Raw genomic sequence first — 72,089 nt, 5'->3', positions numbered from 1 at the left:
ACAATTTTGCTTTAATAACCATACTCAAATTTTGTCTAAATTTAATAATACAAGTTTAAAATCAAAAGGGGACACTTTAAGAATTTATCCCCTTTTCAAATTACTTAAATTTTATATAACAACTTTGAAAACTCCAAAAACCAACTTTGTACACATTGACAAGCTCTACACTTCTTTTAGGATCAACCCCAAATTGTGCTTAGATTTTGAATTAGGTTTTTCCAAGGTGGAATTAATTGTTGGAAATTAGGGTTTTGGAATTCAAATTTCACACTAAGGTTTTGAACTTGATTCATCCCGTACAAGTCAACACATATAATCATAAAAGTAAACTTGTTTTAGTGAATGCATATCAAAGTTTTCACTAAGACAAGAATGATGTGCAATGCATATGATGACATGGCATATTTTAGTATTTAAAATACCAGAGGTGTTTCAAAAACCCTAGATACCGATTGGGCGGAATGATGCGCACAGGATGAGGGAGAATAAGGGAATACCTTGAGAAAGATGATCGAAACGTCGACGACAGTGAAACTCATGACGATGCCTCAAGATGACGGTGGCACTTGCTCAGGACGCTGGTTCCGTGCCAACAATGGCGAAGTTAGCAAGTGCATGGCGGAAATCCAAAAAATCACGTGCGGTGAAGTGGCGAAGAAAAACGGGAGCAGAGAGAAGACGAAGAGACGAAGAGAAGAACTAGAGGAAAAAAGAGGAACTGTTGCGGGAGTTGGTGGGGCACCGTCAAGACATGCTGATTAATTCGGACGCCGTTGGCTGTGCAAATGGCTCAGCGGCTCAGCCTGGCCCAGGCGCGCCGGTTGGCCTGGGTGCATTCTATACACAGAATGCACCCAGGTGCAAAATAGCAAAACAGTATATATATATATATACTAATTTACGATAATTTTATTCCGTAGCCATCTCCATTTATAATAATTTTATATACTAATTTATGATAATGTCAATACATATTAACGATAGTTGGGTTGCTATAATACATGGAGATATTTATCATAACGTTATAGTAACTACTTAGCAAGGAGTTACTGTAATCTCGTAAATTAACATAGTAATTATCGTAACTCAAAGTGACTATAGAATAAGTTATTTTTGTAGCCAGCTATAGGGTAGTAGTTATATATATATATAGTGAAACACACTGGCAGCCCTTTAACTTGTCGGCATGTGCCAGTCTGGTCCATGAACTTACAAACGCGGAAAATGAGCCCCTGAACTTATCAAGTTGTTCACCACAGGTCCATTTTCCATCCGGCGCAGCCTACAGGTGACGTGGCAGTGCCAGCATGGCGGACGAAGCACGTGAGCCGCACGTTTCAATGTAGGCCCCTCATGTTAGGGTCTCCCCCTACCTCCCGCTCCGCACGGGACGAACGCCATCACCGGTAGCGCTTGGACCACGCCTGGCCGCGCCCTTCTCCCACGCCCCTGCACGATCGAGCACCCCGCGTGGACCCTTTCTACACGTCGTAGCCTCTCGCCTCGAGCCACTCATCCCCCAGCGCCACGTCAGGCCGGTCAAGGAGCTCGGCTCCATGCCAACAATGGCGGATCTCTGAAATTATGGTAGAACCGCCTAATCTAATGCCTCCTAGGAGTGCTCGTCTTCCATTAGACACCAAGCACCCAAGGGAGAACACCAAATTACTCAGTTCCGTCGGGCGCACCTCAAGGGAGAACCCGAAAATCCACATTTTTCTATCAGGATCACAAATGAGAGAATAAAGCTTACAACATTCTTAACCATTTCTTACATCACTTTTAATACAACATTAGAGTATAATATTTATCATTATAACAGCGGAATGTAATCATGTGAACAGAGTTACAGCGGAAATGAACATCTATTCATGGCACGATAAAGCATTGATATATAAACTACGACAACAGATTATAAAACTTTCATTTATAAAAATATTTAGTGAGAGTTATAAATAACAACTATGATCATAGCGTAAAGGAATCCTCGCAGAGCCCACCAGGAGGTATCCACACATAAGGGTTAGCTCTAGCATCCACCTGTTACCTACAACAGGGGGAATAAAACCCTGAGTACTCAATTGTACTCAGCAAGACTTACCTGACAGGAGGAAAGAAAAGACTCTAAGGATATGTAAGGCTATCTAGCTTGTGGGTTTATTGCATTTGCAGAAAGCATTACTAAGTGTGCGTCATTATATTTGATTTTTATTAATAGCCGTATTGGTTCATTAACTAACCATTCTATGTAAGTACCTATACTACTTTTAAGCAGGTGGTGAGCAATCAGAGTTCCTTTTTCCATTCCATCTTTCATCTTTCAGTTCTTACTACGATGCTAGACACGAAACAAGCCGTACCGAATTGCCCGGCGATTTGTGAATCAATGCCCCCAGCTGGGTACCCCAAAAACACACGCCCCTCTTGTACCCTGGGCACAAGCAGGACCAACCCATCACCCTCCTGTCCTAGGGTCCTAGGTCCCTGTCCAAACTGGGACTCCAAGCCGCCGCCCCTGAGTCCCGAACTCAGTGCGGTGCAAGGACCTCCTCCACCAAAAAGAAACCCTAACGGTCGGTCTGGAAAGAGCCGGAACCCATGACAAGAGAGCAACAAGTTTTCCAAGCACCCATACACAAGTATGTGCTCAGGATAATAAATCTATGACTTGCCCACGATGCCTTATGCAATGACCGGTCCTTAACTGACACAAACATGGAAAGCAGTGTAACCAAGCCATGCCCCACGTCCACGGTGACACAACCTCTTACACCCACCAATACCCAAACCATATCCCTGCCCGATCACTATTTTCCTTTCCACCATTTATGTTTTTCCAAGTGATAATAATATAGTAACATATTTCCTATATCTCGCGAGTGACAGGCAATCACTCGACTTCTACCGGTTCCTATAGCATAGCAATCTACCCGATCCTGTCATACTAGTAATACTCATAGGATGAAGATATATATATATATGCAAGTGGGTTTCATTCAACTCCTTAAACTTAATGCACAAATATAATTTAAACTGCAGAAAAGTAGGGGTTATACACTGGGGCTTGCCTGGGTAAGATATATTAAAAAGTTAGTATATGCATCTTCAGATCATCCACCATCAGCTGAATAACAAGCCCATTGCATCCTCTCCTAGAGAGAATACCATTACACCACCTTCGGATTCCCAATCATCCTTCACTTGATCCGTTGATCCATCATCGTACCTATATGATATGCATTGATGCAAATGCACAGATGTAAATAACCAACGATAGCCGAAACGCTTAGAAATCCAATAACGCCTCACAAGCTAACACGATAGCTCTAACGTGGGTCTACATATCCATGTTGTCGAATAAGACGTCATTTCCCAACAATTATTTTAGTTATATAAATCTAAGTTATTTCTTTATTTCATTCTATCTATTTAATCTTTATTCGAAATAGGCCATCATTATCTATTTAGCAAACTAATTATTCTGGAGCTACAAAAATTATAGTGAGTACCTAATATTGCTAGGAGCCTACTATAAAAATTTCAGAGTCAACCATATTATCAATTTATCACAATAATTCCTACAAGTTTATATTCTTACAATATTAAGTACCTTAAATTAATTATATAGCTTCCAAGAATATTATCAAACTATGTGAACAAAATATACAAACAGGTAGATCATGATTTTAGGAACTCAACAAAACTCAGTTTTGGACACCTACAAAATTTTATATTGATTTTGCAAGTTTATTTCCAAAACTAATTAACAAATGCTTTGGAAAACTAAGAGGACCAGCGCTTGGCTTGGCCCACAGACACGCACTTGGCCTGTTGGCCAGACGCGGCCTAGCAGTGTGGTAATGGCGCGGCGACCTAGGCACGTAGGTGGACGGCCCACAGGCGCGGCGTTGGCAGGCAACGGCGTGGACGGCCCAACAAACGGCCCACGTGGCCAAGGTAGCCCAGGTGGGCGACCACAGGCCGGCCCAGCATGGGCAGGTGGCGCGGCACAATAGCGAATCGGCCTCTAAGCTTCTAGCAAATCACCCTGCAGTACATCAGCACTATTTACTCGGGTCATGTATTTTTGCGATAAGAACCCTGTACAAAAATTCAGGTTGAATTCGTACCCTTCACTCCCACTCCAAAAACAGAGCACATGTAGAGCAGCTCCGGCCGACGGCGAGCGGCAGCGGCGGCGGTGCCGCTATGGGGCGTGGTGACTGGCGCGGGCGGACTAGGCGTGCCCCTGGCTAGGCCCTACACGTGCCGGGCAGGGCGCAGCGGCCTGGCCGCATGCGTGGCACGGCGAAGGCCCGAGCATAGGCCGCGACGGCGCTGGGGCGTCGGCGGGCACAGGCCTCACGCATGGGTAGCCATGGCAGTGGTGTGGGGAGAGGTTGTGGTCGCTGCGTTGGCTTCGGACACGGTGAGGAGGTGGGGGTAAACTGGTGACAACGATGGGAGGCGCGGTACACGGTGGCTCCCTGCATAGACAAGAGTAGCAGCGCGGCACGGACGGGGCGCTAGAAGTAGGCCAAGGCAATAGACTATGGCTCAGCGCGCCGAGGAACCATAGGTCCCATGCGGAATCGGGGCATGCGCACTCAGGCGTGGAGCCAGCAACGGTGCAGCAGCGGGACAACACAGCTCGGCGCACGATAGAGCAGGCGAAGCGGCAGTGGCAGCTCGGCTCGGCGACGTCGACCCGCCCAAGGCCAGCAAAGGAAAGCGAGGTGAGGTCTGATGATGGCAGTACAGTCAACGAGGGAGCATGGGTGGAGCAGCGCGGGGAGTGATGGCGCCTAGAAAGGCAGCGCTGTGGCACCGGCGCGCGACGTGGGGAGGGAAATGAGGGGTGGTGGTGCTAGGCAAGCAGAGGGAGGGGGAGCGGACTGCCTGTGCGCTCATCTTCATCAACATAACGTGATGAGGGGAAGATAGGACCGGCGTAGCGTGACCGACAGGGCATGTTGATTGGCACAAACAGCTCCAAAAAGGTGCGCCTGCGTGTGGTCAACTGCAATAGCAACGCGGCCGGCAATGCGACGATGTCAAGAACAGGCGACGTAAGCAGGTCGAGTAGCAAGGATGAGTTCCACAGCGGCCGAGGTGACAAGATGGCAAGGGCGCTGACCACTGCCGATACGCAAGAGCAGCGCCACGGCCAGCTACAACATGCACACAGCAAGGAGCAGCTGCGACCATGCCAGGCCCGGTGTGCAGCCGATGGCCACAAGGCTAACCAGCGAGGCAGCGGGGCAAGGCATGGCAGGAGGGCGACCAAGCATTCAGTAACAGCAGCGTGACATCAGTGGCTAGGCGCGGCTAGACACGCCAGATGCGAGAGACGCGTGGTGACCGCGGCCACAGACTGAGCAGCCGAAACCCGTGCCGTGCATGCTATTTAAAGCAGACCAAAAAACACTTAAAAACCCGACTAAAGCTAAACCAATTTTACAAACCTACAGTCCACACCACCGGCTATCTAGTGAAGCAATCCGCACAACAAACGGGCCACCTGAGAGGAAGATACAAGCGCGCCAACTTGGGTTCATCACTCGAGCACCATTTCGCGAACTGAGGTCAGAACATGGGTTCCAGTACGTTACGAAAGGACTTCAGGATATTTTTGGAATAACCCCTCCACGTCAAACCAACCTACGAACTACACCAAGCCAAGGTACTCATCGAAAATCATCAAACTATACAAAAACATGGATAATTTGTTTTATCATTATATGTGAGTTTAAAACTTTAAAACACGAGAGCTTGGTTAATTAATTTCTTTTAGGCCTTAATCAAGGTGCTAAGTGAGATCGTAACACCAGGGGTGTTACAACCCAGACTGTTGCATGAGCACTCTGCACTCACTCTGCTTCTCCCCGTGCTCCCTCTCTCGCTCTACAGGCGCCGCCGCCTCGTCCCGAGCTAGTAGTGCCGCCATCGTCGATCTCCTCCTCTGCCACTTTCCAGTAGACACGAGCTTGTTGATGAGCTTCGAGGCATGCTAAGGCACCCTCTAGTGCTCCTGTGCTCTTCCTCTCCCTCTCTACGTGTCACTCTAGCTCACCGGAGCTGCACCGCCGTGGCCGAACCGCCTCGCCGTACGTACCATAGCCTGTAGACGTCCTTCGCCACGGGGAATGTCCTAGGCGAGTTCACCTCGTTGCGCTCTCCACCCCTGTGTAACCCGCACAGGCGCTACCGCTCCACAGCACCACCCCACTGAGCTCTCCATTACCAGCCATGGGTGCTGCCGCGTCTTGCGCCTCCCGGTCCAATAAACAGTGTGGACGCAGTGCAACCCCGCCGCGTTCGGTATTGAAACGTGCGGCTCACATGCTTCGTCTGCCATGCTAGCACTGCCACGTTGCCTGGAGGCCGCGCCATATGTGAAATAGACCTACGGTGAACAACTTGACAAGTTCAGGGGCCCATTTTTCGTGTTTGCAAGTTCATGGACCCAATTGACACAGGCCGACAAGTTAAAGGGTCGCTAGTGTATTTCACTCATATATATATATATAGGAGGAAACGATACTAGAGAGCGACGTGCTCTTGTGGTTGGTTGGCTGCACGACAGGCCGGGTCAATCTGATCCGTAGCCGCACTAGTAGAGAAATGACTTTTGATCCACTTCAAAATTTGGCTTTAGTCCCGGTATTTTTCGTGCCCGGGACTAGAGAAACCTTTAGTCCTGGTTGGTAGCTCCAACCAGGACTAAAGGCCCTTGCCCAATGGCTACTGCGGCAGGCTTTTGCTGTAGGGGACCTTTAGTCCCGTTAGAGCTACCAACCGGGACTAAAGGTTAACTTTTACTCCCGCTTGGTCCCTCCAACCGGGAGTAAAAGTCTACTCCCGGCTAGAGGCTCCATCCAGGACTAGAAAGGGACCTTTAGTCCCGGTTGCTGTCTCCAACCGGGACTAAAGGTCCCCTTCTATATACCCCTTCTTCCTCCCCGAGACCGAGCCACTTTGAGCTCAGTGTTCTTGCTTCATCGCCGGCCTCTCTTTCTTCTTCCTCATCGTCGGTAATCACAAGATTTCTTCGATTCCTCCATCGATTCTTTGGTTCTAAAGGTTATCAACTTTATACTCTCATGTTTCATCAATAGCATATCTCATTTTGTGGACTAGATATATGTGGTTTTTTATGGTGGATTTTTTTATTTGTAAGCCATTTAAGCTCAAAATCACTTTAAAGTTTGCATATTTGGATGTAGGAAGGTTAAAGTAGTTATTCAAAACTAGTATTCAACTTTCATTTCTAACATGCATAGCACACTTCATGGTTTAGAGATATAGAGAATTTTAGAGTTTTTTTAATTTATTTGTTTATAAAATAAGAAATTTATATTATATTAAAAATGAGTATAGACAGTAGATGGCAACTACTTCTGGGTCCTCGGCCTCTCATCAGGTTCCAAAGCGACTGAGGCCAGACCTCCCTCTCATTGCATGCGGCAAGTGTGAGGAGAAGATTGTGATGGAGTACCGGGTGAGGAAGGAGTGTCCCAACAAGGGTCGTATCTTCTACAAGTGTTCAGATCACAATGTGAGTTATTTTGTCACAATTGATGATTATGGTTAATTTATACTTATTTTCATAATGATTGTGATTAAAGTTCTAATTTTTTATTTTAATTTTAGTGGGATGGCACTAGATGTTCAGGCTAGTACTGGGAGGAAGAGTATGTTGAACACATGCAAAACTCTTTTGCACAGACGACTACGGCGGTTGATGAGGCAGTGATCCTACGGAAGAAGCCCATAGATGTTGAACAAATGCATGATCTGTCTGTTTTAGTTGGGATTGGTCGCGAAATCCTTATGCTAATGAAGTGCATTTTAGCTTTAGTTTTTAGTGGTAGTTGGGATTGTCTACATTGTAGCGAGACTTTCATAAATTAATACCTTGTGTGATGGCATGCATGTCATATAATTAACTAATTATGTTCTAGGTTTTAATATGGTATGTATGTCATGTAATGCATATGAGCCGGCAATGGATGTACAATGCTGATCGTCGCTCCCAAGAGTTCATTGAGGGCGTGCATTCTTTCTTACGTGTGGCCGAGGCAAACAAACGCGATGGTTTCATGTGCTGCCCATGTGCCATATGTAAGAATTTGAAGGAATATGCTAGCTCAAGGAGTCTTCATTCACACTTGTTGAAGTCGGGTTTCATGCCAAACTATATTTGTTGGACGAAGCATGGAGAAACCGGGGTTGTAATGGAAGAAGGTGAAGAAGAACAATGGGACGATAATGACATTATTTGTTGAATATGGTGCCTTCAATGATACTGCAATGGGGGAAGCTGAAGAAGAGGTAGGGGTAGAAGATGAGCCCACTGATGATCTTGGTCAGGCCATTCGTGATGCACAAAGAGAATGTGAAAGTGAAAAGGAGAAGATCAAGTTCGAGCGCATGCTAGAGGATCACAAGAAATAGCTATACCCAACTTGTGATGCGGGGCAGAAAAAGTTGGGTACCACACTGGAATTGCTGCAATGGAAGGTAAAGAATGGTGTATCTGACAAGGGATTTGGGGAGTTACTAAAAATCCAAAAGAAGATGCTTCCGAAGGATAATGAATTGCCCGCCACTATGTACGAAGCAAAATAGGTAGTCTGCCCTTTGGGATTAGAAATCTAGAAGATACATGCATGTCCTAATGATTGCATCCTCTACCATGGCGAGGAGTATGAGAAGTTAGATGCATGCCCAGTATATCATGCATCATGGTATAAGATCAGGCGAGATGACCCTGGTGATGTTGAGGGCGAACATCCCATGAAGAAAATCCCTGCCAAGATTATATGGTATGCTCCTCTAATACCACGCTTGAAACGTCTGTTCAGAAACAAAGACCATGCAAAGTTGTTGCGATGGCACAAAGAATACCGTAAGGTAGACAATATGTTGAGACACCCTGCTGATGGGTCCCAGTGGAGAGCAATCGATAGAGAATTCCCGGAGTTTGCAAATGACGCAAGAAACTTAAGGTTTGCTTTAAGTACGGATGGTATGAATCCTTTCAGGGAGCAGAGTAGTAGTCATAGCACTTGGCATGTTACTCTATGTATCTACAACCTTCCTCCCTGGTTATGCATGAAGCGTAAGTTTATTATGATGTCAGTGCTCATCCAAGGCTTAAGGCAACCTGGCAACGACATCGATGTGTACCTGAGGCCACTAGTTGAAGAACTTCTACTTTTGTGGAATAGACCAGGTGTACGTGTGTGGGATGAGCACAAACAGAAGCACTTTGACCTGCGAGCATTGTTGTTCGTAACAATCAATGATTGGCCTACTCTAAGTAATCTTTCAGGACAATCAAACAAGGGATATAATGCATGCACACACTGTTTCGATGACATTAAAGGTATATTCTTGAAAAAATGTTGAAAGGTCATGTACCTTGGCCATCGTCGATTTCTTCCTATGAATCACCCCCTAAGAAAGAAAGGCAATTATTTTAAAGGTAAGGCAGACCACCAGACCAAGTCGGGCAACCGAACTGGTGAAGATGTACTCAATATGGTCAAGGATGTGAAAGTAGTATTTGGAAAGGCACATGGCAGCGAACCTGTTCTGAACGACGTCGACGGTCATGCACCCATGTGGAAGAAGAAGTCCATATTTTGGGAGCTATCCTATTGGCAAGTCCTAGAGGTCCGTAGCGCGATCGACGTGATGCACCTGATGAAGAATCTTTGTGTGAACCTGCTAGGCTTCATGGGTGTGTATGGGAAGCCTAAGGACACACTTGAAGCACGATAGGACCTGCGGTGTTTGAAAGAACGAGACAACCTGCATCCAGAGAAGACAGATGATGGGCGCCATTACTTAAGTCCTGCCAGCTACACTCTTAGCAAAGAAGAGAAGGAAAACATGTTTGAATGCCTAGCAAGCATCAAGGTACCATCTGGATTCTCCTCGAATATAAAGGGTATAATAAATATGCCAGAGACGAAATTCCGAAACTTAAAGTCTCATGACTGCCACGTGCTCATGACGCAATTGCTTCCAGTTGCATTAAGAGGAATTATACCTCCAAATGTACGTCTAGCCACCGTGAAGCTATGTGCATTCCTCAATGCAATTTCTCAGAAGGCAATCGATCCAATGGATCTAGCTAAACTACAGAATGATGTGGTTCAATGTCTTGTTAGCTTTGAGTTGGTGTTCCCTCCTTCCTTATATGCTTCGGTTATCAAGCCTTCCCCTAGTCACAACATTGAGCTTGCCACAAAGATTTGCACAACCAAGGCAAATGATGCAAGCCACAAATGCTCATCACTTCCACCTGACTTTCCTGCTCACTCTGGCATCGTCCACTATGGAGCTTCTCCACAAAAAAAGAGGTCTCCTTGTCCTCTGCACACCAAGTCACCATCACTCCACACCAAGCTCAAAAAGTTGATGTCACCCAAAAAAACACCAAGACCTCAAGTGCTCCGACACACCGATCTTACAAGGGCACAACAACCGAAGCTATCAATCTCTAAGGCTTAACTCACACAAAGATGAACCCTAACTTCTGTCATGTGCCTTGGATAATCAATATGCACTTGAGAGGGTGGATGGAGTGTATAATTACTTAGTCTGGCTTCTAGCAGCCTTGGGCACTCCAAAAACATTAGATCAACTCTAGCAAGGATCCTAAACAGGCCCCTATTCACAATTTGAGGGATGAGAGGAAAACCATCAAGTCCCTATTCAAGCGCTCAAATTGGGCATCCTCAAAACTCCCATGGGAGCCCTCAATCCGCTGGTGTACACCTGGGCCCCAAATGGTCGTTGATTGGTTAGTCTCTCAGGATTGATTGTTGTTAGATTGCTAGGCTTTTTATTTTAGTTTGTGTTACTCGATATAAAGATCTTGAATTAATAAAATTCTTCCATCATCAAGGGAAAAAATCTCAACTATCACGGGAAAGAAAAGTGTGATTGCTCAATGCTTTCGGAGCAAGCCTCGCTCTGGTTGTTGAAAATTAGTTTTGCTATGGGGAAAATTGTTTTCTTGTAAGATTATATCTATCTTACCCTATAATATATCAGTTAGAATAAATCTACAGCCACACAATAAATATCTACTCCACAGTTATGACCTATGCTACATCCACACTCATAAATATACCAAAAAAAATATAACACCATCAAAACAAATGCGCCAGATTATGTCTTAGTCGTTACTCGTCTAAATCCGATCCGTCGCCCTCCCGCGGACCTCCCACGCGCATGCGCATCATCCCTCTCCTCTCCCATCCCCGTACCTATCCCTCTCTTCCAGATCGCCATCGTGAATTCACGATGGCAACTCCTCCTCCCCTCTCCTCTCCCCCACGGACGAACACCAGGCGACGCGCTCAACTCCACTCCCGCGGCCATCTGCATCGACGCCCTCGCTCGAGGAGAATCTAGCGGCGGCTCTTGGCCACAATTATCGCCGCACGTGGGGCTGCGGCGGCCCCCGGCCATGGCTCTCGGGGTGCGCGGGGCGGCGGAGGCACTCGGCCATGGTTCTCGGCGCACGCGGGGCTACGGCGGCGCCCGACCGTGGGGCTTGGGGTGCGTGGGGCGGCGGCGGCGGCGCCTGGCCGAAGACGCCGCTGCCCTGTCTGTCGGGGCCGCAAGTCCAGTCGCATCCACAACGAGCGCCCCTCCGAGATCCATGGCCGCGCCAGCGAGCTGCTCGTGGTCGTGCGGCACTCCGTGTTGGTGTGGAAAATCAGGTACTTGAGTGGAGCGCGATGCTGCTTGAGCTGGACAGCAAACGAGGGAAGAGGAGAACATCGCTACAGCAGTTGAGGAGCAGATCTGGGACACTGCAGCGGATAGGAGGATGCCGCGACGGTGCTTGAGGAGAAAATGATTTCTGTGATTTCTTCTGGATTATTACCTTGTTTATTCCTTTTTTGTCTCTTCTAATGGTCACTGCTTTCAACAAACATGTAGGACCATGATCCACCTCTCGAGAGCTAATTATTTTGGCTAGGGAGCAGATGGCCGGGCACTCGACCTAGGTGGATCCGGTGAGGAGACAGCGCAGCTGCGGGGTAGGCGGCCAGGCACTCACCTTGAGGCAGCATTACTGCGGCTGAGGTGAATGTGGCTGCAACGGTGGCGGTGGCTGGGAATTTGGAGAGGTTTCTCACATCCACGATGCCCATGGTGCATGCGCAGTACTTGCCCAAGGTATTCTCGGGCTTGCTCTTTCCTGATCCAGTAGACTGCTTTTGTGGTCTTACTTCTTGGAGGTATATGCTGTGATTGATGGGAAGGGGATCCAATACATATAATTGTTTTATGTAGCATTTGTACTACATCTGCAGAGCCAAGCAGATGAGTCTGGAGAAACACTGCAGTTAACATTAGAGATTGAATCCTGACTTTAGACTGAAGCAATCGTTCAGCTCTGGTTCATAGTTAGTATATTTGTTGAATTAACTAGCTATATTACCATGCCTAATAACACTACACCACAACACCAAAATTAACGATGGACGGTCTGACGCTAAAAACGGCTACAGCGACAGACAGTCTGACGCTAAAAAGTTATAGCAACAGACTTCTGCAGACGCTGTAAGTCCTATCGCTAAAAATCTTTAGCGTCAGACAGTACTTTTAGCGTCAGCCAGTCTGTTGCCCTGAATTTTTCCTGCTGCTACTCTTTAGCGACAGATAGCCTGCCAGTACTCTATAGCGACAGACAATTTGAAGTTACAAATGTTTTTAGCGACAGATGGTTTGACGAGATCATTTAAATGCATTTAAAAAAATAAAAGGCCATTTGGTTGCAAATTAATACAAAAGTAACATCATTGTGTACATTTCTCATACAAATAGATTCATTCATGAACCTAAAACATAGATCCATGATCAGATAAAGTTACTATGCTTCAATATGATGTATTATTACAAAAGTAGGAATCACTCCATTTTAGATGCATGTCACCAGCTCCTATCTCAAGTTTCTTATCACAGCTCCTATCTCAAGTTTCCAGAAAGCTTTTTTCTCACTGAAAAATATGCAATTGCAGCCCATCAGCATCAGGATGCATTAACGGTTATACCTAACGCTATGTGACAACAGTTATGCCCATGTCCTGCATCCGGTGGATTGGCTCCAACCTCCACTCTGAAATGGGCACATAAATCACACTTATGTGAGAGAACATGGCAGACGTTTAGTATTGAATTGGTGTCACCAAGCATGTAAGGTTATCTAGCAATAATGGCATGTCAACTGTCATATATGATGAGGGCAAGCAAAGCTCATTTATTTACATAGATTGTATAAAACAATAAGAGTTGCAAGCCGCTTGACTGACAAAATTTTTGGGTATGATCGGCAGTGATTGCTGCAGCAGCACTGCGGCTGTCGCTGCAGCAACCACACTCACCAATCACTGTAGAAAGCAAGCACAAAAAGCTACCTACAACTGCCAAACCTTCTCTAGTCAATCATGATGTGTGATGTAAGCTTCTGCTAACATTACCTAGCTATTTCACACATGCATATATGGCTATATGCTACTGTGTGGTATTCTCAAATGTAATGTCTAGTATCATATTTGACTACTGCAAAGGGATTGTAAATTCAAGGTTACAGCCTGCATACAGTAGGGGATGTAGTGTTAGGGACATAGAATATTATATTTAAGGGTGGTAGTTATACACAGTGAAGTGAGACAGAAATTGCCTGAAGGCTCCAGTTTAAGAAAGAATAACAGAATGGTGAATTGCTTGTTAGCTGGTCAAAAAGATATGCATGATACACAGAAAGTCCAATGGGCAGAGATAGTAATGAGAAAGATGAGGAAAGAGTTATGAAATTGTTACCGATCAAAAGTACAATAGTCATGTACGGTCATACTTATGTCCAAAATTTTGATGGCAGTTCTTGAATTCCCAGTTCTACTACCTTGGTCAGTATGCAGTGTGCACACCCGGTGATAATTTTCTAGATCCGCCACTAACAGTATGCATAAGAAACTTTTATCTTAGAAGAATAACCATAACAAGACAGGTAAGTTATTATACATCCAGCCTATTTGACTGCAATGGTTCTTGAAGACCAAAAGAACCAGACAGTTAGTGGCAGAGCTCGTTAGTTTTCACGCCTAGGGCCACTAGAAAAGCATGTGCACTATGGCAGCCGGGTCAAAATACCATCCACACGGGATCTAATATTGATAGATAACAAATATAGCTCATAAACTCATAAGTTAGAAGGGGTCCCATGTTAAAATAATAAAAGGTCACCCAAATTACCATCTATATCAATCCCTCCCCAATTGTGGCCACTAACAGAGCTGTTTTTCATCTGGTGTGACAGCCCATATTCTTTTGTATGAAATTGGTCAAGCTGCTCACATCCTATGCAAGAAAGGACAAGATCAAATATTTTCGTCAGGTAACAATAAGAGAAATATATTAACCTCGCCATTCATCTTTACTGAAAAGTCAAAGTATACTCTCAGAAATGACAGAAAAATAATTTTATATGTATTGTCTCATACATAAGCTGGTTGGCCTGTTGAGGCTTTAGAGAATAAGAATATAATTCATTATACAGATCGCTTACATCCAGTAGATCCAACCACCGGTTAGCAACAGAGGCAACAGCAGAATAGCACTCCTCCAAAGTTGAACCATGAAGAAATTTGTCAAATACCTCCGCCTGCAAGCAAAATATTTATGTTAAATCTAAGAAATTAAACTGGCCAACTAACAGAGAACTTGTCCACAAAGATCTACAATGCAAAAGGAAATTTTTAGCAGCACTTCTTTATGGAGATTTTCAACATTGCTTCATGGGAGATTTGGAAAGTATGGAATGGAAAACATCTTTAACTTCTGTCCTTTTTCTTCTTTTTATCTGTTTGTACATAACTAAACCATTTCTATAACAAAGGCACTGCGGCAAACTCCCCACAGTTTATTTGTCAAAAAATGGAGTTCTTATTCCCCTTTAGAGCACAAGCAGTACTCAGTTCTTTTTCTGATGTTTTTGGAACGAAAAAGTGTTCCCTTGCATATGATATCTGAGGATTTCAAGAGGCATGGCTATATGTTTACCAAGTGTCCCTACCTCAATTAGTTTATGCCTCCTTATATAAGACTCGGTCCCTTCTCTAAACAAAAAGGACTTGCCTGTCCTTGTTCATTGATCACTAAGATCAAACAAGGATGATTTAGGAGAGAAATCCAGGTCAGACAAAGAAAGTAAAAGAGGTCACAGGTCTATCCCCAGACTCCATAGTTTCAGCCATGGCTAAGGGGGTTAAAATGAAACAAAAAATGCCTTAAAGTAAGCATGACCAAATGAATAAAGTAATAGACTTAGTAGTCATGCTAAGTACAGCTTACACTACTGATGTGTTTTATGTGCTATCTCTACTTAATTTCACGAAACTTTTGTCCAAACGAAGTTAAACTCTCAAGTCACCATTTGCCAAGGCCTGAACCATCAACCATCCAACTTAGTTTGAGATAACTGATGAGCAAATAAGATTATGCCAGTTGCCAGATACACCTGGTTGGTCTGGGATCCATCGCTTTTGAATAATTATGTCCAGATTATATGTAAGAACTCAACTGGAATGCCACCTAGATATACTGAAAAGTGTTCCGATATACTGCAAGGATTGCAACGCTAATAGTTAGTAGTGTCACTAAAGTGACTCTGTCCTAGTAGAATGAAACAGCATCAGACCACGGGTACTGCTGTTTAGGAAGCAGATTAACCTTTTATTATCCAAATTCTTGTGTTGTTGCAGTAACCATAAAAAGTAGTCGAAATCTGTAGGAGAGAATTATATCAGATAAAAGTGTGACCTCTCTAGAGCTCTGACCTTGACCACAATTTTAATTGACTGTTAGGTTATCCATTTTGTAGAAATAGTTGAGTAATTCTGAAACCAAAAGATTTGTAGTCTACATACCATACCAGCTGGCACAAGTCCTGAAACTTGGTAAACTTAAACCTGATAATGAGCTGATATGGCAGGACGATAAAGCTAGCATGACCATCATGACTTACCACAACAACTATTCCATAAGCACATTGTAGAAGGTTCAGAACACTCCATCAGACCATCACACATGTAGTTAGAACCAGAAAGAACATTAACCTGTAGATTCCAGATACTATATAGCTGGGCTAAGCCTATGAGGAGACACTGCGTGCATTTTAATTAATTAGTGTGTTGACAGGTCCCCCTAAGACCTAGCATATGTTTTGAACACGATGAGGAGGCTGTTGGGCTATATATAATCTTTGCATGATTCAGTAACCAATAACGGCAATATATAATCTTTGCATGTGGAAAAATCATTCCCTTAGTTACCTTAGTGTAAGAATCCACTAATGCTAGGTCTTCCTTTCTTCTAAGGCATCATCAAATCTTGATTTGGCTTCCAAGTTCTTCAGATGACAGCTACATAGCATAGTAAAGATCTGAAAGTAGGCAGCTATGTAAGGGAGGCATAAACTTGCTATGAACAAAAATGATGAAGGTCAACAGACTAGTAATGTCTTGGTAGGTTTATAGGTGTGGGTAATCAGGAGCTTCTGAGTTCAGGTCAAGGTCGACAGCATTGGCAGCGAAAAACTCCATGCCACCTACATTGGAAAGCGGAAGCATAACTCAACATTAGCATAAACTGAAAACCATGTAAGGATAGCTCAAACAACATATAGGAAGAGAAAAGTCTCAGCAATGAAGGACAAAGTAACAAAACTCATGTCTGACTCTTGACTCTGGCTAACTTTATCCTTTTCAACAACTCAACATTCCGGAATCCTACAAGCCTACTAATTAATCATTTACTTAGCCTTTTCCTCCCCCATCTGCTGCCTTTACCTTTGGCCACCTAAAGCGAACGAAAACAACCGCCACCTGCTAAGATTCCTTAGCCATGTTGTTCTCAAGTTAACGACAAAATATTGAAGTTCAGTTTGACCTACCACTTACCAATCATGAACATCAGAAACAAAATGCTTACTGCAGCGACAGTTGCAACTTTTGTAATCAATAAAATAATGCTACTAGTTGACACAGGTCGTGAGTATTGTATTTGCACATTACACATAGCTTTAGAAAGGGGAAGTTTTACTTGTGGCTTGAAGAAAAAGGAAACAAAATCCAGGTAACCCCAAGTGAAACTGTCATGTACCACAGTCCTTGGGATTTATAAGATTATAAGATGTACTACTTGGGAACTAGTATGTCTGAGGCTTTCTATTCTACTTCTCTAAAAGCAGTAAAGTTTAAACCTCTGTGATTCAAGGATAAATTGAATGTGGATAACTTGGCAATGAAAGAAACAAGGTCGAAACTGCCAAGCATTGAACTGAGCACTAGGGTAGCCAACAGAAAAGCTAATTCATATTACCGCAAAAAGGCATTTTTCTCGATTATACACGGAAGGCGATAGTAGATTGTGATAAGCGTGCTTAATTGGAATTCTGTTGAAGCAGAATACATCTTATACTACTGCTGACAGCCGATTTAAAGCATTTCATAATCTCTGTGGCTACGAAACGAAGCTAAGCTTGCTCTGAAAGAGTCTTGCACGTAATATATCCATATCGACTATCGTCCCTGTGGCTGTGACCGTATCCAAAAGCTAGAGCATCACGGATCAAACAAAAGTTCAGTTTTCATACGTCTCTGTCACAGCTATGGGGTGAAGGCGTAAAGAGGAGAAGTCGTCTTATCTACTTGAAGGCGTAATCGGCCATATTATGTAATAGACACTCTATGACATGTGGGTCCTGCGGACCAGTAGCTTTTCAGTCTTATACGGTTTGGTGGCGTGTAAAGACAATCATCGAATATTCAGAAACAGAAACGTGAAACAGAGAGGTTCCTCTCGGTTCCGTCTTACCCCCGGCGATCCCTCCCGCTGCGCTCACGTCGTCGGCAATCGCCGTCGGTCACGGGTGTTACAGGTGGTATCAAAGGCAGTAGTTCCTCGGCTCGCTACCCCACCCTACCCATCCCCAATCCACTAGCCAAATACGCAAGGCGGCGGCGTGACGGGAGCTCGTATTCGTACCGAGCACAGGCGCACGGCGGTGGCGTGTCGGGAGCTCGCAGGATCGACGAGATCCGGCGAGCGCGGCGGCTTAAGGCGGCGGCAGCAAGGATCTGCGTCACCAGCGGATCCAAGCGTCGGCGGCGGCGCGACGGGGCGGGACGCGCACTCGGCGTCCACATCTACGGCATCTTCGACTGGGGTTCGGCATCGCCACGGGGTTCGGCGGTGGAACCATAGTGAGCACATCCTTATCGCTCACTCTATCCCTAGCTCGCGTCGATTCATAGCAGAGGGTTGCAGAGCGACTGTTTCTGTGTAAAATTCCGTACGCTGTGGTTGATTGCGGAGCGGTGGTGTACGGCGAGGAAGTGTCCTTCGACTTGGGTTGCGGAACAGCGTTTCCGTGTAAAATTCCTCGGTCGAGCCTCACTTCCAGGAGGCGGTGATCTGGTTCGGTGCTGCACGCGGTAGGGGAGGACACTGTCTGAACCTGTTGCATCACCACTTTTCCACGATTGATCTCTGTCGGTGATCCATCACGACACCCTCTAAGCCAGCGAAGCCGTCAGCCCAGACGCAGATCTTGCTAGGCCACATGGCGACTCATGCTACTGAAGAGCAGAGCCGGTGGCAGGACGTGATGGACCATCTGGATTTGCTGTCAGAGAGAATGAATTCAATGGGGGTCACTCAGCAGGAGGTGAAGAAGCACATCACGGAAACTAATTTGAAAGTTGATCTCTGTACTAATGAACAACGTGAGTTGGCTAAGCAGGTCAAGGCCAATGGGCAGGCGGTTGCCCATCTGACCCTCAGGCAATTTGACACTGAACAAGCGTACCTCAGCGACGAATCAGTGCTCGCCACAGCCGAGGAAGTAATGTTTGAGAATGTATTTGCTAAAGGCAAGAGGACAGCTGCACCATCCAAGCATTTCAAACAGCAAAAGCATCATTCTAGGGAGAGTTTGCCTCATCATACATTGCCTAAGATGCATTTCCCTGTTTTTGATGGATCCCAACCAAAAATTTGGATGGACAAGTGTCTTACTTATTTCTCTATCTATGCCATACCTGAAGAATTGTGGGTGGAGGCAGCTACTATGCACTTGCAAGAGAATGCAGCTAAGTGGTGGCAAGCTTACAAACGGACCCATACCAATGTTGCTTGGAAACAGTTCATCACCGACATGCAGGAGACATTTGGCTTGGATGATCATAGGTCTGCACTGAATGATTTGCTAGACCTCAAACAAACAGCAACTGTGGAGGACTACACCTCTCACTTCAAGTCTCTGCAGTTTGATGTCTCAATGCATGATGGCCACTACAGCCCCTTATTCTTTGCAACTCAGTATGTCAGAGGACTGCGAGATGATATTAGAGCTGTGGTGGAACCTCAAGTGCCAGCCACTGTTGAAACAGCTGCAGTAATTGCAAAGATCCAACAAAAGGTTGCAGACAGGCAAAAGCAAAAATTTCAGAACAAGAATGTTCAAACCAAGCATCCTCAGGTCAGGACAGACAACAAACCAACAAATCACTATGGGAATCTGTGGAGAGACAAACAACTTAGGGATTATAGGAAGGCTAACAACTTATGTTATGCATGTGGAGAAAAGTATGAGCCAGGACATGCAGCAATTTGTGGCCAGAAAAACAAACCACAGATCAATGCCTTAGCAGTGAATGACCTGGATAGGGAACTTAATGAAGATTTACTAAATGAAATGGCTATTGATGAAGCTTTCACTGAGACTTTTGGACAGCTTTCACTCAATGCATTGGCAGGCACTGAATCGACAGATTCTATCCAGTTGAAAGCCACTGTGAGAAACAAGACTATGCTTATTTTGGTAGACACAGGGAGCAGTCACTGCTTTGTTAGCTCTCATTTTGTCCAATTAAGCAATCTTCCAACTACACCAATGCAGTCACAGCGGATCAAGTTGGCTAATGGGCAATGGATGACCACAACAGCACAAGTGCAAGGCTTAGAATGGTATGTGCAGGGCCATACATTTCATACTGATATGATAGTCCTAGATCTGCTACCATATGATGCTATCCTGGGGTATGACTGGCTCAAGGCTCACAGTCCAATGCAATGTGACTGGAACCTGAAAACTATGCAGTTTCAGCACAGGAACAAAACAATTCTGCTGAAAGGTATACAGCCTCCACCATTGGCACTTAACACCATTTCAGCTAAGCAAGTGTATAAGTCTACACAAGGCAATGACATTTGGGCATATGTCATGGTGGAGCCTGCCTCACCTTATTCTGCTTCCTACCAACAACACAGTACCAAGGATGAAGCATTGCACTTGCTATTACATCAGTATGCTGATGTGTTCCAGGAACCTACTGGCTTACCCCCGCATAGAAGCTATGATCATGCTATCTCCTTGTTTCCAGATGCAGTACCAGTGAACTCAAGACCATACCATTATTCTCCTCAGCACAAAACTGAGATAGAGAAGCAAGTGCAACAACTCTTGCAAGCTGGTTTGATTACACACAGCCATAGCCCCTTTGCCTCCCCTGTGCTATTGGTGAAGAAAAAGGATGGGACCTGGCGATTTTGTGTAGATTACAGAAAGTTAAATGCCATCACCATCAAGAATAGGTTTCCAATGCCCATAGTGGAAGAGATTTTGGATGAGTTGACAGGTGCTAAGTACTTTACCAAATTGGATATGAGGTCAGGATATCACCAGATTAGAATGCTGCCAGTTGATGAGTACAAAACTGCTTTCAAGACTCATCAGGGTCACTACCAGTTCAAGGTCATGCCATTTGGCCTGACAAATGCACCTGCTACATTTCAGTGCATAATGAATCAGCTTCTCCAGCCATTCTTAAGACAGTTTGTTTTAGTGTTTCTGGATGACATCTTAATCTATAGTGCCAACAAACCAGACCATCTTCTTCACATCCAGCAAGTCTTGGAAACACTGAGAGCTCATAAATTCTATTTGAAAGCCTCCAAGTGTTCCTTTGCTCAAAGCAGTTTAGAGTACTTGGGCCACATCATCTTTGACAAAGGGGTTGCTACTGATCCAGCTAAGACAGCTGATATGTTGAATTGGCCAACCCCAAGGACTGCAACAGAACTTAGGGCTTTTCTAGGTTTGACAGGCTATTATAGGAAATTTGTGCAAAAGTATGGACTAATTGCCAAACCACTGACTCAAGTGTTGAGACACAAAGCCTTTCAGTGGACATCTCAAGCTCAGGAAGCTTTTGACAATTTGAAAGTAGCCATGGAAAATACACCAGTACTTGCATTACCAAATTTCCAAGAGCAGTTTACTGTTGAGACAGATGCATGTGGTGATGGAATTGGAGCTGTGTTAATGCAGAAGGGCCAGCCAATAGCTTATTTAAGCAAGGCCTTGGGTGACAAGCACACAAGATTGTCCATCTATGAGAAAGAATTTCTAGCATTGATCATGGCAGTTGAGAAATGGAGACCTTATCTTCAAAGGCAGGAATTCCTCATTCTCACTGACCACAAGTCTCTTTCCTACTTGCATGAGCAGAATCTGCATTCAGATATGCAAAGGAAAGCCATGACTAGATTGATGGGACTGCAATTCAAAATCATATATAGACAGGGCAAGGAAAATCATGCAGCTGATGCTCTTTCTAGAGTTGCTCATCTAATGGCAGTTCATGCAGTCTCTACCTTACAACCTCAATGGGTACAAGAGGTATGTAACACTTATGCTACTGATGCAAAGTCCCAACAGCTGTTAGCACAGCTGGCTGTCAACAGCCCTGATGAGCATGGCTTCAGTTTGCAAAATGGGGTGATCAAGAAACATAACTTGATTTGGGTAGGTCCAAACTCTGCTATGCAAACCAAGTTAATTGCAGCCTTCCACTCTAGTGCCCTGGGAGGCCACTCTGGGGTCAATGCAACATATCACAGATTGAAGAAGTTGTTCATTTGGCCTGGTATGAAAAGTGATGTTGATAGCTTTGTGAAACAGTGCCAAATCTGTCAACAATCTAAGCATTCACATTCACACCCATCAGGCCTCTTGCAACCACTACCTATTCCAGCTGGTGTATGGCAAGATTTGTCCATGGACTTTATAGAGGGGTTACCCAAATCTGAAGGGTATTCTGTAATTTTGGTAGTGGTCGACAGGTTGACAAAATTTGCCCATTTTCTTCCTGTCAAGCACCCATACACTGCTGCTAACATTGCACAGCTGTTTCTGGACAATATTGTGAAGTTGTATGGCCTACCAAAGAGCATTGTATCTGATAGAGACACCATCTTTGTTAGTCACTTCTGGAGGCAACTGTTTAAGCTATACAAGGTGGATCTCTCACTTTCTACTGCCTATCATCCTCAAAGTGATGGCCAAACAGAAAGAGTAAACCAATGCTTGGAGATGTATCTCAGATGCTCAGTTCAGGATTCACCTAGAACATGGAAGAGCTGGTTATCACTGGCCCAACTATGGTACAATTCTTGCTTTCATAGTTCCTTGGGGTGCTCTCCATTCAAAGCATTATATGGATTTGACCCCAACTTGGGCTTGGCTGTATCCACATCTGAGACTGCACCCACAGAGGTAGCTGAAGTGGTGGAATCCAGGGAAGCTCATCTCCAACTCTTGAAGCAAAGACTGGAGCAGGCCCAGAACAGAATGAAAATGCAGGCTGATCGAAACCGGACTGACAAACAATTCAGTGTTGGCGATCAAGTATTGTTAAAGCTTCAGCCCTACACACAGTCCTCCATAGCTAATAGGCCTTATCCCAAGCTTGCTTACAAGTTCTTTGGCCCATATAAAGTCACAGCAAGGGTTGGCAAGGTGGCTTATAGACTGGAATTGCCTGAGACTAGCAACATTCACCCAGTCTTTCACATATCCCAATTGAAACCATACAACCCCAACTATACACCTGTCTTTTCTACATTGCCCATGCTCACTGATCTGCAGGCTGCTGAAACTGAACCTGAGATGATTCAAGATCGCCGGTTGGTGAAAAAGGGGAACAATGCAATCCCTCAAGTCCTGGTGACATGGTCCGGTTTGCCCAAGTCGACAGCAACCTGGGAAGACTACCATGTGCTGCAAGCAAGGTTTCCAAATGCGCCTGCTTGGGGACAAGCAAGATCTCCAGGCGGGGGAGGTGTCACAGCTATGGGGTGAAGGCGTAAAGAGGAGAAGTCGTCTTATCTACTTGAAGGCGTAATCGGCCATATTATGTAATAGACACTCTATGACATGTGGGTCCTGCGGACCAGTAGCTTTTTAGTCTTATACGGTTTGGTGGCGTGTAAAGACAATCATCGAATATTCAGAAACAGAAACGTGAAACAGAGAGGTTCCTCTCGGTTCCGTCTTACCCCCGGCGATCCCTCCCGCTGCGCTCACGTCGTCGGCAATCGCCGTCGGTCACGGGTGTTACAGTCTCCTCCACAACCCAAACCCAAATCATTTGCCAAGAGCATAAGTGCATAACCCAACCGCTTCTAATTATTATTACGCGGGGGAAAAGAAACACCTGGGTTGACCACGGGCCTGGAGGCGCGGGGGCGCAGAGGAAGACGGCCGCCCTGCACCCACCGGCGCCCGCGCCGCGGGGGAAGCGGATCGAGGAGGCGGGGGAGGATGAGGAGACGGCGAGGTAGGGCCGCGCGGTGCCGGCGGGGCGACCCAGGAGGGGGCGGGACGTGCCGGAGGCGAGCGCCATGGCGGATTTTTGTGTTTGCTTGGGGGAAGAAGCAGGCGACGCGGGGAGGGACGACAGAACGGGACGGGAGAGGACAGAGCTGGGGCGGGGGATTTGGTGGTGCGCGAGGCGCTGTCGGGGCGGAGGGCTGGGCGGTGCTGTGAGGGCGGCGCGGGGAGCAGTGAGGGCGAGCGGCGTGGGGAGTGAAAAGATTGGGCGGCGGCCCGCCGGAGAGGGTAAAGAACAGGCGGCGGCGCTCTTGCATTTGGATCTTGGGAAGAGTCTAGGGTTTGTCACTGTGGATCAGGCAAAATTTTGCGCATGAACTGCTTATGGAGACAGGGCGCCTGAGTTGGGTGTGTGGCCCATTTTTTTAGCGTCAGACAGATCAACGCTATATCTGGTTTTAGCGACAGATGGGCTAACACTAAACATGAGCATCTATAGCGACAGACAACAAATCGCTAAATGAGGATTTAGCGTCAGATGGTCTCTGAGTTATCTTTAGCGTCAGATCATCCATCGCCAAATATAATTTTTAGCGTCAGATGTCTGACGGTGAAACGGTGTTGTGGTGTAGTGTAATTTGATAAGATAAGATAAAATTGTTGGGTCTATCATAACAATAATTAAATTATTTGTTCAACAAATGGTTCACATTTTGCCAAAATCGATGTAAACTGAGTTCACTATTGGGACTTGGCAAAACAAAATCAAATATTTCCTTTGATTTTGTGTTGTATATATAGTAACTATTTTCCTTTCTAATGGATGGCTTGCGTTTATTTTTTGCAAACACCGGTAGCAGAAATGCTATTTCATCAGGTGTGGATGTATGGTAAATCATAAATGTAAATTGAATTGAACTACAATTATTTTCAGGGTTCAAAACTATGTGAAGCATATATGGATGCATTCCTAAATGTATGCGTGCTTCCAGCAGGTCTATTACAATGATCTTTGAGCAGCATCTGACTACTTGTCTTTCGCTGAGCCTTAGAGTAGGATCTACACCATGATGTTATAACCCTTCCTACCATGTGGGGCTCTTTTCCTTGTAATTCCACTTCTCAGTTTATAGCTGGCAAGAGATCAAGCATTCTACCTGACTGAGTTCAAATCCTCCTAGGTATTCATATATTTAGGCAATTACGCATCCTTTCTTCTCATAGTATTTGAGACATTGATGTAATTCTAGGACCAGTGATTCGGACCATGAAAGAAGGATACCTATAGATATAACTTGCTGGTGACCTGGTGTAGCTGCAAATAAACATGTACAATGTCTTCAGTTTCAACTTTCAATCAATTTCACAACTGAATCGCCTTTCTGAAGCATAGTGAATATGTTGGTGACATAGTGAAAACTCTAGGAAATACACCAAATTAAAAAATAAAATAAAATATATTGGAAAAAAACGAGAACACACTTTGATTCAAGTATGGTGATCCTGTACCGTACATTGGAAAGATGGTGAAGATTTGGGAGCAAAATAATGCTAAAAGGGTACTGGGCTGTGATGGAAAAGGAGATTTTTCTTGCTTGTGGTGAAGGTACTGGGCTTGCAGATATCACATCCTTTACTGCTTTTGTTTAAAATCTATGTAATTTTGTCTTTCCAGCTTAATTCTTCACTTCTTTAGTGCAGTTCATGGTTTAGTTGCGCTATACTTCAGTTTTTGTTGAAGTCAAGAAGCAAGTTTGACTCCTGGCAAAAGGATAGGAAAGAGAAGAAAAAAGATCAAGTAATTTGATAATATTTACTGTATTTGTATAGAATTCAGGATCCATACTTTCTATCAACTTTTTGTTTAAAATTGGTGATGTAACAATAATGCAGAAAGGAAAAAGCTGATGTCATCAGTGATGTAAGAATAATGAATCTTATATGCTTCCATTTTATTCTTAATTATTCTAAACTATGGAAACACAATTGTCATTTGGTTAGTTTTTTCTCCAATACGCAGGGAAGCTGCTTATCATTTCATTGAAAGGAGTCATTTGGTTAGTTTTGTTGTGTATGTACGAAATGTTCCGTAGCGTTAGCACGGGCAATATACTAGTTTGTATAAGTTGAGTATAAACTATATATGACATATGCCGACAGAATCTTCCCTTATATTTCTTCATTTTACTATAACATAATAAAATATATGTAGGAGTGGGTAACAACATGGCAGTACTTGTAGCTATTTGCGTTAAAGAAAACCAGCAGATTCTCTTTCTACACAAGCTGGCCATCCGTGCATAATATTCCAATCATTGACGCGGCACTCACGCTAACCGAGATCAAACAATTCCCTCCGCTCTGCAAAGATCATGGCACTGAAATCACTGTCTGACAGTTGAAAGAATGGAACCTTCTGAGTTCTGAGCTCTGAGCAAGCCACGCTTTCATCATTTGCTACTGTGGTCGTAGTAGCTACCAGTAGATTACATTAGATTAATCACCGTTTTTTTTTTCTCTCGCAAGAGCATTGCGTATCTTTGTATTAAGAAAATAGAAGTTTGAAAATACAAAAGAGGTCGTTTCGAGCCTGACTGATATCTCCAGAGGCTACATTTTGGCTATGACATCCATGGGATCCATTGGGATCAACCTAAACTACGTGCAGGCCTATGGCGCCATGGCCGAAGACCAGCGAGCTGCTCTACCCGTCATCGTCCTGGATGTTGGGAACAACTCATCGAGAGCCTCGATGTCCGCTACCGAAAGGTTGCCCTTGAAGTAGGAGTCATACGAGCGCTTGGCCGCAGAGGAACTCGGCGCTGAAGGTGCCATGAATCCCATCTTCTTCATGAGCAGAACTTCGCCGCGTTTGGACGCCGGGATGTGGTCCATCTGCTGAGCAGCAATCCGTCTGCTCCTAAGGGGCAAGGTCCGCTTTGGCGTCGGCTTCTACTTGGGCGGGGTGTTGATGAGAGGTGGCAGCCTCGTTACCTAGACCTCCTCGGTGAACCTAGCCAGTCGCTTGGCGGCCTCCCTCGGTGTGGGCATGTCCTCGGCGCTGGGCTCAGTTGTTGCACCACCCGTTGCCGTGCCGTTGGCTGCCTCAGCTTGCAGTCCGGCCACCATGCAATCGGTCGAAAGCACAGCCATGGAGTGTGCCTTCGTTGGGGTGGAAGGTGGTACCTCCATCCCATCTTGGTCGACAGTTACGCCTGCATGATCGACCTGGTTGGAGGTCACCTCCACCGAATCGACGTCCACCTCCGCGATCATGGGATCACAGAGCAGCGCTGCCTCTAGAATCATGGGATCCGAGGCGGGGTGTCATCCAGCGTCCTGGCCGCAATCAGGAAGCGTTGCGGAGGTAGAGGCGAAGTTGTATGGGTCCCACAGGCCAGGGACCGTAGGAGGTGCTGTCGATTTGTCCGCCATGGTGACCGCTGCCACCGACGTTTGCACGGCGGCCGAAGGCAAAGAGGCTGGAGGGGTTGTGCCGCTCGCTTGTGAGCTCAGCTGCGTGGCAGGGTTGTTGGAGCCCGATTCACCCTGATAGAGAGACGTTGGCCAGAGTCCATAGCGTCGACCCCACCATTCCCCAGTGAGCGAGAGCACCTACAGTCCCTGGCTAGGTGCTCGAACCCTCGGCAATGAAAACATCGTCGCAGCAGGCGGCATGTGGCGATACGGTGGGTGAAGGACAAGTAGTTCAGGCAGCGGTCGCGCAATGGCTCCGGGATGCCGCGCTGGCGTGGCCACATGCTTCTGGTGACGTGAGTGGCTGCCGACGGGTCTGCTTGTTGGGGTAGCATCTCCCTCCATCCCTCAGAGTCCGGTGGTGAGTAGCGTCACCATCTTCATGGCGGCACACGTGCGCCCAAGCGTCGGTGGACCGGGATGTGTGTGGCAGCGTGGCCGCGTTCACCCAGTCGCTGGTGGGTTGGGATGCGTGTGGCGGCGCCATGGCCCACTGTGCCGCGGTCGCCCAGTCCAAGCACAACGGTGGCACGAGCATGCCCATCCCGCAGTGCTGCGTGTTGTGGTTTCCTCCTACGCCTGCGCCGTTGTCGGCCAGCGTGCGGTGCACCTTGGATCTCGCTAGAAGCCTTCGCCAGCAGCTCGACCTCAGCACGGGTGGCCGGTAGGGGGCGGACCACCCGTATTGGGGAACTCTGGCAGACGACGTCTGCATAGGAGCGTGGGGTGGTAGTGACGTCGAGGTCTGAGTCGGTGGCGGGCTCATGAGGAGGGGCATGCTCGCTGCTGCCCACATGGCGTCCCAAGTGCTACGACGCCAGAGCGCGCCTATGCTTTGAAGCCTGCTCGTCGTGGCGCACAGGTTGCCTAGGCCTCCGTCGGTGCTTCCCCCTCTTGCGCTTTGATGGGCGCTGAAGTTCACCCGCCTCCGCGGCCTCCGGCGATTGCTCCTCCATGACACAGGTGTGCGGCTAGGAACTAGTCCCTGCCTCTAGGCTTGCTTGTGCCGGAGAGCCCCGGCGGACGGCATCGAGGTAGGACCCCAGAGATGGCTGCGCGGACTCGGCGTCATCATCGGCGTCAGTGTTAGTGTCGTAGATGGAGATGTCAGACTCCTTGGCCCACCTCATGGCCTTGGTGCGCCCTGGGGTCCCGGTGGGGAAGAAAGGGGTGGCGTTGGGGGAGAAGTAGGTTGGCCCCTTACCAATGGAGGAGCCCGAGGGTGGCTAGGTGGCTGGAAGGTCCTAATATGGCTAGAGGGGGTGAATAGCCTATTTAAAATCTACAAATCAACTAGAGCAATTTGATTAGTATAACAAATAGCGAAATGCAAACTTGCTCTAGCTCTACAAGGGTTGCAAGCCACCTATCCAATAATTCTAGTTGTTATGATCACTAGGCACACAATCCACTAGGTCACTACTCACTAAGAGCTCACACAATTGCTACACTAAAGAGCTCCACTAGATGAACTTAATCCACAAAGTAAGCTCTCAATTCTAGCTACACTAAAGAGCTTGATATAGCTAGTTTGCAGGAATGTAAATGAGTAAGTGAGGTGATTATACCACCATGTAGAGGAGTGAACCAATCACAAGATGAATACTTTATCAATCACCGGGAGAATACCAAAGGGCAAGAGACAACCAATTTTCTCCCGAGGTTCACGTGCTTGCCAACACGCTATGTCCCCGTTGTGTCGACCAACACTTGGTGGTTCGGTGGCTAAGAGGTGTTGCACGAACCTTATCCACACAATTGGATACCGCAAGAACCTATCCACAAGTGAGGTAACTCAATGACACAAGCAATCCACTAGAGTTACCTTTTGGCACTCCGCCGGGGAAGGTACAAATCCCCTCACAATCGCCGGAGATGGCCACGAACAATCACCAACTCATGCCAATCCTCCTCCGCAGCTCCAAGCCGTCTATGTGGTGGCAACCACCAAGAGAAAAAAGTGAATCCCGCAGCGAAACACAAATACCAAGTGCCTCTAGATGCAATCAGTCAAGCAATGCACTTGGATTCTCTTCCAATCTCACAATGATGATGGATCAATGATGGAGATGAGTGGGAGGACTTTTGACAAGCTCACAAGGATGCTATGTCAATGCAAATGGCCAAGAGAGTGAGCTTGAGCCGGTCATAGGGCTTAAATAGAAGCCCCCACAAAATAGAGCCGTTGTACCCCGTCACTGGGCACAACATAGGGTGACTGGACGCTCCGGTCAAAACGACTGGACGCTGGACCTCAGCGTCCAGTCATGCGATGCGTGCCACATGTCCTCTCTCTTCAAATGTTGGTCGCCCGATCTCAACGGTCAAGAGATGACCGAACACAGCAGCTCAAAGTGACCGGACGCTGAACCCCAGTGTCCGGTCGTTTCCAGTAAGCATCCAGAGATGACTTTTTACGACCGGACGCGTCCGGTCATGCTCGACCGGACACACCCAGCGTCCGGTCACACCGCAACTCCCATGTGCGCTGCCACGTCAGTAGGACCGGACGTAACCTTCCAGCGTCCGATCACTAAGTGACCCAGCGTCCGGTCAGAGACCGACGCCAGCGTCTTCATGCTTCACCTGACCGGACGCGCCGGTCCAACCGAGGCCAGCGTCCGGTCACTTACAGTGACCTCCGTCTTTTCTGTCTAGGGCGCCGGTGGCACCGTCGGACTGTCCACACTCTACAGGCGGACACTCCGCCGGTGAAGTTCCTAACCCTTGCTCAAATGTGACAATCACCAAGTGTATCACCTTGTGCACATGTGTTAGCATATTTTCACAAATATTTTCAAGGGTGTTAGCACTCCACTAGATCCTAAATGCATATGCAATGAGTTAGAGCATCTAGTGGCACTTTGATAACCGCATTTCGATACGAGTTTCACCCCTCTTAATAGTACGGCTATCAATCCTAAATGTGATCACACTCGCTAAGTGTCTCGATCACTTAAAACTAAATGGCTCCTACTATTGATATCTTTGCCTTGAGCCTTTTGTTTTTCTCTTTCTTCTTTTCCAAGTTCAAGCATTTGATCATCACCATGCCATCACCACCATCATGATCTTCATCATTGCTTCATTACTTGGAGTAATGCTACCTATCTCATAATCACTTTGATATACTAGGTTAGCACTTAGGGTTTCATAAATTAACCAAAACTAAACTAGAGCTTTTAGTGGCCGCCGATGCCGGGGCGGTGGCTGGCGGGCTGGGGGAGGGCTGGGGGAGCAGAGTGCCTCCATCCCCCCGGAACCAGCGCCAGATCCCGCTTGGCCCTCGCTGGCGTCATCGTTGTCGGGATCCGACGCAGGAGAGGCAGCCGTCGGTGGAAGGGTGGCCGCCGCAGGTGGTGCCCGGGAGATCGACGTGGGCGGCAGCAGCGGCGGCGCACCTGCGCCCACGGGCGGCCGAGGAGTGGGAGGACGAGGTAGATCTAGGGTGGGGGAGAAGGGGGGCGAGGTGGAGGCGGCGCCGGCGTCGGCGTCGGCGTCGACTGATGCCGCCGGTGGTGCCGGTGGGGAGGAGGCCAGGGGCCGGTTCCCAACCGAGCCCGTGCTTGGCTGGTTGGAGGGGGTTCGCGGGGGGAGGTGGGAGAGGTTGCTGGAGGGGGTGCCGTTTGACAGCAGAGGATCGGAAGAGCAGCAGCACGATGACTCTGCTGTCTCCTCACCAAAAGCAGACCTCCGTTTGCACCACATTCCTGACCTCCTGTTGCATTATTGCATCCTTGAGATCTGTCCTGTAGAGTACATGCACCATGCTGGAGAACAAATGCACAGTTCCTCTAAGCTTATGGAGAGAGGATATGGATCACATGTTTGTTTGGGGTGATGCTGCAAAGCATGTGGCAACTGGCAACACATGTGCGCGCAGTCCTCTCTCAAGCTTTATAATTTTGCGGACCGGGGGAAATCGACAGAGCAGCTTTGCTTCGGGGTGCCTTGCTTCCAGGCGTGCTTCAGGGTCCACTACAGCCTGTGCGACACTGCCACAGCTTTTTATATTCTGATGAAAATCCAGCCTCAGAATAAGCGCGGATCGGATAAGTTTTTGGAGTTTGAGAATTCAGATCAGTACTGAACAACAGTGTGCATGGACTGTAAACCGTTATTTTGAGAAAACCTGCTTAGTTCATAGTGCAGGTTGAATGTCACCATCTTCCAAAGCAACATTATATATTGTATTACGGGACTAGTATTAAGAAGAGCGTATTATAGTAGCCCACACTCTGATGATTGAGGCTGAGGGTGGGAGCGAGAGAGGACTCGCGAGAAGGGCAAAGTGTCGGCCAGTCCTTCTTGTGAGAGAGCGTGTGGCTGTAGAGAGAACGGCTACTTGTCCGGTGAATACTACTCCAACTATGCCTCCTGTTCAGCGAGTCTTGACAGTCTAACTAACTGAAATAGAGCTTCAGGGCCAGAACTGGGACGACTGAACAATCTGAAATATTTAAAGAGGCTCTAAAACAGAAAGATGTGACCAAATATGCTTATAATTGGTGATGGTGAACAGATATGCGATTAGAAGTACCAGGCTGCACCGAAAACAGATTAAATTAAATTAAGGTCCCATTTGGCAGGGCTTCTTCACCGGCTTCAGGAGCTGTTTGGAGCCGTTTTCTACTAAACGGGGTAAAGTAAAATAGCTTCACTTGTGAAGCCCTAAAAACATGCTCTCACAGTGATTTGGGGTGGGATGGAGCCAAAAAAAAGTGGCTTCTCCCGGCTCCTCCTCCAGGCCCCTAAAAATATGCTCTCACAGGGAAGCTATTTTGCCAAACGGTTTATCAAAACCGCTTCAGCTCCACCGGTGGAACTGTTCGTGGAGCTGAAGCCAAAAAAAAAATGACTTCACTAGTGAAGTGAAGCCCTGCCAAACGGGGCCTAAGGGGGTGTTTGGGACTGCTCCGCTCCATGTTTTTCAGCTCCGCTCCACGTTTTTTAGTCAAATGGTTTCAGCTACACGCACTCTGCTCGAGGAAAAAGGGTGGAGTTGTGAGAGCACCTAAAAAGATACTCTACAAACTCTAGTTTTTTTGAGCTCGGTGAAGTTTATAGAGCAGAGTTTGTGGAGCAGTCCCAAACACCCTCTAAATATGCGATGGTACTAACGTAACAGAAACGATTATTATTTTCCGGTTTCCAGATGCTCATGCCATTATTATTATTCTATATATCAGCTGCAACTAGAAAACAAACAAGGCTAGCTAGCTCTAGCCGAACATGTACTTGAAGGCAGCGTGCGATATCATCAGTTAGTGCTGTTCGTTTATTGCACGAGCCAAGTGAAGCAGAGGGCAAAATAAAATCAGGGATTTTTTGGCCACCACCTGAACCCCCTCCATAATAATTCGTCGCAATAAATCCCCGACCAATCAAGCACTGTAGCAGCGTGCGATGTACACGTAACAGTTTGGCCCAGTCTAGTCTAGTTAGTCGGCCAGCCGGTTGGTGTGGGGATCACATCGTGCAAACATTTTTAAATTGCAAGCAAAACAGGCAATTACTAGCTCGGAGTATATCTCCAATAAGAGTGAACCCCACCCAAGACCCAACCCCGCCTGCCGTCCATATATAATCCCGTTTCCTCGGTCGCTCACGTCTCTGATATAGAGAGGGACACACTTTCATTATAACAACCGTTGAGTCTGTCGGACGTTCTGTCACAAGTCACACAACCCCTGCTCTGCTCACTTGTAGTTGTTGAACTTGAATTATAGGGCCTTCTCAGGATCTCTTGGCATAAATACCATTTTCTTCATCAGAAACCCAAAAAAAACAAAACAAAGGAGCTTTATCGGTCTTTAATTTTCCTCTCAGAAGAAGAAAAGAAGAAACCCAATGACATCAAACATCGTCAGAAAGAAAACGTGGCGCTCGCTGCCCACGAAAACGAAGAAGAGATCAACACGAGGGACCCGTCACCTACCGCCCGCGCTTTGTCATGATATATCAGGCTATCAGCTAGCCGGAGCCCGGAGGGGTCACCACCACCGCCCGTTGGTTCGTGCGTTCCTCTCATCGCACTCCTCCGTCATCATCATGGACGATGGATCCCGGGCGGCCTCGCTCGATCTCTACCTGCCGTCTGCTGATCGACTTGGGTCGCTCGATCCGCTCGTGAGACATCGATGGATCAACACGGCGGTTACGTTGCTAATTATTCCGGGTAACCACCACACACACACACACGCTTTTTTTTTTGGAGGGGGGTGTGCTGGTAGTGGGAGTGGGAGTGAGCTGCTAGCTTTTCTTTCTCTTGGCGTCTGATCCTCCTCGGGGTGTCGCTCGCGTGTGCAGCTGGGTTGCGTGGTGGTTACATGACCCACCGACTGACCGACCGACACTTCACGTATCTTTCCGCTTGTTTCTCAATTCTGCAGCCATGATTGGGCGCCAGCAGCCACTCTGGCCTATGTATGTATATCTATGCATGCATCTACCACTTGTTCTCCATATATAGGCCACCCAACTACTACTACTACCAATACCGATGCTAATACCAGTGTGGGTGGCTAAACAAATTTTATATTTCCTACTGCTGGCGCCCTCCTCATGCTTCCGCATTTGCCGTGAGGCATTCATTATCGCGTTACTATTTCCTGCTACCAAAGAAAATTAGCGCGCCGGAAAAAAAGGAGGATAAATCTGGAGCATGTTCGGCTGGGATTATTCCATCGTAAACTATCGTAAATTTCCAGCTGGAACAATATTTTTCTCTCACACCAAACCAGCCAGCAATACTTCTTCACGATCCAACGACGAACAAGCCCAGTCAAATAAACAGGCTGCTGAACGTGTCCTTATTGCGGATATTCTCTCCCTCCCTCCATAGGATACTGCACGTACTACTATTATGGTTTCCTGCAGGGAATGTAGGGTTGGGGTCAATCATGATGCATGAATGCTTGTATCACGAATCAACATTATTTTTTCAAAATATTCAATATAGTGCATTCTAAGGTTTCAAGACAACTTTAAAGAACACTCAAATAACGCATGTACCCATGGATTATATTCAATTAAAGAGTTTCTTCTCAAATTATGGTTTTCTTAAACAAATTTTGCCAAATCTAGGCATAGTCATTATATAAAATGCATTATATTCATAATAAAATAAAATGCACTTTGTTGCAGTAAAAATTTTAAAAGTCAAAATACACTCTACTTCAGGACGGAGGTTTTGAAAGTAAAACCGAGATTTTGAATGCATTAGGGTATATCCACTACTACAAGAAACTTAACCGAGGCGGGCAAAATGGCTTAACCGAGGCGGGCAAGCCAACCGCCTCCGTCGAAAGGTCACGGTTAATCGGGCCCTAACGGAGGCGATTGGCCAACCGCCTCGGTTAATCGATTAAAAAAAACACAAAAAATCCCCGAGTCCACTGGCGAGCCCGTTCCTGAGCCCGCCGGTGAGCCCGTTCCCAGCCCAGTAGTCGGATCTAGCCACGCCATCGCCCGTCGTGCCGCACGCAGGAGTAGGGATCCGCGCCGGAGAAGGTCGATCCTCACCGGATCCGCGCCGGAGGAGGTCGATCCGCGCTAGGGAAGGTCGACCCACGCCGGAGAAGGCCGGATCCACATCGGGGTCAGGGAAGGCTGGATCCACGCCGGGGAAGTTCGATCCGCACCAAGGAAGGCCGGATCCGCATCTGGGAAGGCTGGATCCACGTTGGGGAAGGTCGATCCACTCCGTAGGAGCTCCAAGGAGAGGGGCGCTGCTGCCGCCGGCGTGCGAACGCGAGGGCTGCCGCCGCCTCCTCCGGGCCCGCGCACGTGGCTCCTGCCGCCGCCGCCGCCACCGAGCCCGTGCGCGAGGCCACCGCCGCTGCCACATCTGGAGAGAGGGAGGAGCTGGCGTGGCCATGGGAGAGAGAGGGAGTAGCCGACCTTGCCGCACGCAGAGGGAGGAGTCGGGTGCGCTGAGAGGGAGGGAGGACTGAGAGAGATGGAAAAATGAGAATGAAACCCTAACCCTAACTCTCCATATATATAACGAGCGTGGTATTGGGCCGAGATGGACTGCCTATTGGGCCACTATTTCTGGAGGCGGTTGCCGGGCAACCTAACACGCCTGCCTCGGTATATAACGATTAACCGAGGCGGTTGTTTTAAGGTGACCGCCTCGATTGATGTATTAACCGAGGCGGTTCCATTACGTTGCCCGCCTTGGTTAAGCATTAACCGAGGCGTTTGCTGGGCCGGCTGCCCTGCCACGAATAACCGAGGCGGGCAGCCGGCCCTCCCGCCTCCGAGGCCAATTTGAAAACGCCTCGCAAAAGATTTTGTGTAGTAGTGATCACAAGCGTATTTATAACAACATTGAGTGAAAGTAATCAGTTTTTCCTGTAGTTGTCACTGTGCCCTAATAATATTTTTCTAGGTATATCACTAGGGTATAGCTACTGAATTCATCAATAACAATGAATGAAAGTAGTCAGAGTTTTTTACGCTTAACTACAACATGACAATGCAACACCTATATGGGAATGGGGGCCATGATTAGTAATGGTGAAACACTAAATGATACTCCTAGATAATAAGCAATGAAGATTTCAAAAGAAATAGAAACCATAGTAAATATGGGGTGCTATTGCCCCCCCCCCCCCCCCCCCCCCCCCTTGTTTCAAGTTGTCATGATATTAAGTGATGATGCCTACTATTTTGTCCTACATTAATCACACAGAGAAGTAATATTTTTGTAGCATATCACGGATAGATGTATAGAGTATGAATCAATAGGATGGAGCTAGTAGTTTTTAGTCTAGGTTAGTGGAGAAGTTTTAATATTTGACTATAGAATTATAATTTGACATCTATTTTCAGCAGAGTTACTAGTGGTGAAACATTAAATCTTGGATATATTAACATCAACATTTCGAAAGAAATAGAAAACTCAATGAACAATGACCCCTTAACTACCCCAGTTGTCATGATATTTTTCAAAACTAGTGTTAACTACTATTTTTCCCATGTTTGTCACTGCAAACAAGTAATATTTCTAGTATACCGATGACGTATAGGGCATGAATAATTAAGATTCAGTTATTACTACTCTATTCTGTTGTCAAAGTTTTTGACATTCTACAACATGGTAAGGTAACATATATTTGGTGCAAAGTGAGAAATGGTAAAACATTAAATTACAGATTAACAAAAATAAATATGCTAAAAAAAATATTAGCAAAAATAAATATTAAGGAATGGATATGTAAGCTCGTGTCCTCATTTTTCTGGATTTTTTTTATTTTTCTAGTGACTACTATTTTATCTCGCATTCGTCAGTACAGCCAAATGGTTATTTAATATGAGTCTTAGGTCAACTATGAACATTTCGAATGAAATAGATATGGGATGCTTCGCTATTGGTATTGTTCTACGTAGATATGGTGCCTATCTTGCTGCTAGCGCTGGCTACTATTTTGTCCAACATTTGTCATTGCGGCCTACTAATATCCCTCAAAATATGCCACAGGGCATAGGGCCAGAATAAAAAAAAAACCGAGTTAGTAGTTTATGGCCCAAGTCAATGGTAAGATTTTCAAATATTTGACTACAGCATTATAATGGCACATCTATATATATAAGGAGTAGAGTTAGTAGTGGTGAAACATTAAATCTTGGAGTAGCGCTCAACATTTCGAAAAATATATAAATTTCAATGAATAATGAGTGCCAATAATAACCTTAATTGCCCCAAGCTGTTATGGTATTTTCAACTTTGGTGCTTACTGCTTACTAGTATATTATCCCATATTGATTACTACGGGCTTGTTCGGATGAAAGCCTCCCAGGCAATACCGGCAACACACCCTAGCTCCAGGTGTCCAAAATTGGACGCCTGATGTCTGTGCTAGGAAAGTTTACGCTTCCATCCAAACAACCCACGAAACAAGTAATATTTTTTTATATCACTGAGGGGAATGAATTATTAAGATCGAGCTATTAGTTTCTACATTAGGTTGGTGGTCAAAGTTTTTGACAAATAAGTACAACATGGTAATTTGGTGCACAGCGAAAAGGCAAAATATGAGATGGTCATGTACTTATTCTTTTTTGTTCTTTTTTTTTGGATGACTGCTATTTTATATCGCATTCGTCACTACTTTATAATAACAAGATTTTCAGATAATCTTTAATTAACAATGAACATTTCAAAAGAGAGTGGTTTTGTTCTCCTCTCAGCTATCGCCATGTCGTGGACTCGTGGTGCTATAGCGCTGACAAATATTTTATCTAGCATTTTTCATCGCAACCTAGAATATCCCTCTAGATATACCACAAGGAATAGACACGAATCAATAAGATTGAGTTAGTATTTGTCGGGGGGCAATACTAGGGTACCCAAAGAGGAGAGGCTAATGATCGTCAACATTAATTCATCTGAGCAGTCAAGAGCCGCTGCCGAGAGACATGTAGGGAGCAGCAGGATACCCCACGTGGGTTAGGCTGACTCCATCACAAACGATGGACCCGGATTTCACTCGAACATATCCTGTAAGAGCTCCCCAAACCCATCAATCGAGCTGGCGAGGTAACTTTACCAACCCCCACTTTACTTTTCCAGTGCATGAGCATTCATTTATCCATTCTCATGTATGCATTCATACATTCATCCCATACATCCAAGCATCGCATATGCAATTATTGCATCACAACACTTTGCATCATGTCATGAAGCGGTAGTCGTCTCATTCGATATGAGTGGCGACCGATCGTGGTTCGAAGGTCGGCCCACAAAGGGCTCGAGACCGCCTCGCATCAAACAGAGCCAGGGGAGAAAATGCAGATAAGCCCCAGCGGCCCTTGCTTGACCTGCTCAGAAGCAGATAGGGTCATCTCAACCTTCTTGTTCGATCCTAACCCGAGCCAAGCCTATAGAATCTCCATCGAGGAGAGGCCAATGGGCCACCTGAGTCAGTCTCTGGAGCGACTCGGGCATCTCCCGGGTGGCGGGTTAAGGAGCAGTGGAATGCCATATGAGGGCTATGCCAAACCCATCATGAATGATGGACCTAGATTCCACTCGGACATGCCCGTTAGCGAGCTCGCCGACCACGACACTCAAGCCATCGAGGTAAGTATTGTTAGCTCAATCCCTTTGGTTGCGGAAACCGTGGATGGGGTGACGCATAAAACTCAGCCGACCTCTACCTAGCCCAATAGGGCTTAGGGGCTCGAGCCGCCTGACCCTAACTCAGGAATCCAACTGATCAGGGTTCAAAGGCCGGCCTACGAATGGCTCGAGGCCACCTCGTGTCAAACAGAGCTAGGGGAGAAAACGCAGATGAGCCCCAACGGCCTTCGCCTGACTCGCTTAGAAGCGGACAGGGTCATCTCAACCTTCTCATCCGATCCTAACCTTGAGCCAAGCCCATAGAATCTTCATCGAGGGGAGGCTAGCGGGCCACCTGAGTCGGTCTTCGGAATGACTCAGGCATCTGCCGGGAGGCGAGTTAAGGAGCAGTGGAATGCCACATGAGGGCTATGCTGACCCCATCACGAACGATGGACATGGATTCCACTCGGACATACCTGTTAATGAGCTCACCGAGCACGTCACTCAAGCCATCAAGGCAACTAACGTTAGCTCAACCTCTCCGGTTGAGAAAACCAGCGGACGGGGTGATGATCACAAAGATAAGCCGACCCTCGACTGGACCCTCGCTACGCGCGAGGGCTCGAGGAAAGTTGGACTCGCAAGGAAATCAAATGCGCAGTCATAGAACGATGGCTCAAATCCTAGGGAGGGGTACGTATGAAAACTAAGAATGACATTTCTAAAACAAGAGACGCTTTCTCCTACTAGTTTCACTATCCTCTCCTCGATCTTTAGTGACACCCAACCCCAGTAACGGTAAGGGGCTAGGTCTCACTCGGGGGCTAATAGGGGTATATATATACCCTTTCTGAAACAATCATCGTGCCCGACCCCTTCCTCATGTTAAAAAACCTAGTGGCAAGGTTTGCGGAAACGAACGACTGAGTAAGGCTGGTTGGACTGCAAGAAACCTATGCCCTAGTGGCTACGACACTCTTGCTCACCAGTGTGATCAAAGTTTGTTCACCCATACCCTAAGCTCTATGGTCTTAACAAACGGAAGGGTCGAAATGCATTAACCCCTTTTCACACATAAAAAGGGAGAAAAAACAAATTTGTTCACACCAAAATAAAAAAATAGACTTGTTTGAACAAAACACAGGGGTCAGAACTTGTCCAATTATTACAAAAATAATCATCCGACCTATATAACTAACTAGCCCCTCCAAGGGAGAACTATGTGTTCTATCTTGTCCGCTAGGACCTACAAAAGGGGAGCCACCGCCACTTCCATCTCCTCCAGCTCGTGGACTTCATAGCCAAGCGCGTAGCCGTGGCTCATCGTCTCTAGGTCGATGCTATCTCCATATTGAGAACGAACCATCGCGAAGGACTGATTGACTCAGTGCGAAGAGTATTCCTCTAGAGCTGGTGCACCCGAGCCATGATCTCGATGGCACGAGCCGCGAGTGAACTGGTCCCCTTCGACCGCACCACCTCAAGGTCGTCGCAGATCACTCTGAGGGCAGCGCTCAGGATATTGAGCTCGTCACTCTCCACCTGAACATTCCTCCTCACCTCAGTGAGGTCCATAGCCAGCCCGACAGAAACTCTCTCGGCCTCTAGCTTCTGGGTTGTCACGCTTTTGAGCTTGGCCTGGAGGGAGCCGACCTTCTGCTACGCATCATCGCGCTCTTGGTAGGCCTGGTCATGCTCTTAGAAAGCCTGGTCGCTCTCCTTGTGAGCCATGCCATGTTTCAAGCAGTGCCTCTCCGTGGTTTAGAGTAGCTCATCCCGCTCTTTGTGCAACCGAGTGATCGCCGCGGCATCCAGGCTCACCCTCTTCTCTAGGGCCATGAGCTTCTCCTCGGCCCCTAGCTTCAAATCTCTTTCCTTCTCAACCTCACCTAGACAGTCAAGGATTCGCTAGCGGGTCTTGGTGTCCCTCCAGAGCAGCTCATCCCGCTCCTTCCCGACCCTAGCGGCTTCCTCTTCATCCTTCCGTGACCTCACCGATAGGGCCTCGAATGACTTCTTGGCCTCGTTAGCATCCCAACGGGCCTCGGCCACCCATGACTAAAGATTGGTTGCCTCCTCGGTGAGGGGAGTTAGTTCAAGCCACCCTTCGCTAGGGTGGAAACAGGCTGAGTGGTCACCTCCCCGCATAGCCGAGCCTCCTCGATGAGGCGGTCCTAGGTCTCCTTCTAGTTGATGAAGGAACCAAGACTTCCCCTAGCTATGAGCTATGAGGGACTACAGGAAGATGATGAAAGGATACAAATAATAGAAAAAGGAAGATAAAGGCAAGAAGCAGGGATGAAACAAATACCCGGCTCGGAGGGAACAACAATGTCAAGGCTCTCGAGCATGGACGTGATCCCCATGTCGAGGCTCTCCTGCTCCATGCTCTCGATAGCGTCATCAAGGGTGAAAAGCATCGACGCCGGATCCTACAGAATTCGTCCTCTAGAGCAGGGGCTCGCCCCGCGTAGGCGAGCCACTGACCCACCTGATGTTAGGGCTAAGGGATGACTCCCTGCCGGCTCCAAGCATCGTCGACCCCTCTCGCCGTGACGTCCTCACCAAGACGCCCTCTCTAGTGACGGAAGTAGTCAGTGGTGTGGACGCCGACCCCTCTCCTAGCACCATGACTCCCGGGGACCCCTTGGTCATGTCCCCCCTTTGTTCGATCCATGCCAGGCGCCATCGCTTGGGCCACCAATGGCACGGGTCACGCTGGTGCCTTAGGTGCTGCTACGGTTGCACTCGGCTGTGACCCATCTATCACGGCCGCCACCACCTCCACCTATGTCGATGGGGTCATGACCGACTGTTTCACGCCTGCTGCTGTTGGTGCCACAAGCACGGTTGGTAGCCCCATCTGTCCCACCGTTGGCAGCGGTATCACGGCCATCACTGGCTGCTCTGCGACCTCCGAAGGTGCCCCTTGAGCCCCCGCTTCCGCCCATCCCGCCGAGGGCACAGGCACAACTATGGCCAGCACCTGACCGACCGACGACGCAGTCACACTAGCGCCGCTCTTACCCAAAATAGGCATGGCACCAACTGACGACTATTGTCTCAATTAGAGGATGACGCTCTTCTTTGGTGCCAACGCCAAAGGATTACATTGCCTGTTGACGTTGCATGAGACAAAAAGCATAAGTCATGATGAAATCCGACTAAAATAGGAAAAACAGAGGAACTGACAACTCACCTAAGTGCCGTCAGGCGGCAGATGCATTTAGGGGGTGAACCCCCTGACCTTTGCTCTGCCTCGTCGAAACGAGGCCATTTCGAGCCTGCCTCATGCTCCTAGGTAGAGAGGCTCACTCCCCTTGGTTCATGGGGCACGACGACGGAGCCACCCACCTCCTGCTGGCACCTTAGGCGCGACGGTAGAACCGCCCACCCCTGTTGGCTCCTAGGGTAGGCCAACGGTATGGCCCACCTCCATTGGCTCCCCAGACGTACCCTCCCCTCCATGGAATGGGAAGGGCCCTGATGCCTGCAAGATGAACCGATACCTGTCAGTGCATCCTCGCTCTCAAGGTTGTCCACTCAATATCGTTGGCTACCTCGTCATTGTCTCCATTGTCATCATCGTCATCACTGTCAGTGTCCTCCCCTCATTCCGACGCCTGCAGCTTCTGCTACTTCTTCCTCTTCTTGTCCTCCTTCGCCTTCCTTAGCCGCTCGCCCTCGATGCGATTTGCCATCCTCATGGTCGAATCCCTCGACAACGGCATCGAGTGATCCATGAGGATGAGATCCCTCGGCTGGTCCTGCCCCTCTCAAAGTTAGTATCAAGGGTCAGGAAATCAATTGAACGAAAGGCAAGGGAAAGGGGAACTTACGAAGACGATGTAGCCCGACTCCGGGCGCATTGGAGGATGCCCCGGCACCGGGTAGACGAAGTCAAGGGCAGCACCCGCATCATCCCACAAAGGCTCCATCACCTTCTTGATGCGTTGCGTGATCTCAAAGTTGGGGAGCGTCCCCTCGACGAGCGCCATTCCGTCAAACGAGGCCTCGGGGGCCATCGCATATAGCGGGAGCGCATGCATCATCAATGGCGCCACCCTCCTTGCATGGTAAACCCCAATGATGCCCGACCCCTTCAATCTGTTCTCCTTCAAGATTTCAATGGCAGCGATGTGATCTCAGATCTTCTTCTTGTCCTTATCCGAGATGCCCCACTTCCTCCATGATGCTAGGGCCTCTTCGATCAGGCGGCTAGTGAACTCCGACAGAGGGGCAGCGGTGTCATTCTTGAGGTAGAACCACTGCGAATGCCACCCTTTGTTGGACGTCGAAAGCCACATGGACGGGTACTCACCGACCCATTGTTCTGAAGTTGGATACCGGCACACCACCTCGGCATGTGCAGCTCCTGCCTGCCACTTTTCTCCCTCTTCTTCTGGAGGTTGACAACAAAGAAGTGCCTCCACAAGTCGAAGCGGGGCTGATCCCCTGGAATCCCTCGCATAGCACGACGAACACCGCCATATGCTGGATCTCGTTGGGATTGAGATGCTGCAACTCAATCTTGTAGTAGTGCATCAGCCTCGAAGAAATTTGTGGGCGAGGGTCGCGAGGCCACGCTCGTGGAAGTGGGCGAACGACACCACATAGCCGATCGGGCAGCGATGGCAAATCCTCATCAGCCCGGTAGCAGCCACTCCTCGACCGAGGTCCGCGCGTGGAGAAGACCATGACGGACGAGGCCCTCCATACGCTGGAAGGTGATGTTAGGAACAGCACCATGGATCCATTAGAGATGGGAGCAGATGGATACGAGCTCAACAGCAGTAGAGATGCAGAGACAGGAAACCTAAGCGGTGGGCGGTGTGGCGTGGCTGTGGAGGCAAGGATGTAAGCATGCGTATGAAACCTTAGAGGGCTAGCCCTTTGGTTTTATAGGGGCGATGGGTGCAAGGAAACCAACCGTCCGCCTAGATCTCTATGGCTACCACGACCTGCCACCATGTCTCACCATGGGACATGTGCACGCAACCTATGTCTATTCCCTTAGAAAACTCACTGGACGTTTCGCCTTCCCGAACGGGCCACGGACCCATCATAGGTAAAAGGGGATACGGAGCTAAAAACACTCCTACGGCACGTCTAGGCCCAAGAGTTTGAAGGTTGGCCCACCGATGGGTTCAACAACCGCTCTGGGCATCTTTAGAGTGAGGGTGGAAAGGGATGGGCCCGCTAGCGGCCAGTACCTAGGTGCACGAGCGTTGCGGGCATCCTGGCCCACGTTCGAGTCTCAACCGGATATGATCCATGGTTTTTCCTTGAAGAAAGGCACAGAGCCCTCGAGACCGGTCGAACGAACCTGAGAACTATATGGATTGACCGTGAAGAATCTGGAGTCGGTCACCAAGCTAACCCAAGTCGGATCCCCACGAATGGGATGCCAGGGCCCCATTCAGACTAGCCCATTAATAACTCGGCGAGCACCATGATTCGTCTATAGAGGAAAATCATGGCATGGCTCAGCCCCTCCGTTTTTATCAGAAAAAATGCTCGAGGGAAGACAATCACAAAGATGAGCTGATCCTCGACCGGGCCCCTGCTATGGGTAGGGGCTTGGGGAAAGTTGGACTTGCACGAAGGTCGAATGCACGGCCGCAGAACTGACAGACCCCCATAGTGGTCGAAATCAGGAAAGACCTTTTTCTGACCCACCAAATCTCAGGCTATACCCCAAGGAGTCCGATCTTCGATGAAAGAGAATCACCGTCCCCAGGTCATGCCGTGGGCGACAAAAGAAGGCTAAGGCCCCTAGAGTCCTCCCGTTCAGAAAAGCCTCCTGAAGGAGTATTCTACTCCTCCGCAGGCATGGGGGCTACTGTCGGACCAATACTAGGGTACCCAAAGAGGAAGAGACTAATGATCAGTCAACTATTAATTCATCTGAGCAGTCAAGAGCGAGACTATCGACTCCAACCGCCCCCTAGGTGCGCGGGCTCTGTCTCGCCTGCATCGAAGCCGTGGGCTCCGCCTCGCCTGACCCCAAGTCCACGGGCTCCGCCTCGCCGACCCCAAAGTCGCAAGGCTCCTCGCCCCTCTGGGGAGGGCTCGCCTCGCCATACTTCAAGGTCCGCGGGCTCCGGCCTCGCTCGACACCGAGGCCGTGGGCTCCGCCTCACTCAACCCTTGGGTTTGCGCTCCGCCTCACCCGACCCCTCGGGTGCGGGCTCCGTCTCGTCCGATGGGGTCCCATACCGCCGCCAACCACTCCAGGTCCAGGCGTATGGGCATAGGTCAAAACTCTGACACCAGGAAAGAGACTAGCATGCCTCGATGTAACCCGCGGCCACGACGGGCCATACCTGAGGATTCACGTCAAGAACAGCGTCGGGCGTACCGGTACTGTTCTGCCTAACCCTCATACGAACACTGATAGGCGCGTTAGTTCACCACGACGTTCGCCAGGCGGAGTGGAGCGCCATGACCAGCAGATGACGCCTGCACATGGCGCCAGTGATGGACAAGGCCGCAACATGGCGCCGCCCCTGTTGACATCTACAGAGTCGGCGGGACTCGCATGAAGGAGAAGAAGGGCCGACGATCCTAAAGGCATTCGGCTCTCTCTCGTTCTTCTCTTTTCCTCCACTGTAACCCCTGCTTTCTCTTACCTATAAAAGAGAAAGCAGGGCGTCCCATGAGGGGCATCTGACCAGCGAACCCATCGAACCCCGAACCATGAAATAACAAACACACGAGTGCACGGCTGAGCAGCGACCGAGCTCTCAGCACCCGTTCATTCTTTCCACCAGAGACTTGGGGCCTGTCTCTCTCTCACCTATTTGTAACCCCTACTACAAACTTTCGGTGCTAGTAACATGAGCAGCAGCGATGAACTGGACGTAGGGACATTCTGCCCGAACCAGTATAAACCTTATGTCCTCTAAGTACATCATCCGAGCTAGACGCACGATATTAGAAATTTACTTGTCGGTGGTAACTCGAAACACCGACAGTATTATCCGGGTTAGCAGGTAAAAGTTTTTAACATTTGACTATAGCCTTAATTTCCTCGGTCGTCATGGTATTTTTCAGCCTAGTGCTGATGGGGTGTTGTCCCATGTTCATCACTGCAAGCAGAATGATGTTTTTATAGTATCATGTCAATGAGATCGTATAGGGCATAAAACATTAAGATTATATTTATAGTTTCTACTCTAGATTACTGGTTTCACATTTAACTACAACATAGCAATTTTACATGTATTTGGTGCTGCGTTAGAAATAGTGAAATATTAAATTAAATTGTAGATCAATAATGAAGATGTCTCAAGGAATATATATATCACAAAATGCTCATGTCCATGTTTTTCTCGATCGTCATCTTTTGATTTTTATTTTCTAGCGACTATTATTCTATCTCAGGTTCGTCACAAATATAGGACGGTGATATATTTTTTCTAGATATAAATTTTAGATCAACAATGTATATTTTGTAAGGAGAAGATATCGGATTCTTACGTTACCGCTGTCCCTTTGTTCCTGGTTGTCACCGTATCTTGGCGCTACCGCCGACTACTATTTTGTCGGGCATTCGTAATCGTAGCTGAATAGTATCCCTCTAGATATATCTCAATGCGAATCAATAAGATTTTGCTAGTAGTTATTATTAATAATCAAACATTGTCGTATTAATTTTTGAAAGACGGATTTCCTCCTTAAATATGAACCAAAATAAGGGTGTGTTTAGTTGGGGAGGTGAAAATTTTTGAGTGTCACATCGGATGTGTCGGAAGGATGTTGGGACGGATTTTTGGATACTAATAAAAAAATAAATTACAGAACCCATCAAGAAACTGCGAGACGAATCGAATAATACTAATTAAGCGGTCATTAGCACATGTGGGGTTACTGTAGCACTTAAGGCTTTTCATAAACTAATTAGGTTTAAAAGATTCGTCTCGTGATTTTGCCGAGAACTGTGCAATTAGTTTTTTTTCGTCTACATTTAGTACTCTATACATATGTCCAAACATGCTCTTTTGTTGTAGAAGGTAAAATTTTTTGGAAACTAAAAAGGGCCTGAGATGCTTGAAATCACTGGATGGGCATCCATCCATGTCATGGTTCCCTTGAGGTGAGACGCATCCATCTCTCGCTCCTTTTGCTTGTTTCTGTTCTCCGGATTGACCTCGATGTGTCGTTTGAGTCCTTGATTGATGATGTGCCTTGGGCACCTGTGATTTTTGACGCGGCAAAACTTTTGGCAGCGCTTTTCATCCCAAAATTACCTCCCATAATCCCATTTGTTCAGTTCAACGCTAGTAGTTGGCGCGGCCCTTTCCCTGGCCGTCTTTTCTTTTTCTTTTCGGCCCCCCTTTTTTCTGCGCCCACCGACACTCCTCTCCTCCTGCCCCAATTTTTCTTTAAAAATCCCCCCCGCTCGCTAATCCCCTCCCCTCTCACCGACGCTGCCGCCCGCCGCTGGCACGCATTCCTGCTCTCCTCTCCTCTCCTCTCCTCTTCTTCGTCGGCGCGGCGCGGCGCGGCGCCCGGTGAGAATCACTCGGATGGAGATCTGCTGCTAGAGTGAGAGGAGCTACCGGTCAGTATCCTGCGCCTTCGTCGGCGGCGGAGGAGGGGAGGAAGCGATGGAGGCGAGCGCCGGGCTGGTGGCCGGCTCCTACAACCGCAACGAGCTCGTCGTCATCCGCCGCGACGGCGATCCCGGGGTACGCGCTAGCTTCAATTCCCGGCTGGCTTGCGAGAGGAGCGAGCGTTACGGTGCTGATTTTTTTGGTTTCTATATGTGCGTGCAGCCGAAGCCGCTGCGGGAGCAGAACGGGCAGGGGTGCCAGATTTGCGGCGACGACGTCGGGCTTGCCCCCGGCGGGGATCCCTTCGTGGCGTGCAACGAGTGCGCCTTCCCCGTCTGCCGGGACTGCTACGAGTACGAGCGCCGGGAGGGCACGCAGAACTGCCCCCAGTGCAAGACCCGATACAAGCGCCTCAAGGGTGGGTGTCCCCAACTCCATCCACCGAAATGCAGCTCCACCCTGGCGCCGATGAATTACTCGGGGCGCGGCTTTCGATGATTCTTCTCTAGTCTCAATTGCTCACTCAACTCGTCCGATGTGCGGTGCGGGACTTTGTTTGCAGGCTACCAGCGTGTGACCGGTGACTGAGGAGGAGGACGGCGTCGATGACATTGACAACGAGTTCAACTGGAACGGCCATGACTCGCAGTCTGTGGCCGAGTCCATGCTCTACGGCCACATGAGCTACGGCCGTGGAGGTGACCCTAATGGCGTGCCACAGCCTTTCCAGCTTAACCCCAATGTTCCACTCCTCACCAACGGGCAGATGGTACTAGTACTGCAGAATCCAAGTATCACTGTTCCCTTGCCACCTCCGTATGTGGGGTTACTGGTGTAGCAATGGCTCAATTGCTTGTTTCTGGTGCGATTGCAGGTCGATGACATCCCACCGGAGCAGCACGCACTGGTGCCTTCTTTCATGGGTGGTGGGGGAAAGAGGATCCATCCGCTTCCTTATGCGGATCCCAGCTTACCTGGTGTGTATTTGGATGATCATCAGCCAAAACTTAGTTGTGGTCATGGTGCCCTGAATTTAATTGATTAACGGTTGTTGTGTTCCAGTGCAACCCAGGTCTATGGACCCATCCAAGGATCTTGCTGCATATGGATATGGTAGTGTTGCTTGGAAGGAGCGGATGGAGAGTTGGAAGCAGAGGCAGGAGAGGACGCACCAGACGAGGAATGACGGTGGTGGTGATGACGGTGACGATGCTGATCTACCACTGTATGACCCTCAAAACGTGTTTGGTCCCTGTTAGTTTTATGTATCTTTAATGTTTTATGCTATTTGGTTGCATGTATTCATCCAATTAATTTCTAAAATAGTCCATGCTCTGTTCAGGATACCATTTATTTCCCTTTGTCATAATTATCACTCGCAAAAAAAAAAGTAACGCTTCCAACTTTCTTAGTAAAACGAAAGAAACTGGTGGATTCATATTTTTTTTAATTTTGCCTTTGTTTGCATGATTGAAGGATGGCAGTGCACGATAGGCCAGTATAGTATGTGCTCTATAAAATTTAACGTGTTTGCCTGCATGTATCTTTACTACACGTCACCTTCCATTTGATATTTCCAGAAGCAGATCTTTTCTCCTCTCTTGCTACATGCTACTAGACCCAAGTATTAACTTTTAGCTGATTTTTTCTTTCTTTACCAGAATGGATGAAGCAAGACAACCGCTGTCCAGGAAAATTCCGATTCCATCGAGCCAGATCAATCCATATAGGATGATTATCATTATTCGGCTTGTGGTTTTGGGGTTCTTCTTCCACTACCGAGTGATGCATCCGGTGCATGATGCATTTGCTTTGTGGCTCATATCGGTTATCTGTGAAATCTGGTTTGCCATGTCTTGGATTCTTGATCAATTCCCAAAGTGGTTCCCTATTGAGAGAGAGACTTACCTAGACCGGCTGTCACTGAGGTTAGTTGCTGTTGCCACCTGCTAATATTTGCCTTCTCTTCCTGTTGTTTTGTGACTAATTGCTTGTCTGGATAGGTTCGACAAGGAAGGCCAGCCATCTCAACTTGCTCCAATTGATTTTTTTGTCAGTACAGTTGATCCCTTGAAGGAACCTCCTTTGGTCACAGCAAATACTGTTCTGTCTATCCTTTCGGTGGATTATCCAGTTGATAAGGTTTCTTGCTATGTTTCTGATGATGGTGCCGCAATGCTAACGTTTGAAGCATTATCTGAAACATCTGAATTTGCAAAGAAATGGGTTCCTTTCTGCAAAAGGTACAATATTGAACCTCGCGCTCCAGAGTGGTACTTCCAACAGAAGATAGACTACTTGAAAGACAAGGTGGCAGCAAGTTTTGTTAGGGAGAGGAGAGCAATGAAGGTGCCTTATTTGTCCTTTTCTTAATGTGTTGTCTGCTATCCTGTTTGTTAAGAGTATGATAATTAAACGAAGTTTGGATTATTTTCAGAGGGAGTATGAGGAATTCAAGGTCAGAATCAATGCCTTGGTTGCTAAAGCACAGAAAGTTCCTGAAGAAGGATGGACAATGCAAGATGGAACCCCCTGGCCTGGAAACAATGTTCGTGATCATCCTGGAATGATTCAGGTAAGCCTTATGGTTTGTTGCTACGTAGTACTTATTGTGGCATGCTTCAAGCATCTATTTATTTTCCTGTCTCTTATCACCAAGACAAGAGAAGTTAATTCTTCTGTACAAATAGGTCTTCCTTGGCCAAAGTGGAGGTCTTGACTGTGAGGGAAATGAACTGCCACGATTGGTTTATGTTTCAAGAGAGAAACGACCAGGCTATGACCATCATAAGAAAGCTGGTGCTATGAATGCATTGGTAATTGTTACATCTTTGAATCATTTGTTTCTGTCTTCTATAACCTATGGGATACAATGGGTTTTTAATTACTTTTGTTTGTCTGTATCACAGGTCCGAGTCTCTGCTGTACTAACAAATGCTCCATATTTGTTAAACTTGGATTGTGATCACTACATCAACAACACCAAGGCTATAAAGGAAGCAATGTGTTTTATGATGGACCCTTTACTAGGAAAGAAAGTTTGCTATGTACAGTTCCCTCAAAGATTTGATGGGATTGATCGCCATGACCGATATGCTAACAGGAATGTTGTCTTTTTCGATGTAAGATTTGGCATTCATATTTCTGAGATGTTCTGTTGTCTACACATTTCTGAGATACATATTTTCCTTTATGAATGTTTTACTAACATTTGTGTTGTGCAGATCAACATGAAAGGTTTGGATGGTATTCAGGGTCCGATTTATGTCGGTACTGGATGTGTGTTTAGAAGGCAGGCATTGTATGGTTATGATGCCCCCAAAACAAAGAAGCCACCATCAAGGACTTGCAACTGCTGGCCGAAGTGGTGCTTTTGCTGTTGCTGCTTTGGTAATAGGAAGCACAAGAAGAAGACTACCAAACCAAAAACGGAGAAGAAAAAAATATTATTTTTCAAGAAAGAAGAAAATCAATCCCCTGCATATGCTCTTGGTGAAATTGATGAAGCTGCTCCAGGTAACTGTGAGCTTTCAAAGAAGCACTTGAGTTATTCTTGAAACTTCTCCATTGTTTTTTTTGAGGGGAATACAGTAGGGGAAACCCCTGAAACTTCTTCATTGTGATCTCTATCTATGCTGTTCCCTGTAGGAGCTGAGAATGAAAAAGCTGGTATTGTAAATCAACAAAAATTAGAAAAGAAATTTGGTCAGTCTTCTGTCTTTGTTACATCCACACTTCTCGAGAATGGTGGAACCTTGAAGAGTGCAAGTCCTGCTTCTCTTTTGAAAGAAGCTATACATGTCATTAGTTGTGGTTATGAAGACAAGACAGACTGGGGAAAAGAGGTAAAGTCTAGAGCTTGTGGTTATTGGTTGATGAGTCAAAACATATACTACATAGTTAATCATATGATATTTTTCTTTTCAGATTGGCTGGATCTATGGATCAGTTACAGAAGATATTCTAACTGGTTTCAAAATGCATTGTCATGGTTGGCGGTCAATTTACTGCATACCTAAACGGGTTGCATTCAAAGGTTCTGCACCTCTGAATCTTTCCTGATCGTCTTCACCAGGTGCTTCGTTGGGCTCTTGGGTCTATTGAAATCTTCTTCAGCAATCATTGCCCTCTTTGGTATGGGTATGGTGGTGGCCTGAAATTTCTGGAAAGATTTTCCTACATCAACTCCATCGTGTATCCTTGGACATCTATTCCCCTCTTGGCTTACTGTACATTGCCTGCCATCTGTTTATTGACAGGGAAATTTATCACTCCAGAGGTAAATAAAAGCTTATTCAATTATAGTTTTGTATGCTTGTGGAATGCCTGGATCTTATGTTCACTGTTTCATCTGCTGCAGTTGAATAATGTTGCCAGCCTGTGGTTCATGTCACTCTTTATTTGCATTTTTGCTACAAGCATCCTAGAAATGAGATGGAGTGGTGTTGGAATTGATGATTGGTGGAGAAATGAGCAGTTCTGGGTCATTGGAGGTGTGTCCTCGCACCTCTTTGCTGTGTTCCAGGGACTTCTCAAGGTCATAGCTGGTGTTGATACAAGCTTCACTGTGACATCAAAGGGTGGAGATGATGAGGAGTTCTCAGAGCTGTATACATTCAAATGGACTACCTTATTGATACCTCCTACCACTTTGCTCCTATTGAACTTCATTGGTGTGGTCGCTGGCGTTTCCAATGCAATCAATAATGGATATGAGTCATGGGGGCCCCTCTTTGGGAAGCTCTTCTTTGCATTTTGGGTGATTGTCCATCTGTATCCCTTCCTCAAAGGTTTGGTTGGAAGGCAAAACAGGACACCAACAATTGTCATCGTCTGGTCCATTCTGCTGGCTTCAATCTTCTCACTCCTTTGGGTTCGGATCGATCCTTTCCTTGCAAAGGATGATGGTCCACTTCTTGAGGAGTGTGGTTTGGATTGCAACTAGGATGTCAGCACATCAGCTCCCCCAATCCGCGTATGCTTGAAGAAGTATTTTTGCCGTTGTTTGTCCCCATATTTACAATGTCCCCTTTGTAGATAAGAGACATGAAATGTCTCGCATTTCTTTTGATCCATGGTGGCACCTCCACCTAATATCTGAGATATACTGGGGGAAATGGAGGCTGCGGCAATCCTTGTGCAGTTGGGCCGTGGAATACAGCATATGGTGTTTGATTGTGCAGCATTCTTTATTACTTGGGCGCAAAACTGATCGGGCGAGCCGAACAGCAAGGTGTTTTGATTCTGTACTGCTCCCGTGTACAAACTTGGTTCTCAATAAAGGCAGGCAGGAATATGCATCTGCCAGTGGAACAGAGCAACCTGCACAGTATTTATGTAGCGAATTATGTATGCCTGCTCATTGGAAGGGCTTGTTCATTACATGTTCGTCTATACTAGAAAGACAGTATTAGTATTAATCTATAGTTAATTAAAGTATTTAAAGGTGCCTGTTTTTTGTCGTGTACTGTAATCGTCGGAGTTGGTTTTGTGAAATTTTTCATAGAAAGGTTGAATGTGATGGATACAGAAAATATAATGCCATGCTATATGGTTATCGAACGATATAATATCTTTTTATGGTTCTATATGTGTATTGAATAACTCCAGCAAGGCCCCTCTTTGGGTCTCATTTTTTTAATCCTACATTTTAGGATCGGGGAGCAACAATCTTGCGCCATGTCTGTACTCATGTCCTTAAATGTTGGAGACTCTCCGATCTCTTTATTCAAATATAGTCCCATGAGAGCATCTTCGGTATTTCTTCTGTAGAACTGTGGAACATAATGATGTCATTGGGAAGTTCTTCAATAAAAATCATATTGGAAACATAATATTGTCATATTGCTTCGGCAGTTCTCCAATAAAACTGAACAAAAAAACTGTCATATTCGGAACAACTATACATGTGTTTTTCTTTTTGATCCAATAGTTTTCCAATCTCTCTCCTTTTTTTCTTTTATGGTCAATGATATTTACCACATCTCCCCTCGAATAAAGGGGAGTTGTATCTCCCTCAATACCATGAGGACCACCACAACTATCATTTTTTTAAAACAAATGTTAACTATTATTTTTCAGCCATCTTTTCTTCTACATTTCTGTGGAACCCATTTTCCATATGGGTATTATGAGAGATATATTGGGTACTGCTGCTAGCAACTCCCCAAATATTCATAAAAATAATTGAACTATACCAATACATATGTATCGGAGATAAATTATTGAGGAATTACTGGAGATGCTCTAAGTAAGTAGGAGTGCAAACAGTCGGATATACATATAACTATAGATTCGAATAAAGATTATGGTCAACTATGTTGGATAAGATGCTAATGGATGCAATATTTCTTGGATTTAGATTCGAATATAGATAATGGTCAACTATGGCCCTGTTCGGTTTACCCCATATTCGGCTTGTTCGGTTTGTTTTTTCAGCCGGAACGATGTTTTTCTCTCACAACAATTCAACCAGAACAATGTTTTCAGCCAAGTTTCAGACTAACGAACGAGGCCTATGTTGGATAAGTTGCCGATGGCTATTGACATCATGTATATCGATTTGAGTATTTGATACAGATATGGTATCAGGTATTGAATATACGGATTTGAGTATTTGGATATAGATATGGTATCAGGTATGGAATATACGGATTTGAGTATTTAGATATGGATATGGTATCGGGTATTGAATATCCGAACTCGAACGATGGATCTGAACTCCAAATGGTTTCGAACTTGGAAAAAATGAAACAGGGGCGTCAGCTTTAAGCAAAGCACAGCAAGAAACGGGAAGAAGGCACAGCAAGAAAGCACGTGATGTGGTGTCCACAATTGAACCTAGTGAAACATAACTACATAATAAGGCCACAATTTAACTCAGCGCTAAGCAAAGCACAGCAAGAAAGCACGTCAGCTTTCCTAGCGCCATCATCACCAATGCCGCCCTTGACCGGGCCACCGCCGCGTCCTTGACGTGGAAAAAGTCGCACGCTCAATCAACAAGTCATTCTTTCTAGCACATAAATAATTTTCACGACAAGAAGCGTGTGTGCGCGAGCCGGAAGAAGCCGGATGGAAATGGGACGGAAATGGTAACGAGCCGGGCGCGTGCGGTCGTCCTGCTGTTACCGTCGGGGCGCACGCCATCCAGCTCACGCTTACCCTTTCCTCCTGTCCTGTCCAATCCTCGCGTGCAATCCCCACGACCAGGGCACGCTATATCCTAGTTGCTCTTCGTCGTCTTCGCCTAACTGTTATATTGCCGCCGGCGCCGCCAAGTCCTCCTCCTTCGGGTGTGCCGCAGTTCGTTGCCCGATTCCCAGCCGCCGATCTCTCGATCTTCTCCACCTTCGTTCGTCCGTACAGGTGCTCGACTTCATCCTTTGACCTGTTTTTGTTTATATCGTGAGAGTATTTTATTTCAGTTCATGGGAGTTGGTCCTTCAATTATTTATTATGTATGTATGACGGATGAAATTTGGTTCCTCAATTCAATTCCCCACAGGAACGGTTGAGCACGAACGAGCAGCCACTCCCGAACCCCGATCGCGATTACTTGCCGCGGCACCAGTACTCCAGCCGGCAGCCACCATGAGCAGCGGGAAGCGATCCTTCTTCGCGCCCAAGAAGAAGGCCGCGAACCCGTTCGATTCCGACTCCGACGACAACAAGCCGCAGCAGCGGCAGCCGGCGCGGGCCTCCTCCGTGCCTCCCCCCGACGAACAGCAGGGGCGGGGCTCCTCTCTCTTCGGCGGCGCCGGCGGCGACAGGGCCGGGCTCTTCGCTTCCTCCTCGACCAACCATCACTACCGGAACGACTTCCGCGACGCCGGCGGCCTGGAGGGCCAGTCCGTGCAGGAGCTGGAGGGGTACGCGGCGTACAAGGCCGAGGAGACCACGCGCCGCGCGCAGGGGTGCGTCAGGATCGCCGAGGAGATGCGGGACACCGCGTCCAAGACGCTCGTCACTGTCCACCAGCAGGGGCAGCAGATCCACCGCACGCACATGATGGCCGTCGACATCGACCAGGATCTCTCCAGGGTAACGACAGCCTTTTTCGAATTTCTTCTGTTCATTTGCGGTGCGGCGTTAGTTTATGAGCCTAGTTCTGTTCGCCTCAAGAGGGGGTAGTGACTGTTCTTCCAAATCCAGTCAGTTTCAGAAACCCTGAAATCCAACAAGAGGGGGTGCTAATTGACTAATTTACAGAGGGAAATCTAAACCTGCAATCGCCAACATTTTTGCAAGTTCATGCTGCTCCATTTGCACATGGCTAACCAGGATGACAAGAATCTTATACTAATGAGTAATGAGCCTAATTCTGCTCAAGTAGGGGATAATCGCACAGCACTCCCAATTTCAATTTTCAAACCAGAATTGGACAGTCCCTGAAATCCTGAAATTTGCTGGGATTCCGACTAATAACTTTAGAAGTAGTTTCTATAGGGGAGAGGGGGTTAAAACCTGGAAGTACGAACAATGACATGTTCTATGGACTGTAAGTTTGTAACTGCCAAGTATGGATGCTCCTTTGCACATTGCCGACATGTACTAGACAGGAGCTGAATTAATGATCTTTTTTTACACATTTTTTCAGAGCGAGAAGCTATTGGGTGATCTGGGGGGCCTATTTTCCAAAAAGTGGAAGCCAAAGAAAAATGGCGCAATCAGGGGTCCTATGTTAACTAGAGGTAATTACCTTAAACTGGACTGCATGATGCCTAAAGAAACTTGTACCGCTTGGTATTGGTTATGGTGCTGTCCGAGTGTCCGTGACTGAAAGGATGCAATGATGGATGCAGATGATTCCTTCATAAGGAAGGGCAGTCATTTGGAGCAAAGGCAGAAGCTAGGGCTGGCAGATCATCCACCTCGATCAAATGCACGCCAATTCCGTTCTGAACCCTCTTCAGCACTTGAGAAAGTTGAGGTACTGTTGACACTTGTGAAGCTAATGCATCTCCCACACGTGATGAAATTTTGATGCTTCTGATGTCCTACATGTGCACTCCATAATAATCATCCGGTTGTTTCTTTTGTAGATGGAGAAGGCAAAGCAGGATGATGCTCTGTCTGATCTAAGCGACATACTGACCGAGCTGAAAGGGATGGCCGTTGACATGGGCTCTGAGATAGAGAGGTAATGTCACATTTCGCTATCTTTTAGACTGATTTGTGGTCAGTAATTCATTTATTTTTCTTCCTGTTGTATAGTCAATTTGTAAGCATGGGATTACATGATTTTTAATGTATAACCAGTATATGTTTCTTCCACTTTGTCTTCGACTCTTTTTATTATATATTATATTAATATAAAAACAGTGAAGAATAAAGTATCTACGACTTCCAAAAAGAAATTACTACCTGACAGTTTGAATGCTGATGGCAATTTCGTTAGTTATTAAATTATTAATTTGGAGTATTGTTGGCTTGTTGCTTCAAGCTGTAGCCTTTATGCAAATATTAGCTTTGAGTATGACATGTCCTCTTTATGTTTATTGGATTCATTCAGCCAAACAAAATCAATGGGCGATGCAGAGAAGGATTATGACGAACTGAACTTCAGGGTCAAGGGAGCAAACACTCGAGCTCGCCGTCTTCTTGGGAGATAGAAAAAACATATATTCTTGTCTCCTAGATATATCACATTAACTGTATGGGGCATCAAATTCTGATGATTTTGTGCATCAGATTTTGATCAGCATTGTTACTGTGGACATGTCGGCGTGTATGGTATTAGACACATATTTTATACGTTTGCTTCTTTTTTCTGATTTTTTAGCATTGCACGAACTTAGGATTTCAACGGTTTTACTTGGAAACCTTGTCTGATTAGAAACTTCTTTGCGGGTAAATAATGCTGATTCATAGTGATTTGTGGCCGTATACTTTCCACGCCATCATCAAGTAGAAACTTCAAACTTTGCCAGCGATTTACCAATGTAGACAGCATATGTAGTAATTATATATCCTTTAATTTTAAAGCCATTAAGGCAACACTTCTGTTTGATCATAAGGTAATAGATATTTCTAGATTGACGTTAACTTATTCCAGTTGATCTGAAATTTTAACAATCTTATAAATCATTATTCATATATAGGCAACATCTGAAGATATGTTGGGGCAATTAATAAAAAATACAAGTCTTACTTTTCCCCAAACTTTATATCTTCTATCAATAAGGTCAATGAAAAAAATCTAATCAATTAATTAGAAGTGCTGACATGGTAAACTTTTGTGTAGACAAAAAAAACGGAAGCAACAGATAAATGAAAACCAGCACCAGAAATTCACATACGGTTTTGTAAGCAAACAATTTGCTAATACAAGAATTGAGGTTGTTGCCACATAAAAACAGTATATATGTTGCTCCAAAAGATTGACTTCTATAAACGGGCATGCAAAGTTAGCTGTTGCAACGAATTTACACATACTGATACTGCTCGCAACTTCAGTAGAGTGATCACAGTTCCAAACTAACTTCAGTAAGAGTATGTCAAAAACTGCAAAGCAACAAATTAAAGGCTACGATAAGGCAATCTTCTGAATGCGCGTCGAATCTTCATTCAGCATCTGCATAAGTGCTGTCAAAGGGATCATCCATCCACAAATCGTGTGTGCGTTTCTTGTACATGGGTGAAATCAAACAAGAACCACTTATGAATTCAAATTGAGCACTTGAGAAGCTCTGTTATCCAGTTGAAGCCGTCTGTGTTGATTAGCCATCCACTTATCATTGTGGCTGTTCTCAGATCCAAATACCATTTTCTTTAGGACTTTTGCATTCAAAACAAAGAACTTGGCAAAGTCAACATCAGGTCTCATGCCCTGATAATATATCATGACCACTTGTCTAAGATGCGACTCCACGCATTCAATTGGATCCAGTGGATTATAGCTCCGCTTATTTTCCTACTCTTCTGTAGGTTAGACTGGATAAAAAAGAACGAAAACAATATGAAAGCAGTTATGTCTCAATTGTTCATATTGGCACATGAAGCAAGCAAAGACAAATACTCACCACGATATACAGCTTCTGTAAGCAGGGGAAACACTTGAGGAGGTCAACAACTGAGTCCAGATTAGGCCCCAAAGTGTGAAGGGCCAAAACCTTTACAGTACGCATCGATGTTGTCAAACTTTGGGCAATCATTTTCTGGACAAGAATCAGGAGACATCACAATTAGTCACTAGCAAATATAAATCCAGAATACAAGATGCAAGAATTGAAGGCTGCTGCTACCTGAAAAACAGTGGTTCCAATATGGAGTTTAGTGATGCCGTCCTACAGCACGCTCAATATCTCTAATTTTGGCGCCCGCGCAACCCGTATTGTTAACGGACCACGGATCGGGTAAAGTGGTAACAATCTTTCAAGGCAAGGGGCATCTTCTACAATAAGATCTTGGAGTTTGATATGATTTTTTGAAGGGCGGGCCTGGTGTAAGCGGTAGAGTCTTACCGCCTGTGACCGGAAGGTCCCGGGTTCGAGTCGCGGTCTCCTCGCATTGCACAGGCGAGGGTAAGGCTTGCCACTAACACCCTTCCCCAGACCCCGCATCTGCAGTGGGTACGCCCTTAGTTTGATACGATTTTCTACTATCCTATAGCAAGAAACACGAATGCTAATGCTCCTTAGAGTGGGCGAGTTAATGCGGAGGCAACCAACGCCGACATTCCCCTCCAGCAAGAGGCTCTCAAGAACAGGGCAACCACAGAGCAAGCTGTGAAGAGCATCTTCCAACACGAAGACGCAACACAGGGAGAGCTGCTTGAGGCAGGGAAACTTGAGCAGTGGCACCATCTCTCTGGGAAAGTCGCAGTAGTCGAAGCTGGCTACGCAGAGGGTGGGTGCGAAGCGGAACACGGACGGCGGTAGTGGGTAGGGCAGCTGCGGGTTCTCGATCTCGTAGCGAAACTCGATCTCCCGGAGGCCGGTGAGGGCCCGGGAGCGCAACCAGCCGTCGATCCTGGCGTAGCGGTCGCGGAGGCGGATGCCGGGGAGGGCGAAGCGGCGGGCGGGGCCCGGGTGGTCGGAGAGGATCTTGGAGACGAAGGCGACTCGCTTCCGGTCCTGGCCGGTGAGGTCGCTGCCGGCACCTAGGTTGAGAGGCGCGGCGCGCTAGAGAGGACGCCACCGGCGGGAGACGGCCTGCGTGCGGGCGCCGTCCTTGGTGGGGAGGAGGGAGATGACTGTGCCCAGAACCTCATCGGGGAGCCGGCTGATGAGGTCTAGGCTGCTTTCGCCCACGCCGTTGCCACTCCCCATTGGTTCTTGGCCCTCGATTAGATCGGCTTTGCGCTTTTTGGCGGTGGCCGCAGCCTCCATGGGCGGCGGCTGGCTAGGGGGAGGGTTTGGGTGAGAGGATTGGGGAACGGGAGGAGGCAGATCGGCGCTGACGATGTGGAGGAGGGCCGGCGCTGGCGCGTGCTGCTGGCGGGGATTGGCGCGTGCTCTCGGAAGGAGTCGCGCACGAGTGGAACACGAAAGGGAGAAATGGGCGGAAAGAAATAAATAAATTAAGAACTTACAGCAATGGAGTCGCGCACGAGTGGAACACGGAAGGGATCTGCTGCAGCATATATGTCTCGAAAAAAAAAAGTATCGGTGATCATCAACATTATACTGTTGGGATAAATCTCAATCTTGTCTCCGTCTCTATCTTCTCTATGTCTACCCTATAATACATCACTTCAAATTATCCTACAGCCATCAAATAAATCACACCTCTATAGTCACGACATAAACTACGTCTACCCCACAAAAAGCACACAGAAAAAGATAACATTAAAAACGTGCGCACCAAATTAACTCTCACTCATTCTCTCTTTACTCAACCACATCCGACGGCCGATATTCTTTAGATCTCCCACCCCGATCTTCCCACTTCACCGCTCCACCCCACCCACGCGTCTGCACCCTCGAGCATCCCTCACGATTGCCCGCCCTCTGCCCACGCTCCACGACGACGGTTGAAGGGAGTCCTTTTTTCCGAAAAATTTGAAACACAATCCTCTCATTCCTCGCCTCACCGCCGGCCGCGCCATGACGCCATGACACGGATGTGGACGTGGAGGGGTTGCCGAGGGATTTTGCAGCGCTGGATCTAGGTGTAGCGGGGTCGTTTCCCGGCTGGCCGCGCTAGGCCTTGACTCGGCCGGCTCCGAGGTGCGCAGAGGATCAGTTCGAGGTTCCCAGCCGACGGGCTGGACGTTGAGGGACGACGCATGCCTTGTCCGGAGGTGAGGCGCGTCGCGAAGCAGGAGGGCCTGAGGGGTTGGCCGGAGGTGTCGCACACGGCGGGTCTGGCCTTGGCCCCGGCCAGCCGGCGGCACGGCGGGAGGCGGATTGGGGGTTGCAGGCCGGCGTCGCTAGAAGTTGCATGGCGCCAAAGGACTTGGCCGGCTGGGAGGCGTGGGGCGGAGCAGGGAGGGGTCGGGCGTTGGCTGTCCGGAAGGCGTGCCGCAATGCCAGAGAATCAATATGTGCCTTTTCAATTAGAACCGAAGAACTGATGTAGTTCTGCCTTTCAAGTTTTTTTCTGGTTAAAAATAAGATTTTTTCTGGTTAAGATTCTCCTTTTTCTTTACCGTGCTAACGGGATTAAGGGCAAGTCAAGAAAAAAATATGGAGGTTGGGGATGGACGGATGGTATGTATCTTCTTCCTGTCTCTTTTTCTGTCTTTTTGGGCAATCGTTCCGGATGGATTTTTAGTTTTTGGTGGCTGCCGGATTAGGGTTCTGGATTTTTTGCTTTGCCAAGTGATTCATCCTGATACTGTTCAAAATTATGGCAGCCTGAATGCAGGGTAAGTTATGTTTTTAGCGTTTTAATTCCTGAGCACCAAATATTTGCAGACATAGGTAGTTGTCAGAATCCAGGGTTCAGTAGCTTAATTTACTATTTGTCAATTTGATTATGTCTATCTGTACCAGTAGGTTCAGATAGAATTGAAGAACATCTGCAGTACCATTATCAATTGTGATCAAATTTATACTTGTCGGATTTTAGAGTTAAGGACCAGGTTGTGTTGGATTCCTGGCTATTTTGTCGGATGGTTACAGTGAATCATGGAAATTGATTTCATATATTTTGAGTCATATATTTTATTGTATTGTAATACTTCCTTCATCCCAAATTATAAGACGTTTGACTTTTTTATCCCAAGTTTGACCACTCGTCTTATTCAAAAAATTTGATCCCAAATTATAAGACGCCTGAATCCCTAAACCTCGCTGAACGGGTACGACGCGGCGGCGCACCTGACGGAGGAGACAAAAAAACGCCGACAAGAACGGCCCCATCGCTATCCTCTGCAGCATCTGCATCATCTCCGTCTTCGGCTGGGCGTACATTATGGCCCTCATCTTTAGCATCCAGGTACTTGCTTGCTGAGGAAACTAACACACGTGCAATGCATTGTAGTCAGTTGTTGATTCCTCTCACAAATGTCATCCCATGTCAGATTAATTGATTAAGAAAAAAAATTATTCTATAATATTTGAAACTGCATAGAGAAGGTAGCAATGCAGATGTGGTAGCTGGATAGAGATAGCAATGCAACGTCCTGATATTTGCATCTTTCATATTCCTACGGATCTACATGAATTCTACTGTGGTTAATTAAAAACAAAAAAGGGCCATGTCAAACCAGAAAGCAGATCACAGTACTTTAGATGACATAACAAACAACAACACAGGTATGGGCGCTTCATAGGCTGTGGCGGAGTTACTTTCATATTTTTATAACCTTCTTAATTTCAGTTCAACCACCTGTGGATGAGGCTGATCGGAAGAGGGAAGAGAGGAATAGAAAACAACGAGAATACCGAGCAAGGATAAAGGCTAACGAAACTGACGAGCAGAGAGAAGAGAGGAATAAAAGGCGTCGGGAACAACAAGTATTGAAGAGGACAGAGTCATCGACGCATACTATAGGGCCTGATCATGGTATTGCTTATTTTAGACAGGTGCTACATGTGGTACCACGTGGGACAAGAGCATAGGTAACAGATGCTACATTGCAACGATCTTACTTGTGGGAAAGAATAAGGAAGATACGATTGTCACGAAACATGAGGGCTCAGTCTGACCCATGGTTTGCAGATTACCTCCTGAGAATTGGGAATGGAACTGAAGAGACAATTGGAGATGATTATGTCTGTCTTCCAGATGATATTTTGATTGAGTATACTAACAACGAAGAATTGGTAAACAAGCTCATTCAAGAAGTCTTCCCATCACTTGAGAAAAATGCAAGATCATCAGCTTATATGAGCAAACGTGCCATCCTGTCTACCACTAATGAACATGTGGATCAGCTAAATGCAAGTATGATTGACAAATTTCCAGGTGAGGAAAAGGTTTATCATAGCTTCGACTCTGTTGATGATGACTCAAGGAATAACTATCCTATTGACTTCTTGAACTCCATCACTCCAAATGGTCTCCCCCCACATGAGCTCAAAATAAAAACCAACTGCCATGTGATCCTTCTCCGCAATCTTGATCCTAACAATAGCTTGTGCAATGGAACAAGACTAATGGTTAGACCATTCCAAGACAATGCAATTGATGTAGAAATAGTTGGTGGGCAACATGAAGGGAAAAGGGTATTCATACCTAGAATCCCTATGTCTCCATCAGATGATATTTCACTTCCTTTCAAGTTGAAAAGGAAGCAATTCCCAATTCGTTTGAGCTTTGTGATGACAATAAATAAAGCTTAGGGGCAAACCATCCCACATGTTGGGATCTATCTTCCAGAGCCAGTGTTCTCATATGGGCAGCTCTATGTTGCCTTTGTCGAGGGGTGTGTCCAGGTAAACAACAAGAATATTGGCCAAACCAAACAAGGAATTAGATCCAACAGGAAAATGCACCAAGAATATAGTGTATAAAGATGTCCTGCAATGGTGACAAGGTGGTAAGTAATGTCCTATATGCTTTTATGTTCTTTTCAGCTCATGATATTTGATTTGAGAGACAGTGACGAGCAGCATGTATGGCTATATGACAGAGATACTCAAAGGTCTTCAAGTGGGTTATGGTGCTATTCAAAAGTGATATACATTAATATCGGCTCTTGTTTAGCTGAAACTGAGAGGTGAATTTTTCATTGTTTAATTCTATTTTTTCACATTATTTGATACTTTAGTGATCTGAGTTTTCAGTGATCTAAGTTTCTTATGAGTTTTTCAAATCTTGCTAAATGTTGATGTTGTTAAAGAGTCATTGATCTACGACTTATGTGATTATGTGCGTAGCAAAATACTGTCTTTGGGCTCTATCTGTCAGCGCGCCAGGGATGAACCATGATGGATTCATTTACTGGAGATCACACTGCCCATCGGCATGTTTTTACTATATTTTGCAATTGCATGAAATTTCAGAACCATAGCCATATAATTGAACTTGTCTCATTAACAGGACATACCATATCTCCTAAAAATACAGTGGTAAAAAACCTCAAGATTGAAAGATGTTTTTTTGCCAATTCCAAGGGGTAGGTGAGCTTCTTTTTTATTGCTTCAACGATATGGTTGTCCAATTCATGGCGACGAGCAGGCGGCGACGATCAAGAAATATGCCTTACAACTGCAACTATGGAAAGCAATTAAGTAAAATTTTAGGATGCATTTTCTTTTTGCGGTGGTGGTTTCAACATAATAACTTCATCCGTTCGGTTGTAGGATTAAGTCCCCATCCTGATTTGGAGCATTGGAGTGGATGAAGTCTTTTGTATCAAACCATCTTCATTCTACTAATTAATGAATAAATATGCTTCTGGTTGCACTGGGTTACACTGGTGTTCTGAATGGATGCTACCCTGAGTTGCATGTATTATGTGGAAGCACCATATCATACACATGTGGTCATCTATATTTCAACGTTCATCAACTTGTAACTAAACTTTTGCCATTTGGATGTCTTCAATTATTTGTAGTGACTGACCAAAATAATGTGATGTATATGTCTGCCTTTCATTCATGGATGGACTTTGTTGCCAGCAACAACCCAATTAACCAAACAAAACATGTAAGGCCATTCAAAATTTGGCTTTGAAAGCAGGGAACAAAACATGTATCGCCATTCAATAATTTGTTTGGTCGATTTTGTGTGCATCCCTAAAATGCCCCGTGGCGTTAGCACGGTTTTTTAAGGAAAAAACATGCACTTCTTGATTTAAGAAAAGCTTTCCCTACTACTTGATCAAGTCGTACCTACAGGCCCAGCCCAGGTATATGCCGTGTATATATATACCGTAGATACGCCACATCTGGGCTCTCACGTGATCCACTGATCCTTCATACGGTCATCCCTGTTCGGCAGTTCCAGACGCCGAGCACGCAGGCGCCAGGTACGTAGTGCCCTAGCTAGCTACTTCTCTGCACGTGTTGCCTTAATAAATCGATCTTAATGGCCCTCAGTCTCAGTCATCGTCCACGACCGCGCTGACTCCGTGCCATGACTTAGTGCGTGACGCTCGCGGACCCTCTCAACGCATGAACCCTAAACCCTCGCAGGAAGTTGCTGGCGAACGGCCGGGAGCGGAAGACGTTGCCTTCAAGCGTCCGGTAGCGGAAGACGGCGGCGGTGAGCGGGCGGCATCGACGGAGATGGCGCGACAGAGATCGCCGCCAGCAGCCGGGAGCGGACGCCGTGGGCGACGAGCGGGCGGCCTCCACGGAGGCAGCGCATAGTCTTCATTGGACCTTCTCTATCGAGTCTTTTGGAGTCAGCGCAAGAAAATGGATCATGAACGTGCCTTAGTTGACCCACCTATGGAGGTGCAAGAGGTGCAAGAGATACTACCAGAAGAAAAAGGTATCCTCCACTCAGCTGAATTCCTTTTAATCTTAGGATCCGTAGGTTCAATGCTATATATGTTTATTAGTTTAAGTCAATTTAAGCTAAGTTTGATTACTACTTTTAGTCAATTAAGCTATGTTAGATTATCAACCATCATCGCAGATACATAAATTTGGTCTCCAAAATTATTAATTATTTATGCTTTGTTTATCTGGATACAGAAGAAAAGAAAACAGATATAGAGATTGAGGCAACAATGGAACCCCAAAAAATAGATACAAGGGGTGAAGAAAAATTGCAGATCACATACGATGCCAAAATAATAGTTCAACTAGAACGAGACGAGGACAAAAAGCGAAAGCGTGCTCATGAGGATGTCGTACGTAACAATCTCTCAATCAGCTCACATATCCTCATAGTCTTCATTGGACCTTCTCTATCGAGTCTTTTGGAGTCAGCGCAAGAAAATGATCATGAACGTGCCTTAGTTGACCCACCTATGGAGGTGCAAGAGGTGCAAGAGATACTACCAGAAGAAAAAGGTATCCTCCACTCAGCTGAATTCCTTTTAATCTTAGGATCCGTAGGTTCAATGCTATATATGTTTATTAGTTTAAGTCAATTTAAGCTAAGTTTGATTACTACTTTTAGTCAATTAAGCTATGTTAGATTATCAACCATCATCGCAGATACATAAATTTGGTCTCCAAAATTATTAATTATTTATGCTTTGTTTATCTGGATACAGAAGAAAAGAAAACAGATATAGAGATTGAGGCAACAATGGAACCCCAAAAAATAGATACAAGGGGTGAAGAAAAATTGCAGATCACATACGATGCCAAAATAATAGTTCAACTAGAACGAGATGAGGACAAGAAGCGAAAGCGTGCTCATGAGGATGTCGTACGTAACAATCTCTCAATCAGCTCACATATCCTCACACATGAATATCTATATAACAGGGTCACTGATATTCTAATAATATTGCATATGCAGATCAGTATTATGGATGAAGACGAAGTGCAGATCCAAGACAATGTCATAAAAAGAGTTGATGTAGAAAAAGACGAAGACATTAAGCGTGCTGACGAGAAGGTTATGGCAATCCCTCAATATAATAAACCTAAGAAGGCAAACAATGCAAATGTCCTGCCAGAAGGTGAGACACTCTCAATTATATCTTATTTCTTTATATTTGGGAATTAATTAATTAATTATAATATAAATATTTTCTCTGCAGATTATGAGTGTACACAAGAAGATGTTCAGGTAATTGAATACATGAAACAGAAACATATGGATGATTTACTCGTCCAAATCGATGATGCTTGGGTAAATAGAGATGATATGAATTGCCTTTTCCATGATCATGAACATGTAATGGCGGTATAAGCATGTTAACACTGCTTTTAAATTAATTAGCTGATGTCCATGTGGAAAATATGGTAAATTTTTATTTGACAAATTAATAAATTGCAGGTCATAAGTGCATATATCCATTTGATGCGGCATGAAGAACACCTACTTCATAGAGAAGGTGGAGATGTTTATATGGAGACTACATTTATTACTCAATTGCTCCGTCGCGACGGAAAGGCTGATGCAACGACATTGAGCTATAGTAGAGATGACATGATTCAAACATGGGTCCAAAACTATTTAGACGCTGATATGGTCAGTTTGACCAAAAGATCTGATATATGCTATTTTCTGTTGATTGAAACATATGGAAAAATATTTAGAAAAATCTCTATTACTGTAGGTTTTTCTTCCAATTAATATTGAGAAGTATCATTAGTACCTAGCGATTGTCAATGCTTCGGAAGGACAGATACATGTTTTGGATTTCTTTCAGAGAAACTATGTTACAATGGCAAGATCTCGACTACACGGTATGACTTTAATGATTGATTGTATACAAATACATAATATTTTTTTAAAAATTGTTAAAATCCTTTTCTTAAACTGGGTGTTCCGATCATAGCAGTTAATAGGAATGGAAAGATTAATAAAGCATGCAACAAAGCATAGTCAGCTGAACCAAAACATAATGGGAAAAGGGTATCGGAGTGGCATCTTGGCCAAAATACATAAGATCATCGAAAAATGCAGACAAATGGGTAAATGAGCATCTAACTTGTTGTGTATATGACATTGTCGTACCAGCAACGGTATCTTTATCACTCATATTTAAATTTTTCAATATTGCACAGTGTAAGTTAGTGGTTTATGGATGATTAATTTCATGGAGTATTGGACTGGAGCTTCTTTATCTGACCATGTGACCCAGGTAATTTCATAGGAATGTTTCTAAAATAGTATTTTTTGGACTTGTTAATATATTAGGACTTACTCATATTTTCAGGATGAGATAAGCAACTTTAGGTTCAAGCTACCTACGATCTTGTATAACTCTCCATTAAACATAGCGAGAGGGAAAAAGGATGATGTGCAAGATAGTGAGACCAACCATAATCTGAATGATGATGTCATAATGTTCTATGATATGGACGATGTGTCTTTTTTACTGTCGGGTACAATAACTTGGATAAACAGGACATGCCTATTGCCTGCAATTTGCGTAAACATTCATTTGATGGCCAATGGTGAACCTTTGGAGTAAGTCATTCTAAAGAAATTTATTTTGTTCTAATTTGGATATTTTCATTGCCCATAAAAGAATTGCTAGAATAAGTAATTTGTTGCTTGTCCTTGTTTTTTAGCAAAGAATGGATCCGAAGCACACGACCATATTCAATTTCTTTAAATGCGAGAAACATTAAAGATATTTTAGATAAGAACAAAGAGATGAATCATGATTGCTTCAATATAGCAATTCGGATGGCTGCGCAGAACAAATTCTTGTTGATGAAGAATCAAAAACAAAAATACCACTTTATGGATCTCTAGTTTGCTGTAAGTTCATCTAATTCTTAATTCTATAATTAATCAAATACTTATAAATTTTGCAAAATCAACAGTCCGATAACCTAGTTTGGACGAGATCCACGTGATGTTGTGGCAAACTAGACCACAAGAAACTGGCAAAAGTGCTCGAGTGCTGGCCTGACATGGAATATAAAATTAAAGATTGCAGCAATGTAAGATATGTTCAGTGTACTCCTTTATATTTTATTTATATGTATTATACTATTTTTAAACACTTATATTCTATGTCTATGTTTTTAGATTCTACTGCCATATTATCGAGATAGATTATATACTTTATTCATAATGGACATGCAAAATAAAACTGTGCACATTATAGATCCACTCCTAGATGATGTATGTTACAATGGGTTATGATCAAATCATGCCATATATAGCTACATTTCACACTATTGCTAAAAGGTTCAGTCTCGCTATGAAACTGATAAATTCTAAGTGGGACGGCAATATTTATTACTGGAAGCGAATATTCCTGCATGTGTTACAAAAGTTCTAAAACATAAAGACCGGTAATCACCTATAATATGTTTCATCTTTCTTATTATCACAAAATAGTTATTTGATTTATGTACAATAAATCAAACAAATGCTCATCTCTAGAAATTAGGAGGCTTCCTTGTATACAATTTCATGAAGTCATGGGATGGTGTAAGATTGCCACCGATCAACACTATAAGCATATATTCTCTAACTATATTGCATACACTACATACAAAATTAATAACTTAACTTATTATATCTACTATGCACAGCTATCAAATTCACTGAGGATGAAATTTTTGGGGGACATTCTTAAGAGCCATGCAAACGAATGTTTTGACAACTTTCCTGAAGATCTCCAAGCCATAATTAAGGACTTAGACAGAATGTAACTTAAATAGTTATATGAGAAAAAACTTTACTATGACTTCTTAGTTTCCCGGATTATATACATACTCAAAGATATTATGTAAAAGTTAAACTATGGAAAAAAAAACATTGTTTGTTTTCATATACATCTTCAAGATAAATCTATTGCGTTAGCACCGGTATTGTACTAGTCATCAATAGTATGTATTAGTGCTTACCCCGTTGGGGCATTTGGTTTGTTTGCCTGCTTTCTGTCGAACCACAGCATGTTGTTTGGCTGTGGCTTGTCGTAAACGATAGTAAATTTCCAGCTGGAATAGTATTTTTCTCTCATACAAACCCACCAGCAGTACTTCTTCACAAATCAGCAACGATACGAACCAGCCAACCGAACAAGCTGCCAGGCTCGCCAAGCGCAACAAACAAGCGTTTGGATGGCTGGATCAACGAACGGGCATGGCCGACCAGATGAAAAAAAAAAACCGTCTCGCTGGTGTGCATTTTTTCTTCATCTCTACGGAGACAGGCTCCCGCGGTGCAGAGGTGCGCGTGGAAAGCTGCGCGTAGACTAGAGAATCTGACGCATGTCTATCCAACTACGTAACCAAACACAAGCTCCGTTCGACCAGCATGCATGTATGCGAGCATCCAAACAAACGTAACTTGTGTGAATTTACAGGGTGTGTTTGTTTCCTAGCCTGCTTCTAGGCTGCCTAGCCATCTAAGCCAGGGTAGTCTTAGTCTGCTATAAAACTAAGTTAATTTTTAGTTGTTTAGTTATCTGCATTGTCACTACTCTAGATTGATTTATAGAAATGCTATACAACACATATGTGTTTTAGTAAAAAAAACACATGAATTTTTTTTATCTCTCTCCCTCTCTCTTTCTCACCGGTGACCACCGACGCTGGCGACCGGCGAGCTCGCCCCGGCACATCTCCCCGCGCTCGCGCCGGCCATGGCAGTGGCGGTGGTGGCGGCGGATCTGTGATTTGTCCTTCTATAGAAAAAAAATTGTGATCTGTGATCTCTGATCTATGATCTGTGGAGGCTGGAGGCTGGAGGTAGAAGAAGGGTGGAGGCGGTTGGATCTTAACCCTATGGTGCAAAAAAATTCATGTGTTGAAACTGCATAAAACACATGGTTGTGTAGTAGACAGACTCAATGTCGCCACTTTCACTATCGTAGCGATAGAAGCGACCATGTGATACTTCCACCGTCGGTTGGAACAAAAACGAGGCCTCCTAGGAATGAAACCGGCAGTTCAGACTTCTACCATCGACGGGTTAACGTTAGATGCGACAGTGATATTGGGGTTGCATTTGCTCCGTCGCATGAAAAGCCAGGCCGATTGGGATATGCATTTTGTCCGCCGGCCTTAAACTAGCATTTGGTCAAGCGGCGATAAATTCAACATGAGTGTTAAATTGCCTCAACTTCTAAGGCCGTCAAATCACCATTACTTCCGCCGCCTAAAGCCTAAGAGCCGTACCCATTGCTCTACATATACTTCAAGCTCGGTGCCCTCTGAAACCACCCCTCTTCTTCATCCATCATCCCCTTCTCTTCTAATCTACAAAGAAAATATCGGACAACCCCATCAAGTTTCCAAGCAGCTCGTCGTCCAACGAGGACGACTTGCCAGCCCATCAGTCCTCCGAGGAGGACGTCTCCTCTGACGACTAGAGGTCTTCTGATTATAGTCCTTCGTGGAGCTCTGAGAAGGAGGACCCGGAAGAGGACGAGGACGAGGACGACGTCGACACCAAAGACGACAACGATGATTCCGACGACTCTGACTCCAACTTTGCCTCGCCTCTTCCCAAGCGAGCGAGGTGAGTATATGTTTAAATTAAGTAGTTTATAGTTAGTATAATTAGTTTTAATAGTTTAGGTTAGTTATTATGCTTCCGGACGAGTACAATCATATACTCAGTCCAAATTATATCTATATGTTACATATACATAATGAATCAATGAAAAAATTCTATTCACACAGATTTGATCTTTTCAATGCCACCTTTTTTATATGAAATGCAAAGCAAATTCTTTCCAATACTACTTCCAAAATGCCAGTGCACGGATTTGATCTCTTGACGAATGTTTTTTATGTTTTCTGTATATTTGTGAATGAAAAGGGAAAAAAAACTATCATGTACAGTTGCGGTTGTTTCCAGGAGAATTTAAAAGCAGTTTAACCGCTGACAATCGCCGTATTATAGCGTTGGATTAGCGTGGCAATGGTCAGCTAAATACAGACACTGTTTAACTTATCTCTTGCCGTCCGTTCTCGCTGCTGATCAATCTGAACCATCCGTTTGGCAACAAACCTAGAAGCGCCCGGCCCATTCCCAACTCCCCTCGGGTCCTATCGACGCCTTGGCGGAGGTTCGACCAACTAAAAAACAACAATATGAATCCATTAGTCCTCCCCACCTATTGTTGCTTCATCCTCATTCTCTCCACCCGTTGCTTCATCTTCATTTTGATCCATCGCCTGTACTTGCCCTGCCTCGAGCACCTTGCATTGTCGTTGTGGACAACACCCCATGAATTTTAGATGGATTCGGTCACCCCTCTTGTTTGCATTTGGTTCCAATTGGTTTTGGGTTCGGTATCAGTTTTGTTCATATTAGGAATTTCTAGATGTCTTACTTCGGAAGAAGCCATTTTAATGCGAGCAACCTTGCGTTTTGACGGCTAGGGGTGGCACCAGGACCCAGATGGTGTTGCTTGCTACTTGGGGATGGAGCATTCACCTGGATCGACTGTTGATTATTAAAGCCGCTGTTCGTCACCTTCTCGGACCATAAAATTTGACAAGAATCGTTCAAGACCCTGTTTATGGAGAGATTTTTGTGCTTTGCAGGACTGGACAGGAAGTAGACATACTTTATAGATACAATGTGTCCGTGGATGGAGATGCTGTCATTCTTCGCTATGGTTCACTATCTCTGGCTTTCGGGACCGCATCAACCAATTGAGTATCTTAGCAACTGCCTACCCATTTGACATTAAGTCTTAGAACTTGTGAAACTTTTATGTTAATGAAGTTTATATGTACTGATCAAACCTCTGGATTAGTATGTATGAGTACTGCATAATCGTTGAACTATTACTTCGGTTGAACTGTTAATTAAATTAGTTGGTCTTGATTGTGGTCCACGTGTACACCTCTATGTAAGCACATAGGATCCAAAATAGGCCTTCTTCTATATGCGGATAGTACCCTAAACTGGCGGTGACACAACATTTCATTTTGGTGGGAGTCCGAGGGTTTTGAAGGACGTTTTGGCACCTTGGCAGGAGGCAAAAGCGTAGACAAAAGACATGGGCCGACCTCTTCACTCAGAGTGTGCAACACTTTAAACCTGTTTGCTCCATGGCTGCATCTAGCTCCAACTCCTCCTAGTGGTCGGCACCATCCCAGGGCATCGTCGTGAGAAGAACACCGGCTTCCAGCGGAGGTGGCTACAATGGGAGGGGACCGCCCATCCCATGCCATGTCAAGAACCACCCTTACACATACCAGCCACCACTTTTGTGTCGCTGCAGCTTGAAGACGCCTCGGTGGATTTCGTGGAGTGATGGAAACCTAGGATGTCGGTACCATAGATGCTGCAGGGCAAATAATGTAACACGATTTCTTTCTTG

General features: G+C 46.0%; 1 protein-coding gene, 1 long non-coding RNA gene and 2 pseudogenes across 2 annotated transcripts; 2 read left to right on the top strand and 2 right to left on the bottom strand.

The window, feature by feature from the left end:
* Positions 1-13,007: 13,007 nt before the first annotated feature.
* On the bottom strand, positions 13,008-16,841 carry LOC136545798 (uncharacterized). Its single transcript, XR_010781152.1, has 3 exons — positions 16,368-16,841; positions 14,603-14,698; positions 13,008-13,153 (listed from the first exon to the last, which is right to left on the bottom strand). It is a non-coding gene; the product is annotated as an uncharacterized lncRNA (long non-coding RNA).
* Positions 16,842-46,674: 29,833 nt separating this feature from the next.
* LOC136541693 (probable cellulose synthase A catalytic subunit 3 [UDP-forming]) lies at positions 46,675-52,267 on the top strand (annotated as a pseudogene).
* A 1,630-nt stretch (positions 52,268-53,897) lies between these two features.
* LOC136545797 (SNAP25 homologous protein SNAP32-like) lies at positions 53,898-56,743 on the top strand. Its single transcript, XM_066537771.1, has 6 exons — positions 53,898-54,184; positions 54,324-54,859; positions 55,416-55,509; positions 55,621-55,748; positions 55,861-55,958; positions 56,331-56,743. The coding sequence occupies exons 2-6, from the start codon at positions 54,410-54,412 to the stop codon at positions 56,428-56,430; spliced, it is 870 nt and encodes a 289-aa protein (XP_066393868.1). The 5' UTR covers positions 53,898-54,184; positions 54,324-54,409; the 3' UTR covers positions 56,431-56,743.
* A 215-nt stretch (positions 56,744-56,958) lies between these two features.
* LOC136545796 (putative FBD-associated F-box protein At5g50270) lies at positions 56,959-59,461 on the bottom strand (annotated as a pseudogene).
* Positions 59,462-72,089: the final 12,628 nt, after the last annotated feature.

This window comes from Miscanthus floridulus, chromosome 3, assembly GCF_019320115.1.
Source record: "Miscanthus floridulus cultivar M001 chromosome 3, ASM1932011v1, whole genome shotgun sequence".
Taxonomy (NCBI): domain Eukaryota; kingdom Viridiplantae; phylum Streptophyta; class Magnoliopsida; order Poales; family Poaceae; genus Miscanthus; species Miscanthus floridulus.
The sequence above is the reverse complement of the archived record's forward strand: the minus strand, read 5'-3'. Positions and strand labels throughout refer to the sequence as shown.

What these genes read in the sequence shown, in the direction of transcription:
- LOC136545797 (XM_066537771.1), top strand. Translation starts at nt 54,410, where the DNA reads ATGAGCAGCGGGAAGCGATCCTTCTTCGCGCCCAAGAAGAAGGCCGCG. An exon ending in TCGACCAGGATCTCTCCAGG is followed by an intron (nt 54,860 to 55,415) that starts GTAACGACAGCC and finishes ACATTTTTTCAG; the next exon opens with AGCGAGAAGCTATTGGGTGA. An exon ending in ATGGGCTCTGAGATAGAGAG is followed by an intron (nt 55,959 to 56,330) that starts GTAATGTCACAT and finishes GGATTCATTCAG; the next exon opens with CCAAACAAAATCAATGGGCG.